This window comes from Rattus rattus, chromosome 17 (genome assembly GCF_011064425.1).
Source record: "Rattus rattus isolate New Zealand chromosome 17, Rrattus_CSIRO_v1, whole genome shotgun sequence".
NCBI classification, from domain to species: Eukaryota; Metazoa; Chordata; class Mammalia; order Rodentia; family Muridae; genus Rattus; species Rattus rattus.
Window position 1 is genome coordinate 40351330 of NC_046170.1, and position 70869 is coordinate 40422198.

General features: G+C 50.7%; 1 protein-coding gene across 1 annotated transcript; it reads left to right on the forward strand.

The window, feature by feature from the left end:
• The first annotated feature begins 27531 nt into the window (after positions 1-27531).
• Positions 27532-49110, forward strand: Irf8 (interferon regulatory factor 8). Its single transcript, XM_032887801.1, has 9 exons — positions 27532-27606; positions 31145-31319; positions 35060-35243; positions 36920-37008; positions 38481-38586; positions 39608-39655; positions 44709-45089; positions 46772-46887; positions 47405-49110. The coding sequence occupies exons 2-9, from the start codon at positions 31146-31148 to the stop codon at positions 47579-47581; spliced, it is 1275 nt and encodes a 424-aa protein (XP_032743692.1). The 5' UTR covers positions 27532-27606; position 31145; the 3' UTR covers positions 47582-49110.
• Positions 49111-70869: the final 21759 nt, after the last annotated feature.

Here is a 70869-nt window from a genome sequence, read left to right on the forward strand (position 1 = left end):
CCCCGTGATGCACTACGGCTTAGATGTCAGAAAGGCAGGGAAACAGGGAATCAAACCAGAAGCAAAACAACTAGAAGAGGATTCGGGCTTGCTTAGAACAGTGTTCTCGGTGAGGCTTGATGTGAGAAATTCTAGCTCTCACACGAGTTCCTGTGAGGCCATAGTAGAAAGCCTTAACAGCTCCAAATGCCTTCTGGTAGACCCGCCTAACCCTGGGGCTGAAGAAAACAGCTCAGCGCTTAAGAGCCCTTGCTGCTCTTCCGGAGCACCAAGGCATTTACCTGCACAGATGCTGTAACTCTGGCTTCAGAGGATCTGATGTCCTTTCTGGCCTTCATACACAACTACACATGCACGTGCACGCACACACACGCGTGCATGTAAGAAAGCAGAACAAAACCAACCGAGCAAAAACCAACTGAAATAGTTCTCTTGGTGCGTGGCCTGAGACGATTATTCTCCTAAACTTGAATAGAATTTCAATAGAATTTCTATTAGATAGAGTTTTCTAGCTAATTCCACACATCCATACACTGTTACAGCTCTGAGGGGAAAAGTCTCCCTAAAGGAGGTGTCTCACCTCTGAAGGGAAAGGCAGCCTGGCTCTGGCTTATATAGGGCTTTGAGGGGCGGAGTTTTCCAGGGATTGGTGAGATTTTCTGCTCAGTGATTGGTGGGTCTTGGGAAGGGATTTTTTTTTTTTAACCCGGAAGTGGGCTCCGTCCTTTAGCCCTACATATGCTACCATTCAAAAGACTCTTTAAATATCTGTTAATTCATTGAATACCAACAAGCTTATTACGTGTCAAAGAACAGACAGCTAGTGTAGACAGAAAAGCCGTGTTCATTACTCCACAACATACACAGTTGCGTTTCAGTGAGGAGAGTCAAGCATGGATTTCATGCTAGCAAAACCCTCATTCTAACACAAAGACACAGTCCCAGCCCAAACCTTTAAAAAGTTTCTCTCCGTCCCCGTGCCCCTCCCCCTCCTGTGTGTGTCTGTGTACAGGCGTGGCCATACCAGGGCACATATGTGAAGGCCAGGGCACAATCTTGGGTGCTGGTCTTGGCCTACTGCCTTGTTTAGGGTCTCTTGTTGTTAGTTACTGTGTACGCCTGGCAAGATGGCCTATGAGCTTCTGGAATCTTCTTGTCTGTTTCCCATATCACCATGGGAATTACAGATACAGCCATGTCTGGCTTTGTGTGGGTTCTGGAGATCTCAACTCAGATCCTCGTGCTGTGTAGCAAGCTCTTTACCCACGGAGATATTACTGTAGCTCAAGATGTGTGTGTGTGTGTGTGTGTGTGTGTGTGTGTGTGTGTGTGAAAGTTTCTTGCTGTCCTTGAATTCATGAATTCATGACCCAAAATGATTCTTACACTTTAGCCTTCCATGTAGCTGCAGTGGGAAGCACACACCACACACCCCACATTCCCCATATCAGGCTTTGAAGGTTGAATTGGGATTGACCTTGTCTTCATTTAAGAGTGAGTTCCACAAGTGTTTTAAATCCTTAAAACACAACCCACCCAGTGGGATAGCAAGTTTGTTCCAAACAGCACAATTCAAAGGGGCTGTGAGGATGTCCTGAGGGGATTCCTACTGGGCTGGGAAGTTTTGTTAGGTCACCTCTGGGCCCTTTCCACTGAGGACCTATGACTTCATGACCTTGACTCTCCTGGAACCACTTCTTGGTTTCCTCAGACTCTCATGACGGAACCCCTGTCCCACTTGCCCCATTTTTCTGTTGAAATTTCAACATGAAGCTAGCTTTGGGAATGTCCCGAGCATTCATTCAGCTTGTCTTTACTGAGGGTCATCCACCTGTCCAAGACCACACAGTGGCTAGGTGGTACAGAACGGGAAGCTGAACTGGTGGACCCATTGGCCGCTTGTCAGGCTGGTCCCAGCATAGGGTTCTTTCCTTATAGCCTAGTCTTTGGGGAGGACGAGGGGGTGTGGGGCTGTCCCTGTCCCCAAGGGCTGTTAGTTTCCATCTTCATGGATCCTCCTTGTGGCTTTTTACTGTCACCACTCACTGCCCGTGTGTGTGTGTGTGTGTGTCCTTCCCCTCTCTGTCTCTCTGTCTCTGTCTCTCTCCAAACAAAGTAGCAGGTTTCTTTGAAACACACACTTGATTTTGGTTGATTTTTTTTCTCCTCTCTGTCCTCCTTCCTTTTCCCCATGTCCCTGGCCCCACCCCAGTTGAACTTTTATGCCCTAATCCCCACCCTGCCCCCCAGATCACGTGCGGCCTCTTGCCTTTCTTGTCCTGTAAGTCCTTTTATCCCACCTCATGGGTCTATGTCTAGTTTCCTAGAACCTACCCACATTTCCTCTCACAGAAAGCCACAAGGACAGAGCAGGAAGCTAGGATCCACACAGGAGACAAGGTCACCATTTGTCTTTTGAAGCTGGGTCGCCTGCTCTATGTGTGTCCCATTCCATCTATTCCTTCCTGCAAATCCCAGTGTTTCATGTCTTACAGAAGCAGTAACCCTCCGCTGTGCATCTTTTGCTATCCACACACCAAGTGATGGGCAACTAGGCTGAGTTCATTCAGCTGCGGTGCACAGGCATCTCCGAGGTAGGATGTAGTCCTTTGAGCACATCTCCAGGGGTGATACAGCTGGTCATATGTGTTGTGTTTATAAAAACGATAAAGAGGGGGGAGATTATGTTCTATGGAGGTATGGTGAGGTATGGGGAAAGGGGGTGCCTCAGCAGGCCCATGCTGAGACATCCCTTCCCCTGAGGGACCAGCTACACGTCGGTATAGTATAGAATAGTTTATTCAGGGCATGGGGAGAGGAGTTAAGAGGGTAGTAGGGGCAGAGAGAGAGAGAGAGAGAGAGAGAGAGAGAGAGAGAGGAAGAAGAAGAAGAAGAAGAAGAAGAAGAAGAAGAAGAAGAAGAAGAAGAAGAAGAAGAAGAAGAAGAAGAAGAAGAAGAGAAGTAGAAGAATAGAGGCCAGTCATGAGCACATGGAGAAAAGAGGGGAGAGGAATGGGGAGAGAAGGGACAAAGGGGAAGAGCAAGAGAGCAAGAATAAGACAGAGCAGCAGAGCAGGGTTGGGGATTTAGCTCAGTGGTAGAGCGCTTGCCTAGCAAGCGAAGGCCCTGGGTTCGGTCCCCCGCTCGAAAAAAAAGAACAAAAAAAAAAAAAAAAAAAAAAAAGAGTAAGACAGAGCAAGAGAGTGAGGAGGTGGGCAAGCAGCCCCCTTTATAGAGTCAGGTTTATCTGGCTGTTGCCAGGTAATTGTGGGGGTGGAGCTTAGACAGAATGCTAATAATATGGAAGTCCTAATTTTAATTTTCTGTGGCACCTCCATACTGATTTCCACTGGGGCTGAACCATTTGATGGTCCAGCCAGCAGTGAATAAGGGTTACCCCTCTCCTCCACATCCCTGCCAGCATCTGCTGCTTTCTGGATGATTCTATCATTGATGGCCAGGTGGCTACATTCTTGAGTCATCTCTGGGGCCTGGAGCTTCGTGTAAGTGCTTTTGGCTTCTGACCAGACACTTCAGGGGTCATGACTACAACCACAGGGCCAAGTTCACAGGATTGGCTCAGGTACAGAAGACGGAGATTGGCTTTACCTGAGTTGGGGTGGCGGTAGGGATGGGGTGGGTTGGGAGTGGGGGTAAGAGTGGGATAGAGGAGTAGGGTAGGGGCATAGAAGAGATTTGTTTTTTCTTCTTTGAAATATTGGATCTCGCCAAGCCACTCATAACTAGGGAATGGAAAAATCTTGAGGCAGACAGAGAGCTATGGGAGGTCCCAGTCTTTTGCTGTCAGGTCAGAGGACCAAGAGGCTGAAGACGGGTTGGGGATTTAGCTCAGTGGTAGAGCACTTGCCTAGCAAGCGCAAGGCCCTGGGTTCAGTCCTCCAGAAAAAAAAAATGAAGAAAAAGAGGCTGAAGACAGAGCAGCCTGCTCACCTCTCACATGTAGGGGAAACTCAGGAAAGTCAGGTTTCTTTTCAAACTCTGAGTCATCTTGCTGCGAGGGGAAGTCTGAGATCGACCGAGGGAAATGTCATCGTGGTGGATGATGGAAGCCTGTGTCTCGGGGTGGTAATAGCTAATATTAGTAACGAGTAGGAGAGTGAGAGAAGCCACTAATAGAGCGAGTGCTCGGAGATAGGCCACCTTTAAATATCAAAGTGGAAAGATCTCCTTCATGGAGGTACTAAAGGGAAAGCAGAGCCTTGCCAAAGATAAACAATAAATAAAGGGAAAAGCCGCACAGAATGAACATCCACGCTGCTGTGAAACCGCAACCCCCCATCCCCCACCCCTACCATTCAGGAGCAGGGAAGGTGACTTGTTCTCCAGAACTTACTGTTGAAAGCACCGGAGGCTTTCAATTACAAATTAACAGATTTCTACAAACTAATCAGTTGATACAGTTGCTAATAGATTTCAATTCCAAATTAACAAATTAACAGTCCTCTTTGTACAAACTCATCAATTGCTACAGTTGCAAACAGATACCAGGGAGCTTTTATCTAGAAAAAGCTACCAAGCCTCTGTAAAGGCTCCACCTGGGAAGATGGCGGGAGTGGGGTGGTGGTGGGGTGGGGGGGAGTATGTGCATCTGTAGCTAGCTAGCTCCTGTGCGGTTTGTTTCAAAGTTCCTGACTCAGTGGGAGTTGCTATTTTGTTTTGCTTGTAAGCTAGGTAGGCTTTCCAGTATCCCAGGCTAGCCTCAAACTCCCTGTGTAGCCAGTGTTGACCTTGACTGATCTCTTTGCCCCAAAAGCTGGGATTACAGGTGACACCAGCATTCCCAGCTATCTGTCTATCTGTCTGTCTATTCATTCATCGATTGTTTCTTTTCTGAGATGAGGCCTCAAAACTCATTATGTATTCCAGGCTGGACTTTGATGCTTCTGTTTCAGCCTCAAATACTTAGGATGACGGTGTGACCACTATGACCACCTTAGTGAGGTTGGGTATCTTGGTCTGGTTCTTCAAGTTCTGACAGGCGCACAGAGCTAGACCATCAACCATATACCTCCTGGCTTTCCTTAGCTGTCCCTATCAACTTCTGGTCTCACAGATATCAGCGACATGGGGTCCTATAGAAGGAGCCTTTGGGATTGAATTCAATTCCTGTTTACCTGTGCTGACAGATCAGAAGTTTGTTCGTTCCGTCTCTAAGCAGTGCTCCATTGCAAAAGCTTAAACGCTTTCGCATCTGTTCACCGGCTGGATGCCTGTTGGGTTGTTCCTAACTTTTGGTAGTTATTGGTAAAGCTGCCATAGCTTTGTGCACAGGTTTTGGGGTGCACATATGGCATCCTATCTCTCAGATGGGGGGGCCATCCTTGCCTTAGTGCTGAACGTAGGGCCAAAGCATTTGGTCTTTTAGCTTTTAGTAAGTTGTGGGCTTTGAGTGAACCTCCTTTTCCAGTTAAGAAGTCTCCTTCTGGGGCTGGAGACATGGCTCTGTGGTTAAGAGCACTGGTTGCTCTTCCAGAGAATCTGGGTTCGATTCCAAGCACCCACATGGCAGCTCACAACTGCCTGTAACTTCAGGTCTAGACAATCTGAAATTCTCACACAGACATACAGGCAAAACACCAATGAACATTAAAAAAAAAGATTCCTTATGTTTCTCGTTCACTGAGTGGTTTTTACAATCATGGATGTTTGCTAGACTCTCAGGCCACTGTGTTTTCTGTGTCTACAGAGACAATGTGTGGTTCCCCCCTCTCATTTCTCTTAAATTCCTTTTTTTCCCTTTTGAGTTTTGAGACAGGTTTCTCTGTGTAGCCCAGGCTAGCATTGACCTTATAATCATCCTATTTTTCTCTTCTGGGTTTTACTATGTAAACTAGGCTGGCTTAGAACTCACTATGTAGCCCAGGCTGGCCTCAAACTCATGATAAGCTTCCTGTCTTAGCCTCTTGAATTACAGGGCTGAATACCCCCAGCTGGTTTTTATTTCTGTGTGCACACACCCAGATGTATGTGCACATTAGTGCGGAGGTCAGAGGTTGACATCAGGAATCTTTAATTGCTCAGCACCTTCTTTTTTTTTTTTTTTTTTTTTCCCTTTTTTTTTTTTCGGAGCTGGGGACCGAACCCGGGGCCTTGCGCTTCCCAGGCAAGCGCTCTACCACTGAGCTAAATCCCCAACCCCCCACCACCTTCTTTTTTTGACATTGTCTTACCCCATAGCCCTGGCTGCCCTGGAACTCATTTTGTAGACCAGGCTTGACCTCAAACTCATGGAGATCCACCTGCCTCTGCCTCCAAAGGGCTGGAATTAAAGGCTTGCACCACCACCCCAGTTCTACCTTATTTTTGGAGATAGGATCTCTCACTGAACCTGGAGCTGACTCATTTGGTGAGACTGACTGGCTAGTGAGCCATTGGGATCCCCCTGTCTCCCAAGCACTGGGATCACCTGTAGTTGCCTTTTACCAGAGTGCTGGAGAGAGAGCTCAGGCCCTCATGCTTCTATGACCAAGCCATCTGCCTAGACGTCTTTCTGTCTTTCTGTCTGTCTGTCTGTCTGTCTGTCTTTCTTTCTTTCTTTCTTTCTTTCTTTCTTTCTTTCTTTCTTTCTTTCTTTCTTTCTTTCCTTTTGAGACAGGGTCTCCAGGCTAGCCTTAAAGTCACTGGTGTAGACCACACTGTCTTGGAACACACAGAGATCTGCCCACCTCTGCCTCCTGAGTGCTGAGGTTAAAGGCTCAGGATACCACACCAAGCTTGATATTTTTTAAGGAATGGGATCTTGAGGCCTGGCACTGTGGGCCAGTAGTAGCCCCTTCCCAGCATACCCAGCACCCTGTGTTTAACCTCAGACAGCCCAAACAGAAAACAAACGAGCATTCCTTTGGTATCATGGGTTCTTTTTCTGTTTCCAGTTTTGGTCTCCCTTACTTCACCCCCCTTTGGGTTTGATGGTGCTGTTTTAGTTTCTGAAGGGGTAACCTTTGGTATTTATTTGAAAAGCAGTCTCCTTTCCCACCACAAGCCTTCGATGCTGTCTGCTTCCCTGTCAGTTTGAGCTTCCTCGTGGCCCACACGTTTGAATAGGTTGTGTTTTCATTTTCATTCCACTTAAAACATTCTAGGTTTTCCCCTTCGACTGACTTTTTGGCTTAGGGATTATTTAGAAGTATGTTGTTTAATTTCCAAATATTTAGGGGATTTTTCTAAATAGCCTTTTGTCATTGATTCTAACTTAATCCCATAAATAATGCTGAGAGGACCTCAGATGACTTTAGTATTTCACTTGTTTGGTTAGTTTTTGAGATGGGCCCCATGTAGCTCAGGCTAGTCTCAAAGTAGCTAAGGCTAGTCTCAATGTAGCTCAGGCTTGCTTCAATGTAGCTCACGCCTAGTCTCAATGTAGCTCAGACTAGTTTCAATGTAGCTCAGGCTAGTCTCAAATGTGTTACAGCTGGGGACCGCCTTGAACTCTTTTTTTTTTTTTTTTTTTTTTTTGGTTCTTTTTTTCGGAGCTGGGGACCGAACCCAGGGCCTTGCGCTTCCTAGGGAAGCGCCCTACCACTGAGCTAAATCCCCAGCCCCGCCTTGAACTCTTGATCCTGCTGCTTCACCTCCAGGCCTAGAGTTACTTTTACATTTGTTAAAATTTAATCATGTGACTCAGGATAAGATCTGTCTTGAGAAAATCCATGGAAAATTGAAAAGGAATTGTCTTTGTTGGGTGGAATATTCCACAAATATTAACTGGGTCAAGTTGCCAGTGCTTTTCAGGCCTTCTGCATATTTGGTTGTGCTGGTGTGAATGAGAATGGCCCCCATAGGCTCATATGTCTGAATGCTTGGTCCCAAGTTGTTGGAACTGTTCATGAAGAGGCCCCAGTTGTGGCCTGTTTGGGGGAGGCATGTCACTTGGAGTGGGTCCTGAGGTTTCAAAAGCCTCAGAGCACCCCCAGCGTGCTCTCTGCCTCTTGTTTCTGGTGGAGATGTGAACGCTCAGCTGTTTCTGCTGCCATGCCTTTGACTTGACATCATGGACTCTAACCTATGGGGCCATAAGAACATTGGAGAGCTTTTTCTTGTAGGTCGCCTTGGTTTTATCACAGCAACAGAGAAGCTGCTAAGATATCAGTGGTTTCCTCTCTCTCTCTCTCTCTCTCTCTCTCTCTCTCTCTCTCTGTGTGTGTGTGTGTGTGTGTGTGTGTGTGTGTGTGTGAGATCAGTTGAGGAGTAAGAAGTAGTGAAATCTCTGAGTGTAATTTTAGAATTTGTCTCCTTTCTCCCTCTCCTATTGCCCATGGATTTTTAACAATGTTATTAGATGTGTCCACGTCTACGGTTGCTATGGCTTCCCGATGAGCTTGTCCGGAATCATCATACTTTAATCTCAGTCCTAGACACTTCCTTTGTCATGGAGTCTTTGCTGATTAGCACAGCTATTGCAGCTTTCCTAATGATCAACTTATTGACATGGAATTCACATTCCTGTTTAAAGAGGTGATTGTGTTTTGGTATGGTCACAGACGGTGACAACATCACCCCAGTCAACCCTGTTATGGTTTGTTTCCAAAGTAAATACCTTTCAAGTGTCCTCCCATGAGTGGAAGGAGCCCCAGTGTCCCCTTGAGGTCCTTTCTGTGGGTGGTAGCCATAGAGTGGTGCTCTCATGACCTAATTGCATCGATATGACATCACCTCGGGCTCAGCTTCTGCTGTCTTTTCAAATCTCAGAGAAGCACGGCTGTTCGGAGCACAGCTGTCACCAGAAAGCTCATGTATGCTCTCTGACACAGGTGCTGGAGCTGGGATTGATTGCAGGAAGCACCTGGACACTTTAGCGAAGTCACATGACCAAGGGTGGTTGGAATGTTGCTTATTGTAGGGAAAACCAGAAAGAACTCCATTGTCCGATATTTAAGGACTGGCCAATGAATTATGATTTAGTCACACACGGGGGTCAGTGAGCAATCTTTGGGATAGTGGTGTACATAGAGCAATGTGGTCATGTTCCGTGCCAAGCTCCAAGCAAATGTGATCTAATTTTTTTATGAAATAAATTTTAGCATATCTATCTATCTATCTATCTATCTATCTATCTATCTATCTATCTATCTATCTATCTATCATCTATCTATCATCTATCTATCATCTGCCATCTAACTATCACCTATCTGTCTGCCTATTATCTATCCATCCATCATCTACTTATCATCTATATATTCATTATTTTCCCTCTCTCCCTCTTTCTCTCCTTCTTCCTGTCTCTCTCACAGTCTGTATTTCAGTCTCTCTTCCTCCCATACAACTGTCTCCATCCCTTTAGAATAGCGAGGGGTTTGGAGAAACATTAGTGATTGATTATTTTGCATAGCTGACTCTCTAGGGAAAATATTCTTCACTTCCACATGTCTTTACACATCAGGGGAGTTTGCCACAATAATATTTTTATCTTTATTCAAAAGTAAAACTGCCAGGTGTGTGCACACCCTCAATTCCAGCGCTCAGGAGTCAGAGGCAGGCGGCTCTCTGCGTTCAAGTCCAGCCTGGTCTACAAAGGAAGTCCAGGACAGTCAGGGCTTGTTACACAGAAAAACCCTGTCTCAAAACCAAACCAAAACAACAAAAAAGTAAATCTGTTTTACTAGAGAGCTGTCCTGGGAGAGGTGAGGGATAGGGGCAGGCACAGTGGGGCCCTGGGAGGGCGGCCTGCAAACTGACCTTGCTGTTCTCCGCCCACTTAGCTGCTGTGCTCTCCCTCTTGAGCAGAGAGGAAATAACTTTCACGTCTAAATTTATCGGCTTTTTTTTTTTTTTTTTAACCAGTTCCAGGAAATAGTAGTTTTGCTTTCCTGCCCTGTGGCCTGGGGCCTGCTGACTCAGGGCGTCAGGACTGGAGGAGGATTCTTTTCCGTGATGTTAATGCCCACCATTTAGACACCACAGATGATCCAGACCCTGGTGTAGAGGAAATACTTTTAATTTTCTGGTAACATAGACCTAAAGTAGCCTGCTCGACCTTAGCCATTTGTAGTTCAGGTCTGTGGCGTTTGTTCCACAGGCTCACATTGCTGGGCCCGTGGTCTCCAGGACTCTTTGGCGCCCCCACCTGAAACTGTCCCCATTAAATGATATCCCCCAGCTCCACACCCCATGTCCCTGTTTTCCTGAATCCACCTGTTTTTAGTACTATGATCATTGCAATGATAGACTATTCTGTTTTCTTTCTTTTTCTCTTCTTTCTTCTTTTTCTCTCTGTTTGTTTAACAATGTCTTCTAGCCCAGGCTGATCTAACACCCCCACCCCCGCCCCCTCACCCCTGTTAGGGTTTAAATCTCCACCCGTGCCCGGACAAAGCACACCAAGCCAATATGGTTCCACACAGAGAGGTTTAATGAGAGGAGAGGAGAGGAGCAGACAGGCAGCTGGCATGGGCATGTGGATGGAGGGATGGTGAAGGAATTGAGAGAAGTAAGAGAGGGTAAGAGAGGGCAAGCAGCCCTGGTTATTCTGTCAGGCACAGCTGGCTGTTGCCAGGCAACTGTGGGGCGGAGCATACTTGACTGTTCTCAGGTAGCTGTGGGGGTGGAGCTTAGACAGAATACTAACACCCGCCCCTCCCCACCCCCAAGTAGAGGATAAGACCTTGGACTTCTAATCCTCCTGCCTCCAGCTCCCCTGTGCTAGAGTTACAGGCATGCATCACCACGCCTTGTTTAAGTAGTTCTGGGGATCAAACCCAGGACGCTGTGCGTACATACATGACAAGCTCCTCACGAACTGCAGCGCACCACAGCCAGGCAGTATTTGCTCTGCTGCTCAGCTGGCGTCACGTGACACGATGTCCTCCCAACATAAGTGACCCACAGTCACCCCTGTTCTTGTGACTCAGAGGAAGCCCATCTTCCAGGCTGCGCTCATCATGGCCTGGGATCAGCAAGGGAAGCCCAGGTCCCCGCTAGAGTACCCGTCCACGTCAGCATCTTTAAAGCAAGAGTTTTGAGAAACAGCCACATGCTGCTAGTCAAGGCCAGTACAGAGCAGATTGACAACCACAAGGGTGGATACGCCTTACCAGTGCACACTAGCCTCTGGGACCTCCACCATCTACCAAGAGCCACCCAAGGAGGCCTGTGGAGGGTGGCGAGCTCAACAGGTCCTCCTGCCCTTGGCATCCCTGGCAAGTGATAACTTTGTGTAGGGTAGATGTGACCCCGAAAATCTCATTGGTTACAGGACACATGCAGGAATGCTTCTCTAAGAACAGATGCAATCAGGTATGGCAGCAGGCTGGAGATCTCAGCGCTTGGCTGGGAGAGGATGGGCTAGCCTCGTCTACAAATCAAGGTCTTGTCTCAGAAAAACAGACAAGGAAAAATGAAGGCGTGTATGCTCCTTAATACATGCTGGGCTCGGAGTGGCGCACTGGACATGTGGGAACTAAGCTGCTCGGGGACAGTGACCCAGGAAGGCTGCGTCACATTTGTGGCACGCCACTTCCTGAGAAGTTCTGGCTTCCCTCAGTGTCTCCTAGTGTTGAGGATATCCTGGGTCCTTCAGGGCAGGGGACAATTATCCTGCTGCCTCTCTTTGCAGCCGTGTTGGATGAGGCTCCGGTGCTCCTAAGTGGCTTTCCCAGCTCTCGTTTGAGGTGTTTAGGGATGCTCGAAAGCTCAGGTAAGGAAACCTGCACGTTTTCAGCTTTATTATCTAATCATATGCATGGGCTCACACAAAGGCGTGCACACAACCCGTGTCCCCTTTGCCTTCCTATAATATTCCATTGGTTAGCACAGGCTAGCCCCTTAGTATAACTGTACCCCAGGGAGTCAGCAGAATCCTGTCCTCTTCTTTCAGACTGTCACTCAGGAAAGGTCTGGTTTGCTAACATGGGAGGGCTGGGCACTGGGGCAAATTGTAGTAGGGAGTGAAGGCCTCATTGTGTGACAGATTAAGTCCCCTCCCCCAACACCGTGGCCTCACCCTTTAGCCACTGACTCTCGAAACAATGAATACCTGAGTGGGCTGTGTCTGGGGCCTGGAACCCCAGGCATCCAAAAACCCAGGGCTGGGCTCTGAGACCCTGGTGTCCTACCCCAGGCCTGCCTCTCTGTTTCTGGGTGATCTCCATTTTCTCACCTTGCAGCGTCTACTCCACCAGGTGGCTGCCCAGATTAGGGGGCCGACTAATATCTATCTACACAGCTCTTCCAGCCAAAATACACGTTTCCCAGAAGCCATTGTTAAAAAGTGAAAACCAAAGGGTAAAACCCACTTTAGTGCCAAGGCTCCCCCCCAAAATCTTTAGTTATTAACATAACGTTATTAATCAGCTGGTTTCCGCCCTTGAGAACTTGTTTGCATGCCCCTCGATGGAAGATCTGTGCTCTCGGAGAATGCCTTGCTCCTCCCCCTCTAGCATATAGCTTCAGGAGGGACACCCATGGAGCCATGGTGAGGGAGGAAGCAGATACCCTCCTAGCTACCCAGATCACGGCTCTACATTCTTTCTGCTCAGATAGTCTCTGGAATCCGCTCTACTGGCACCTCGTGGTGCCTCTCAGCTGTGACCAGCTGTATTGCATCCCATGGCCGGAGGCTGCTGTATTGGCCAAACGGAAGACTTGATGCCCAAGAGGGAAGCTCAGAGATGACACCAGGTGGACTCGGCTTCCTGATTCCTTCCTGTTGTGTGTACCTGCGCACGCGCGCCTTTAAGCTCTGTAGAGTTATGTTTCTGGGGTGGGTTCCCCACCTGTCAGACCCGGCGGGGTGTGCCTCTCTGGAATCCTTTCTCTGTACAAGAGATGCTAGCCTGAGAACAGTGGGGCACAAGACAACCTCCTTGCTGTCAGAATGTATAAATATGCACATGCAGGTGTCTCTGTGGAGTGTGTGTGTGTGTGTGTGTGTGTGTGTGTGTGTGTATGTGTACCTGTTTTAGGGTTTCTTTTTTTTTGGAGCTGAGAACCGGACCCAGGGCCTTGCGCTTTCTAGGCAAGCGCTCTACCACTGAACTAAATCCCCAACCCCTGTTTTAGGGTTTCTATTCCTACACAAACATCATGACCAAGAAGCAAGTTGGGGAAGAAAGGGTTTATTCAGCTCACACTTCCACATTGCTCTTCATCACCACAGGAAGTCAGGACTGGAACTCAAGCAGGTCAGGACGCAGGAGCTGATGCAGAGGCCATGGAGGGATGTTACTTACTGGCTTGCTTCCCCTGGCTTGCTCAGCTTGCTCTCTTACAGAACCCAGGACCACCAGCCCAGGGATGGCACCACCCACAGTGGGCTGGGTCCTCCCGCCTTGATCACTAAACGAGGAAATGCCTTACAGCTGGATCTCATGGAGGCATTTCCTCAAGGGAGGCTCCTCTCTCTGTGACAACTCCAGCTTGTGTCACATTGACACACGGAACCGGCCAGTATAATACCTGTGCATCTGTGTATGTGCATGAACACAGAGGTCTAAGGCTGATGTTGGTGTTTCTGTCAACTGCTCTGCACCTTATATAGTGAGGCAATGCCCTCAGTTGAACCCCCAAATCTCCAATACAGCTAGTCTTGCTAGCCAGCTTGTTCAGGAAATCTGTCTTCTTCAGAGTGTGGGAATTACAGGTCACCATGCCCTTATGTTATTTACGTGGGTCTGGAGATCCGGCCGCTGAGCCTCACTCTTGGAGCACTCTGTCTCTTAAGGCTTCTCTTCCCTCATACATGAATTCTTCTGCCACAACTCGTTATACAGTTGTAGCAGGTGATGGTCCTCCCCCGCCCCCAATCCCAGGGATTCGATTACAGCAAGAACTGACAGACGGCTTTTTGACTCTCAGGGATTACATGTCAGTCAGCCATTGGCAGGACACATTCAACACCTTAGTGGGGTTCCTGTTGCTCTTATAAAACACCCCAAGAAAAGCATCTTAGGGGAGAAAGGGTTTAGTCAGCTCACAGTTCAAGGTGCAGTCCATCAGGGCAGGGGGGGGTCAAGGCAGCAAGAACTGGAAGCAGCTGTTCGCATACACCTGTAATCAGGAGGCAGAGAGCAGTACAGGCGGCCCTTAGCTGGTTGGTTTCATTTACAGGATCCAGGACTCCAGTCCGGGAAACCCCTGCTCACAGGAGGACAGTTTTCCCACCTCAGTTGATACCATGGAGACAAGGCCCACAAAGCCAGGCCTGTTGGCACATGTCTTAATCCTGGCACTCAGGAGGCAGAGGCAAACTGATTTCTGTGAGTTCGAGGCCAGCCTGGTCTAAATAGCAAATGCCAGGATAACCAACCAGGTCTCTCTATAGAGACCCTGTCTCAACAAAACAAAAAGCTCCCCCTCCCCACAAAAACCCAAAAACCCTTGACTCCCCCACCATGAGCGCTCTCCCAGGTAGGTAATTCTAGATGCTGCCAAGCTGACACATAACCTCTCCCAGGTCTCCCAGCAGCATGTCCTGTACACACAAGGCTGCTTTGGTGGAACGAAAAATCCCTCGCTCCTGGGGATGTTGTGTGAACCAGTCTCAAGTCCCACACGCCAGCCTCCACACCGGCCACTTCTCCTGAGACGCTGGAAGCCACTGCTGGGTCACAGCAGACAGGGGCTTTATAACCTCCAAACCACTTTCCCACCACACGGCTCTGGTGGTGCTGGAGGCACTGGTCCCTCAGCGCACACAGCCCACTTCTCTCTCCTGCTTCGGGCCTCAGCTTCCAGGCGCCTCCTCAGAAGTGCGAGGCCACCTGCCTGCCGCAGAGGCCTTGCGTGCGCTTCTCTCCTTTCCCCTCATTGCCTCTTGCTGATAGCTAGTGTTTGCGTGGCGAGGGGACAATGACCTCAGTGTTTTTAGATGACATAATTCTTAAATTTCTCCAAGCAAAAACCAGAATAGAGAAGTGGGAACCTCAGGCGAAGGCTGTCGCTCGGTAGCTTTGGAGATGGGAAATCAAGATTCGATTTCACTTTGACCCGACATCTGCCAGAGTGTTTCTCTCTCTCTCTCTCTCTCTCTCTCTCTCTCTCTCTCTGAAACACGGTCTCATGTAGCCCAGGCTAGCCTTAGGCTCCCTATGTGGCTGAGGATAACCCTGAACTCCTGGCCCTACTGCCTCTACCTCCTGAGTGCTTGGATTACAGGCATGTACCTCCAAGTCTTGCCCAGTCTTAGCTTTTGAAATGACATAGCCACTCAAAATTAACTACAATCCTGGATATTTGTGTTCCATCCCAGACCCACGCTTGCTGGTTAGAACTTGCCACCTGATGGCACTTCTCCATCTGGGGGACACAGCTCAGCGCATCTTAGTATGGTCATACAGCTGACCCACGTGACACCTAGAAACTGGAGAGTGAATTTTCAGGTTTTGTTTCCTATGTAGGATCTGTGTGGTGCTTATTTTTACAATAGGATTGAAGCTGTGCGGAGCTGTGGGAGGGGAATGTTTGCTGCACCGGGGAGAAGTCCTGCCCGATGGCACAAGCCAGACAGAGGACCGCCTCTTCGGAAATTCCCAGGGTCGCAGTCAGGGAGAGCAACCACCCATGGAAACCTTCCCCCATGGCACGGCACGGTGTGCTCATTTGTCCTGTCTGTAGCCAGGGAGGAAGATCCTCAGAGAGGATTCCATGCCTTGATGTTGGTAAGGGATACTTGCCTCTGTGAGTCCCTTTGATGTTCCTCAGACATCCGCCCCTGTGGACCCCTGTGCGGATCCTCAAGGACGTCTTACTGTGCCCTAAGCAGCTTGCTGGCACCCAGCCTGGTGTCCAGTAGGACTCCTAAAGGGAATTGGTAGCACATTCAGAGTGGCTTCTACAGGACAGACCTCAGAGAGGAGTGACCGCTGACGCTCAACTCACTTTGTTCCTTGTCTAGGACCACAGCCCATGGGATGTTACTGCCCACCCTCAGGCTGGGTCTCCTGTCAGGTTGACAGTCGATATTAACTAGTCATGTGACTATGTTACATTTTGATTACTCATTTATCAGTAGGCTATATTTTTTTAATGATTATGAAAAAAGCTACTAGGAAGAGTCACGCATGTTTTTCTGTGGACACAAAGTCACCCAGAGGCGGGGGGGGGCAGTCTCCATGAGGGCTGGCCTGTGGGCACATCCGTGGGGAGGGGATTGCTTTGACTGGGTTAACTGCAGTGGGAAGATCTGCCCACTATGGGCGGCACCATCCCCTAGATTTGGGTCCTGGGCTGTGTTAAGAATGGATTGAGCATACAATCTGAGCAAGAACATTCATGCATTCACTCTCTCTGCTCTTGGCTTTGATGTGACCAGCTGCTTCAGGTTCCTGCCTCCTTGACTTCCCCACAGTGATGCACTCTAACCTGGAACCATGAGCTAAGATAAGCCTTCTCTCCCCCGAGTTATTTTTGTCAGAGTATTTTATGAGAGCAGCAGTAACAAAACTAAATCAAGCAAAGATGTGTGGACAGGGGGACACACGGTGATACACTATGACTTCCACGAGATGTTTTGCATGCTTTGTTTGTTTTGCTTGTTTGCTTTTTATTTTCCTTTTGGGTGGAAAGTTGCAGGTGCAGAAGTTAGATATAAAGGGAGGGGGAGACGTGTGGGATTCGGGTACATGATGTGAGTCTTCCCATGGTTAGTACACGACTGATTAAGTAGTCTCTCTTTCCTCTGCTGAGTCAAGCACTCCTGTGTCGTATGTGTGTGTGTGTGTGTGTGTGTGTGTGTGTGTGTGTGTGTGTCTTCCCAATGTGACAGATCAGAGCCAATCCTGTTGCTTTTGATCATACGGTTTGTTTTTCAGAAGTTTAAATTACCTGCATCACATGTGGTAACCACAGAAGCCAGAAGAGGGCGCTAGAGTGACAGGCATTTGAGCCACCTGCCTGCTGTGGGTGCTGGGATCCCAACCCAGGTCCTCTGCAAGACCAGTACCTGCTCGCAACTGCTGAGTCGTCTCTCCAGCTTTTGTCTTAAAGCTTTTAACTTCGGTTGTTCTCACATTCACGCTTCCAGCAAGCAGACTGGACATCTGTGGGGTTGGTCTTCCAGATTCTTTAAAAGCACTTGGGCTCTCCCCACTGACACAAATCTACTTAGTTAGGTTTTATGAATTGCAGTAACATTCTGCATATTTCCCTGTGAACACCTGTTTGCCATGTGGCAGATTGGTTTTCATATATTGTATGTATCAGTATATATTGTGTACACATGCAGGATCTTAATTAGACTCTGTTTGTTTTTGTTTTGTTTTGAGACAAAGTTTCTCTGTGTAGCCCTGCCTATCCTGGAACTCCCTCTGTAGATCAGGTTGGCCTCTAACTCAGAGACCTGCCTGTCTCTGCCTCCTGAGTGTTGGGATTAAAGTCATGTGCCACCACTGTCCAGCATGTTTATTTGTCTTTCCCCCTTACCATTTTGTGTCACAGTCCCAGGTTTTCTTGTTAGATAAACTTCCTACATCCTTAGGTCAAACTTGACCCCCATTCTATTAGAAGCTGGGGTGTCCAACTTGATTTTCTGATATTTTGTTACAGATTTTAAAATCTGCATTTCTAAGTGTTGGTGCATACTATTTGTGTTTTTAAAAAAATATCTCTTGGGGTTGGGGATTTAGCTCAGTGGCAGAGCACTTATCTACCAAGGGCAAGGCTCTGGGTTCAGTCCTCAGCTCCGAAAAAAAAAAAAAGACAAAATAAAAAATTATTTCTTAGGGTGAAGATGTGGCTTAGCAGTTAAGAGGCTTGCTGTTCTTGGAGACAACCCAGGTTCAGTTCCCAGCCCACATACTGGGCTGCTTACAACCACCTCAAACTCCAGCTCCAGGGGGATCTTCTGCCCTCTTCTGGCCTCTTTAGGCACTGCACTCACGTGAACAGACACATAATTAAATGGAAAACGAATCATTTTTAATATACCCCCTCACACACACCATTTTTTGATCTGGATTAATTAAAATATGGGCCTCAAGTTTCTTTTTTCTTGGAGTTGGTTTTCTCCTTCCGTTATATGGGTTCAAAGACAAGTGAATGGTATCAACCAACCGTTTTCCTTGACCCGTAGAGTGAATGCCCCACTCTGCTCATCTACAGACAGCTCTCTCACTGTAACCTAGGCCGACTATGAACTCCAGCAATTCTTCTGCCTTAGTCTCTGCAATTACAGGTAGGTGCCATCATGCCCAACAGACTCAGGTCCTTGAAAGCAGCTAACTGCCACCTCAGGGAAACAGAAAGGACCTTGTTCTCGACAGGTGCTCAGTGAGCAATTAACTAGCCGTGTGAGACGTTTGTGGAAATCTGTATGTTGAAATAGTTAATAGAGTCCATGCAATGGTGAGGTCATAAGAGCCAAGAAGACACTCAGGGGAAGAGAAATCTGAGCTTCGGCACTCGAAAGAGCTGCTGACCTGTTCCAGCCAGCTCGGGCAGGTCGGCTCTAATGAGCAGCACACATGCCCATGAACTGTAGTTGAGCAGAGTAAGGAAGGTTCACCCCAGGTGGACACACTCACATCTGCTTCAAGCCTGACTTTTGCAGTCCCCCAGCAGAGGCAAGTGCAGCAGGTGTGCGTTGACATGGCTCTAGGTTGGCTCCCAAGTGGCCGTGCACTTATTTGCATGCTTGGGTCACAGGGGTAAGAGTGAAGGGCACAGAAGAAGACTGTCAGGAAGGAAGTGACTAACTGGTAAAGAACTGTCAGCCATGCATGTCCTGTACCCAGCTTCTCTCCTCCCTGGTATCTGATGTCTCCTTTTCAGTTTGTAGGTGTTCACCTACAACTGTAGGCTGTACAGAGTCCCTGCTGTTATTTTGTTGTTTTGAGATGTGGTCTCAGACATGTAATTCTCCTGCCCCTGACTCTTGAGGACTGAGATGAAAGGCTTGTACCACCAACCTGGGCAAACTGAGGCTTTTAGATCTAAAATAAACCCCAAGACCTGACTAGCTCAGTGCTTTCACTTCATAGAAGAGGAAACAGAGGTGTGAATTACACCCTCATCCTCTGGGCAACACCTGCGTCCCCTGAGTGGAACATGGTGGAAAAATGGGAAGCCTAAGATTTGAAGTCTAGAGAGAGACTTTTGCTGGCTGAACCTCAGTTTTTCCAACTGTCAGATGGGAATAACCATTATGAGATAATGCCTAGGTGTTTTGCAAAGGAGAGAGGGAAACGTGGACTTTAGTTGCCAGCGTTAGCATTTGAGGCTGTTCAGCACGTCAATTCTCTGTTGTCTGCATGGAGTTCTAAGAGTGCTGGTGGCCCATGGGTCCCCCACAAGCTCCAAACTCAGATGTGAGCTCTGCCCTGCAATCCTTCCTCGAGGGAACCTTTGCTGGGCAGTTCCTGGCTTCACTGCCGTCAGCCCTAGAAATACAGGGTCCCTGGCTGCACTGCCATCAGCCCTGGAACTACAGGGAGAACCTTGTAGAGAGCACAAAGATGCTGTCACTCTTGATGGTCTGGAAGCACTCGCTGAAGGCCTTCCAGGCAACAGTAAAGTTGACTCAGGGGCACAGACTGATGGGTTGAATCACAACCCCTTCCTCCAGCTGACACAGAGACACCTAAGTCGCCGCCGACTGTTACTCTAGTGAGTTTTTGCCAGGTGTGGCATCACTGGGGTCTGAGGCAGGAGGATGGAAAGTTGGAGGTAGCCTGGACTGTGTAACAAGTTCAAGGCCAGCCTGAGGTACATAGTAAAGTCCTGTCTCAAAAACTACCCTGAGTCAAGTGTGGTGGGGCACGCCCTTAATCCCAGCCCTCAGGAGGCAGAAGGGTCTCTGAGTTCAAGGCCAGGCTGCTCTACAAAGAGAGCTTCAGGACAGCCAGGGTACATAGACCCCGACTAAAACAAAACAAAACAAAACAAAACAAAACAAAACAACACAACTTAACAACCTTTCCAACTACCCAAACCTCATGCCACCCCCAAGACAACATCAAACTCTCTAAAATCCAGAAAAGCAACAAAGTAAACCCAAACCCAGCTGAGAAGCCCACTTCCAGGGGGGCACAAACCACTTTTAAAGACGGTGCTCAGCCCAGCTCACCAGTAAGCAGATTGGCTTAGAAAGGGGGCAAGGGGATTCTCGTGGGACACAGACACCACTCGTCGATGAGGTTGCTTGCAGGGCCGACGTCATGGCTCAACCAATCGAGGCTCTTTTTTTTTTTTTTTGGTTCTTTTTTTTTTTTTCCAGAGCTGGGGACCGAACCCAGGGCCTTGCGCTTCCTAGGCAAGCGCTCTACCACTGAGCTAAATCCCCAACCCCCAAAAATGTGTAGCCCAGGCTGGCTTCGAACTCGTGATCCTCCTGCCTCTGCCTCCTTCAGCAAATCCTACTGGTGTGCGCCACCACAACTGGCGAGGCTCTTGCTATCAAGACCTGAGTTACATTGCAGGCCCCCACATGGTGGAAGGACAAAGACAATTCACAAGTAATCCTCTGGCTTCCACACATCATAGCGTGTGCTCTCTCCTGCACACACATAAGCACACACACAAACGATTATTAATTAAAATGTACTTTAATTTAGAAAAGGATTTCCTGTAAACAGTGTCTGTAATCTGGTGAGCTCCAGGCTTCCACTGGGAACTGCGTAGAGTTGATGACTCTCGTCTCTGGGTCACTTATCTCCTGGGGCACTGACTTCTTCCTGTGCCCAAGCCGTCCTCCTACTAGAGATGCAGGTTTGTTGCATGTCCGGTCACTTGTACACAGGGATACATTGTTCTATTCGTTGAAGTTTCTGAGTGTGTGGCTCCCCTGGCCATGCCCAAAATGTGTTAGGACCATCTTCCTGGAGGGTTTGTGTCTGTGATGAGAACCCTGGTAAGAGTCATGTGTGGCTTGTATTAAACACACGTACGTGTATCCTTTACAGAATCTCAAGTAGCCCAGCTTGTCCTCTAACTCATTAAGTTCAAGGTAACCTTGAATTCCAGATCCTTCTGCCCCCACCTCCCAGGTGCCACAGTATTCAGCAAAACCTACATTTTCAGTAAACTGGTATCTCTTGGCAATAGTTCCCAAGAGAGTTCAAAGATACATTGTATGTATACTACACTTACAATCTGTTTACTTGGGAGAGCTGTTCTTTCTAGGACCGTTCTAGACACTTTCATGGACAGTAAATACAGGCGACCTCTAACCCCTGCAGGCTGGAGTTGCTGAATAGTTCCTGCATTTTCCCTTTATCTTGACCCTTCATCAGCTTTGAGGTATCTTGCAGGCGTGCTCTGAACATGACATCTAGCACACTTTGGGTATTTAATAAGCATCGGATAAATGAACTAACGCTACCCTGGAAGGTGAAAGCAGTTTATTTAGGCTACAAAGAAACCCAGGTGAGTGTCAGATTTGACTTGTTTCTTCTCTAGGGTAAGGAAGCAGATGGGGTATTGTTATTACCTAGTCAACTAACGTCCACGTCCACCTTGAGCAAATAGAACAGACGGATCCAGTAAAAGAGAAACTGGAGCTAAGAAAACAGGGCAAAGTTCACCCTTGTAGCATGGATAAATTTCACCACAGTTCTGAATAGCTTGCTAAGTCCCAATTAGCTAGCTTGAATTAATCTCACTTTTACTGGGAGGAGGTGCTTCCTGCACACAAAAAAGATCCACCTGTGCATGAGTACATGCACAACACACAGGTGCACACAGGCACATACGAACACCAAGCATGTGCACACACACAGACACACACACACACACACCACACTCGCATGCACACACGCACACGCACGCACACCACACAAACACACACACGTGCACATGCACACACACATGTACATCACATGCACACCGACTCATGACTGCATGCATATGGTATTGAGCACCCTGATAAGCTGAGGTCCTGTGCTGAGTTCGGTAAAAGAATTGAATCTTTCCTTATCTTCTGGGCTCGACTATAAACTTTGATATTCTCTTTGCTTTTCCCTGGTGAGTCACTGGACGCCCTGCACCTGCAGCCCGGGCTGTCTCCACTCTGGCCTTAGGAATACTCTGACCCTGGTTGACTGCACCCCTGATCACTGTGTTTTTGTGTAGTTTTGTGTCCTGTCAACTTAAGTGCATAACAGACGGCTTTCCCTCAATTGTGAGCCACCCCACACCACTCATGGACATGCTGCGTTGCATGTCCAGCTGTCTTGGTTCCCACTCAGCCCTGCCCCCACCCACAGGAGTGTTCTTCTGAGTGTCACAGCAGCTAGTCTGACTGCTTTTCAAGTGCACACCCACGGGCCTCTGGGGCCTCTGTCTGCTTTGCTCCCTCTGTCCTGTGTCGGAGGTCTATCCTGCGCTGCAAATGGAAGCAGAGGAGCCTGTTCTGTTTACTGCAGTGCCCTTATCACACGGCTGTACCACAGTGGGTTTGCTATGGCTTGGCTGATGTGTGTCCTGTCATCGTCCTATTGCTGTGAAGAGTGGCCACAGCAACTCTTATAAGAGAAAGCATTTAACTGGGTCTGGTTTGCAGTTTAGAGGTTTAGTCCACTTTCATCATGGCAGGAAGCATGGTGGTGTGCAGGCAAACATTGGACCAGTAGATCTACATCCTGATCTGTAGGCACAGAGAGAGAGAGAGAGAGAGAGAGAGAGAGAGAGAGAGAGAGAGAGAGAGGGGTGGGTCTGGGGTGGACTTTTGAAACCTCAATTCCTACCTCCTCCAAGGCCGTACCTCCCAATCCTTCTAATCCTTTCAAATGTTCACCCTCTTGTTACTAAACAATGCATGGACCTATGAAGGCCGTTCTTATTCAAACCACAGTGGTTGTGCTGATTCTAAGAAACTTTTGGGTTTTTTTGTTTTTGTTTTTTTTATCCTAAAGACTTTTTATTTTTGAGACAAGGTCTTACATAGCCCAGCTTGGCCTCAAACTCACTAATAAAGCTAAGGATGACCTTGAACTTCTGATCTTCCTGCCTGTCCGTGTGTGCTAGGATTGCAGGCATGTGCCAGCATGCCTGGCTTAGGCAGTGCTGGGGACCCAATCCAGGGCTTTGTGCCTACCTGAGAGTTTTACCAACCGAGCTACAGCCCTGACCCTCCTGAAAGTTTGGGGAGCGTGAATAAGATGAATTGTACCCTGTCTTTGTGGACTTCCTGCCTTCAGTTCTCTGGGCCTTGTCTAGCAGCTGGCCCACCTGACTTAGAGGAGGTTCCACCTGTTTGCCAAAGTGCTTTAAAGGAATGGCAGGTCCCATCCTTCACACGGTCCCCAGCATCTGCACTGTAACTTATAATTCTAGTCATTTTGGAGAGTGGCAACATCCCCTTGTTGCCAGCTCCCCTGGGGGAGATCTGGACCATTTTTTATCGGATCTCTAGGCTGTTCCTCCTCCTCCCCTCCCTTCCTCCCTTCCTCTGTCCCTCCCTCCTTCCTTCCCTTTCTCTGTCAGTCTTTCCGTCTCTCCTCCTGTCTCAGCTTGCTTGCTGGAGACAAGCCTGTGCACTCAGGGTTTGGTAAGTTAAGCTGACTTAATGCTGACACTCCATTAAGAGGGACCAACTTAGAGTTGGCATTTGTTTTGTGTCCTTCTCCTCACAAAGATATTTTGAGACCGGTAATGACCCCAAAGTTGGTCAGCTTTGTGCAAATAATTATTTTTTTTGGGGGAAAACAAAACTCCTGAACACTTGGGCTAGGGGGGATAACAGTGACTGTGCTAGAGACAGAGACAATGGCTACGAAGTCTTCATACGGAAAGCCTTTGTAGCCTGGGTGATTAGTACTCTAATAGCTCAAATGCTTGTGAGCCAAGGCTGTCTCTGCAGTGTGCTCTGAGGAGGGCATGTTCAAACCAATACCAAGTGGTTTCTAGAACCTGGCCAGAGAGAAGGGCCACGTAGCACAGGGTTTCTTCTTGGGACATGGTAGGAATTAGCATGCGCTGGTTTTCTTTTGTGGTGCTGGGTCCTGAACTCAGGGTCCTTTCTTGGGTTAAACAAGGTCTCTACCACAGAGCTGTATCCCCACTCAGTTTGTCATTTGTCTTTTCTTATTAACTCACGGGAATTTTAAAAACTGTTCTGAGTAAAAGTCCTTTCTTTTTCTTTTTGAGACAGAGGCTCAATGTGTATCTCTCAGGCTGAACATGAACTCCCAGCACGGGATCCCAGGCTTGCTCGCCACTTCTGGCTTAGCCAATCTGAGTGCTGGGATCCCACCTCTCATGCCCCACCCACCTCTGGCTTAGATGATCTTTCTAGATCACTCAGTGTCTCTCTGGCCTTGACTCCTCCCACACTCAGAATGCCAACTCACGCTTATTTAGAGTGTGTGTGTGTATGTATTTGTGTGAGTGTGCATGTTCATGTATATGTGTGTGCACATGTGTGTATGCTTGTGTGCCTGTGTGATGTGCATGTGAATGTATGTGTATGCATGTGAGTATACGTGTGTGTGTGTGTGTGTGTGTGTGTGTGTGTGTGCTGGAGACCTCATCAGACTGCAACTGGTAGACCTGAGTAGATGGGAAAGGCTTTGAAAAATGCAGTTTTATGGGGGTCACACATAAGGGGCAACGAGCTTACTGGGAAGCAACCTCGCTACACAGGAAAGGGGTCAGCAGGACATGGGAAGCTTTGATCATGAACACAGAGGAGTAAATTGAACTACACACTCACACACACACATACACATTCACATGCACACACATGGACATGAGCGCACACACATACACATGCACTGAGCACACACACAAACACAAACATACAAATGTACACACCCACATGTACACACACTTACACACTTCACACACTCATATACACACATGCACACTCACACACATATGCACATGTACGCATGTACACACCCACATGCACACACTCATGTACACACACATACACACATACACACTCACACGTACACACGCATATAGACACATGCACACACTCACATACATACACACTCGCATACACACATACACTCACACACAAATTTAAAATTAAAAAAAATTAAAAGTGCGAAATGTACTTTTTAAAAGATATCAGTGTGACTGGAATCCACATCTTTAAAATTAAGGTCCATGAAGGCCAGCATAGGAAAGAGGTCTGAAGCTGGATCTTGAGACTGGGCAGTGGGAGAACAATGGACCCCCAAAAATGCCCAAGTCAAAATCCACTACCCAGCTGACTTCGATTAGAGCAATGACTCTGGATAATCCAGTGGATCCCAATACAGTCACAAAACTCTTACTGCAGTGGTCCCCAACCTTCCTAATGTTGCAACCCTTTAATACAGCTCCTTGTGTCCTGCTGTCCCCAACCATAAAATTATTTTTTGCGACTATTCAGCTACTGTTATGAACCATAATGTAAATATCTGATATGCAGGACGGTCTTAGGTGACTCTGTGAAAGGGGACATGAGGAGGACTGGTCATTGCTGGCTTTGGGGATGAATGAACTCAAGAATTTCCCTGGAGGGTAGATGAACTCAGGGAGCATAGATTCTCTCCAGAAGGCCCTGCTGACACAGGAGGGTGAGGACTGCCTGTTTTTGTTCTAATGGACATACACAATGAGTGGAGAGTAGGCAGTTTTTTAGGTGACAGGAAAGTGTGTGTGTGTGTGTGTGTGTGTGTGTGTGTGTGTGTAACAGAGACAGAGACAAGGGCAGAGACAGAGAGAATGAGAAAGGAAAAGACAGAGATTTGGTGACATTTTGGGGGGCTCTTCTCCCAAGTTAAGCCCCGCAGATGCCGATGTTCCTAGGTGGTGATGTGACGTACGTAGCTCCTCCCCTGACGTATGACTTACACCTCTGTCTCCCAGGAGGCTTTGATAGGCGGGATCCTACCCTCCATCTCTCCTGAGTGGCTATCTATGGCACGTAGGAAATGTACCTGTGGCTCACTTGAGACACTGCCTTCATAGCCTCACCCACAAAGACCCTGTCAATATTCAGTAGTGAGTCAGTGCCCCTTGTAGGTGGCTTGGGTTCTCTTAGGTCCTGATTGGAAACCTGTGCTACCAGGAAATCTATTTCAGATTTCTATGAAAACATTTAGGAAAAATTAGACTAGGCATCAGCGCCCACCAACACCCCAACGCAATGGCTTCTGGACAGTTGTCAGGCTAGGCTGGTGTCCTGCAGTGACACCTGCTGCTAGGACCAGACGTCTGGGCTGGCTTCCCTAATCTCTCTCCCTTTACCTAAGAGGCTGGCGTGCTGGGTGGGCATCTGAGCTCTGTTCTGTGCCTCTGACATTTGTAAGCAGGAAAATCTGCGAAAGCTTATAAGGTGCATATTCGGGAAACGAGAGGGGTATCCGCAGGAGTGAGTCTGTTGTAGAAATCTCCCCAGGGCGTCTGACTTCTGGACTCTACCCTTCACAGCAAACACTAAAACACTCCCACATTACTATTAAAGAATTTGAGCTGGACTGTGGTGGTGCACGCTTTTAATCCCAGCACTTGGGAGGCAGAGGCTAGCAGATCTCTGTGAATTTGAGGCCAGCCCGGTCTACAGAGTGAGTTCGGGGACAGCTAGGGCTACAGGGAAACCCTGTCTTGGAAACCAAACCAAAACAAACCAAACCAAACCAAACCAAACCAAACCAAAAATTTTCGAGCTTTGAAAAGAAGTTTTCATTTGAAATTCTTTGGTCCTAGGGAACTCTGCTTGGCTCTTGACTGTTGGATAATATTTCCTATTGAATTAACAGCCAGTAATCTGTATCTCATAAGTGCCTTTCAGGTATACCAAAATGCTCATCGGAATTTTTTAGAGTTAGGAGGTTCTGTTTGGAAAATCCTTATTTCAATTTGTACTTATTTGAAACCTAGCCGTGTATTTCTTGTATTTGGGAACCAGTTAAAAATGCTTGTCCCAGCTTCAACGTTTCCCTAAGTCTTTTCAAAGCCGGATGAGAGTCCGGAAAATGTGGCCACAGGTGTGTAACTGGGCAGCCTGCAATGAAAGTCCCTCAGGACCCTCACTTAAGACTCCCCGCCCCCACCTCCTACTTAGGTTGGGAACAGGCTCGACCCGGCTCCTGACACACAAGGAAACGGATAATGCGGAGCCTTCCTGGGGGCATCCCAGTCCCAGCGCGCGCGACTCCCCTGGTTTCCCAGATTTCCTGCGCAATTTCAGGTTATCATCCTCCATCCAGGAGGGCGGGCTGCTAGTGGCTGTCGTCCAGGACGCAACTCTGGGACCGGCCTTTGCTCTGAAACTCCAGCCCGGGCAGGTGACACTCAGGGCGCCCCTGGACACGTGCTCGGGACAGGGGCGCCCCGAAACTGAACGACACCCCGAGGATGATTCGAGCACCACCACCAGCTTCCTTGACCTTAGGCGGACGCTCCAGCCCCCGGCCATCCTTGGGGCAGCCCCCTCCCCCGCCGCCCCCGGAGTAAAGAGAGAAAAGGGGCTCAATGGGGCCCCGGGACGCGCAGAAGTGATTTCTCGGAAAGGCGAGCGCTTCAGAGAAGGCGGACCCGGAGGGCTGCGCTGATTGGGCGGCGCCCGCGCCCCTCCCGCGTCCCAATTAGCTCTCGCGACCGTCGCTCCCAGCGCGGGATCCGCCCCCACCCCCGCCCCGTCTATAAAAGGCAGGCGCACGCGTTGCTCCGGGAGCCCGCGGCCGGTCGCGGAGGCGCGGGCAGCGTGGGAACCGGTGGCAGGTAGGATGCGATGGGGTGGGCGCGCGAGCCAGGGCTGTGACTCTCTCACCTCCGCCCAAACGGAGGTACAGCATGTTAGCAGGTTCTTGCTCTCGAAAACTGATCGCTTTCCCAAAAAACCCAGCTAAACGAACAAACAACCTCTCCCTTTAAAACCTGCCTGATGGGCAACTTCAGGACAGAGAGTTAGATTTGCCAATCACCGCGCGGCAGCCGTGCTACCAGGAGTGAACTATCCAAACCCCTGGCTCGGCCAGGGACCGACTGGCTTTGATTCTTACTAGTGGCAGTCTGGTTGCCCAGTGGCGCTGGACTTCTCTGATTGTCTGGTTGCTCAGCTGGCCCCGGAAGGAAAGTTATCTTCCGTGTGGGTCACAGCTCCCAGGACCAGATTTGCTTTAAGCTCCAAGCTGTAGGGGCAGACATTCCCTGCCCCTACTTACCCACAGTTGGGAAAGGGAAAGGAGTTCAGGGGTCGTAGAAACTAATAGAAATCAGCCAAGAGTGTTCTAGAATCTTAAATGGTAGATCACTTTTTTGTTTGTTTTTGTCTTGTTTCCGACTTATTCAGATGGGCTCCTAGTTATCCTTCTACCTTATCTTCTGAGTGTTAGAGGATTTCAGGCAGAGCTCGGGCACCCGGGTGCTCAACGACCCCTACTCTTTTCTTTCTTTCTTTTTCTTTTGTTTTCAGAGCTGGGGACCGAACCCATGGCCTTGCGCTTGCTAGTACTCTTTTCTTTTAAAGCCAAAGATAAGAACAGTTACATGTCAGTTCTAGGTTTGTCCCTTTAAGTTACGGCAGACGCCTTCGTGAAGAATTGGGACTGATTCAGTGGCTTGAGGAAGCTTGGGGTCAGAGAGAGACATGCCCATGACGGGTTCCCCCTCAGTGGTGGTCAGAGTGGTGCCCAGGACTGAATGAAAGAGTTGGAATGGTGTGAGCCCTGCCACACATGGCTGGGGCAGATGCTGACATCTGTGTTAGGCGAGCCTCTTGCCCCCCACCTCCCGCCTTGTGAGAAGCCCGACCTAGGACACTTTGCCCTGGTTGTAGGTTAGCTACAGACAGAACTGGGCCCACTGGGAATGCTACCTCAAAATCAAGAAGAGGAAGCTATAGTCAAGTGAGCGTGTTTATAAACCATTAATCGTCTACAGTTGTAAGAGAGTCAGGCTCTGCCTGCTTAGGATCTGAGAGGTGGCTGCCAAGGCAAACAGAGGGGATTGTCTGGGTGCCGAGAGCTGGACCCTGCTGAGGCTTTCAGTCTGCAGGATGAATGAAAGCATCACTTCTGCGTGTGCTGTCCTTGGGACAATGCTGACAGTTTATGCTGTGCCCAGAATAGCTGACACCCCCCCCCATCTCTCCCCTTCCGTGTGTAGAAGAGATTGGGTTAGAGGATTTTAGCCTCCCAGCTTTCATGGTCTGCGATTCACCTTTCATTTCAATGACCCCTTTTCTCTGTCCCCCATTAAGACAGCTGCCCTTTACAGTTCTGGGGTGTCGGGCCCCTGAGGATCCCTGACAAGAAGGTGCTGTTTCTGTTCTGGAAGAAACTCCAGCCATGCCAGTGAACTCTCTTTAGATTTCAGGAGGTTCAGGGACCATGGGGTACGATTCACAAATCCATCTCCAGGGGTTAAGTGGAGGCTTTCAATTGACATAGCCTCCGATACTCTGGACGCCCCACCCAGCTCCCATCCCACAGTCATCCTTAGAGGCCACACAAGACACTATCAAGCCAGAAGAGCCCCCGCTCTCCTCTCCAGAACAAGGTGTAGAAGCCAGCACCCTACTTGGTTTTGGGGGGGTACCCGGTGGCATTTTATTTCTGTCCCTAGGTATTCCTTTCTGACCTGTCATTTATGAATACGGTGGTCTTGGAATTCTCAGTTTCTTGAGCTAGCCCCTCTTTCCTGCTTTTCTTTTTCTTTCTTCTTCTTTTTTTTTTTCCCGGAGCTGGGGACCGAACCCAGGGCCTTGCGCTTGCTAGGCAAGTGCTCTACCACTGAGCTAAATCCCCAACCCCTTTCCTGCTTTTCTTGGGAGGGTCCTTAGACTGAGGAGTCAATGGCTTCCCAAGGCAAAGCCCCTTGCTGAGGTCAGGGTTTCCCAGCCATCTTGCTGTTTTGTTTGGTCGGTGCCTCAGGCAACAGAGCACAAGCCTAGCAGGCACAAACCCTGGGTCCAGTCCCCAGCAAGGGGGAAATGGAGGCAGAAGGATCAGGAGTTCAAGACCATCTTCATCAACCTAGGGAGTTGGAGGTCAGGTCAGGTTCTGAGATTCTGTCTCAAAAATCGAACTCAAAATGGACTGGAGTCTGACTTCCGGCCCTTGCCCCCTTCCAAGCCCACTGGTGGCAGCTGGGGCCGCTGGAGAGAAAAGCTAGGGCCCGCCCTGGAGAGACCTCACCTCCCTCTTCTCAGGCTGCTGCTGGCTTTCCTGGCCCCAGGGCCACCTGGCGCAGCCTGGAGTTCCTGACCCGTGAACCTCTTATCCTGACTGCTATGTTGCTTTGTAGGACATGCTGGCTCTGGAAGTGACTGTTCTCCGGGGGGTTGGGGGGGGAACATCTTATCTCCTCACCGATGATTACTTCTTTCTTCCCCTGCCCCAAGAGGTCATTTTAGTTGGAAGGCTAGAAGTGCTATGTTCTGGTTTCCAGGGTGGGCGTCTGTCCAACTGCCTTGGGGATTTCCAGGCTGTTCTAGTAAATGCTGGCTGCAAGTCCGTATGCACAAATGCTCTCTTTCCCCAGGCTGTAGGCAAAGTTTCAGGATACTGCCGGTGAGAATGTCTAAGTGTGCCGTTAGGGTGTCTGGGGATGGAATCCCTGAGCTGGCTTTGTACCGTTCCTTTGTTCTCACCGAGGGTTGATCATAAAAGTTCCTGAGGAACTACCTGTATGGCTGGAGGAGTCCTTTAGGACACAGGCTCTGACACAGGTATTTTACACACACAGCTCTCAGACCAAATTCTTAACACTCTAAGGTGAAATGGCTGCAAGGTCACCCAGCTGGAACACGACTCCAGTTCAAATCCCACGCCAGTGGGAACAGAACCCTATTACTCTTTAAGATCTTCCTGTTACCACCCTAGCTAGCAAAGACAATTTGCAAGTAGCCTCAAGGGTGCTCTCTTTCTCAGGTGGTGCTGGGGTCAAAGTCTGTGAGGAACACCAGTCCCCCATGGGAATCAGTAGTCAGGGTGGTTCTCAGAGCGGTGGGCAGCTCATAGAGAGCACTGAATCATGGGAGAGGGACTTCTTCCCAGCAGGTGCCCTCAATGTCTAGGACAGGAGGTCAGGGAAGAGCTGGACCCACATCCAGAGCCGTGGGTGGGGCACATCTGTGAACAGCCTTTCGGTTTTCCTTTGGGTTTAGGACTACCGGGCACTACTAATTGCTCATGTCACTGGCCCAGATGTCTCCCAAGCCGGCGCCTTTGTGTGCACCTCTGATCTTCCTGTCAGTCAGGTCCGGGATTGCTCTGACTCACAGAGACGTTATACCGAAATTTGTTTTCTTTCCAAGGATGTGTGACCGGAATGGCGGGCGGCGGCTGCGACAGTGGCTGATCGAACAGATTGACAGCAGCATGTACCCGGGGCTGATCTGGGAGAATGACGAGAAGACCATGTTCCGCATCCCCTGGAAGCATGCCGGCAAGCAAGATTACAATCAGGAAGTGGATGCTTCCATCTTCAAGGTAAAGTCTCCTGCGTCCCCACGCTCTGGTTTCTGGTTTCCCTCTGGCTCTGGAGGTATTTAGGAATGTCCTTATGACTAAATAGCCCAGGATTACAAGAGAAACAAGGAGGGGTGCCTGGTTCTGGCACGTTCCCTCACGAGGTGGAGAGTGACTTTCCTGTCCCTCTCTGCACCCTTGGTGTACAGCCATGCTCCGCTCGGTGTACTAAGGAAGGCTCCAGTCTTTGCTCTTTCAAAGCCTGAGTCCTTCTTGGCACGGCGGGACCAGCTACGAGGGTGAAAGGCTTCCACAATTGCTTCTGGGTCAGGTTCGAGGGGCATCCTGAACTTTTGCTTAGTGTTTCCCTCTGAGGGGACTGAATGCTATCACTGAGGGCAAGCCACATAGCTAAGCTGAGAGCCAGCATCCTCTCGTCTCCCCTCTGGGTGGCAGGTGCTGGTCCTGTTTGCATTCCATAGGACCGTGAGAGAAGTGGCTTCTCCAGGGTCTCCTAGCTCCTATGCGATAGAACCTGCATTTGGGATCGGTTGGTCCAAGGTCTTGACTCTTTACAGTATGGAGAACTAGGGTGATTTCTCCTTAAGGTCAGACATCCCCTGAGGGTTGCTCTAGTCACCTATGAGTGTTTCTAAGGCCTTGGGCGTCTACATTTCTCTCTGGGAGTTTCAGAGCCCTAGGTCATGGTCAGCCCACACTTCTACTTTGTGAACTGCAGCTGTAGCCTTAGTGGTTTGACCCAGAGCCCAGGTTGTAAACCGCTACCCTTAGTTCTGTATGTTGTTGGGAGCTGGGGCTGGGGCTGGGGTTGGAAGGTTATGAGGACCATGAGACCCACTGAGCTGCTGAGGACAAGAACTCGAGACTGTTTTTAAGCAGGGAGCAGGACCTGTAGAGACTCTGACTGCCAAGACTGTCACGGATGTTGTACTCCAGGGGCACAGTATCCCCTTTCTAGTGACAACTCTGAACCAGGCATATCGTGATTAGCATTGACAGTAAGCTCAGGAAGGCACAGTGTGCTTGGTTGAAAGAGCATCACGAATCTTCCAGAAAAAAAAGGTCAGAATTCTGGACCAGGGGCCTTAGTTGTTGCAGGAGACAGCAGATCTCTCTTCATCCAGTTCCCCGCTTCAGCAAACCAGGAGCCCTGAAATAAAGCCCCAGATTTATGCATCTTATGCAACGTTCTTCACGGCCAGCGAGCCGTTTCAACAGCACCGAGGAGAATGCGCAAGATTCCCGATGTTTCCGTTGGTTACGCAGTCGCTCTGTGTGGCAATCTGAAATGAGACATCAATCTCAGCAGGAATGGCGGCAGATCAACGGGTGCCCACTTGATTGGGAGGTGGGCGAGCGTCGGGAGACACGGGGCGGAGAGGGTCTTCTCTGAGTTGTCCTGTGTGGGGCAGGTACCTCCCTATCATCTGCCAGGCACAACTTGGCTGTTGAAGGGACCATATGATAAGGCCTTGGGCAGATAGAGCCATCTTGGGGGCTGTCTGCTTAAGTAAGAAATCCACTTTTCTCAGCCAGTTAAACTCTTTAAAAATGTAGGTGCTGTGGGTTGGGGATTTAGCTCAGTGGTAGAGCGCTTGCCTAGCAAGTGCAAGGCCCTGGGTTCGGTCCCCAGCTCCGAAAAAACAGAAAAAAAAAATGTAGGTGCTGAGGAAAAGGTATACGCTTGCTTTTCTACTAGGGAAAGGGATTACACCAGAGAGCCCTGCCACTGTCTACGGGCAGTGTCTTGGGGCCTGCTTCCTGTGTAGACCACAGAAAGAGAATGAAAAAGATACTGAGCTTATGTCAATCAGGCAAGGGCTGAGATTCCTATAAATAATAGGCTTAATTATTTATCACTTACTCTATGTACAGAGGGCCTTGAAGGATGGGACAGGGGTTAATTTTACTTTATTTTGAGTTGAGAACTTCCGAAGTCCGGGCTGATCTCAAACTTGCCACGTAGCTGAGGAAGACCGTGACCTTCTGATCCCCCTGCCTCTACCTCCCGAGTGTTCAGATTACTGGTATGGACCACTATACCTGGTTTCTACGGTGCTGAGGATTGAACCCAAGGTTCATGCACGCTGAGCAAGAATCCCTTATCAACTGAGCTACACTGCCCAGTGTTAATTTTTAAGGCACAGTACCACACGATGTCAGCAGAGGAAAACTTCAAGCAGTAGGTGCCTCTGTGGGTCCCAGGACCACCCATTCTATAGCTTCAGCCCTGGAGACCGTGCAGCTAAGATAGCCCTTGGCAAGGCTCAGGGTAGTCCCATGTTGGTACCCAGTGCTGTCTCAGATGCTCCCTGACTGTGGAGTCTGATTTGATACCCGAGGCCTCCAGGCTTCCCTTGAAGAGGAACCATGAGCCCAGAATGAAGGGATAAACTGGGGAATGCTGTGAGACACCGCAGCTCTGTCCCTTGCCTGCCGACTGGGACACGGCTGTGGTATCTATGCTTCCTCAGGTGCCTAAATCACCCAATGATTTTTGGGGGAGTGGGTGGCAGATGTTCCAGGTTGCTATATCCAGGGAGAGGTACTGCTGGAGAATGCCTTCGTGTGTAGGATGGTCTTCACTATGTCCGTGGCGAAGAGGCAGAAACTTCCAGTAAGCCCAGCCCCAAAGTCACTGTTCCAGTCACTCCAGCTGTTCTTGTCTGCTTTTGAGTTCACGACAGCCCCGCAAGTCAGTGTGTGGCCAGCAACGCCATTTACAACAAGGGCCAGAATTGGAAACTGTCTACTTAAAAAAAAAATATTTCTAAAAGTGGGTTTGCAACTATGTCAGAGAGGAAGTGACCACTCAGGCCCGGGGGGTTGGAATGTTCCTCTAGCTTCTTGCTGAGCAGAAATACGGGATTTGGCATCAACAATGCAGAGAGCATTGCCCTAGAACATAAGGGTCCCCTGTAGGTGTACACGTGCGTGTGTGCGCGCACATTTGGAGGCCAGAGATCCATGCTGGGCGTCTCTGTCTATCACTGTCCACCTGTGTTCTTTAGACAAAAGATCTCACTGAACCTGGAGCTCAGGGATTAGGCTAGGCTGGCTGCCAACAAACTCTGGGGATTCTGTTGTCCTGTCCCCAGTGCTGGGGTCAAAGGCACACATACCCATCTTTTTCTGTGGGTACTGGGGATTTGAACCCGGGCCCTCATGCTTACACGGCAAGCACTGTATTAAGTAGGCCCCTGCTTTTAGTTTCTGGTCTTTGCTTTGATCATAAGCTTTGGACAGGTTGGAAAAATGAAATTTAAAAAAAAAAGGGAGAACAATTCACTGAGTCTTAAATGGCTAGAATCATGCAAAAATGCAAAAGCAAATTTTTCTATTAAAAGGAGAGGGTGGTGAATATGTGTGTTCATTTTCATGCTCCGGGCATTATTTGAAAAGGCAGAAAGTCTTTGACTGTGCTGGTGAAGTCATCTACACCTTCCTCTTCAGGCTTCGTAACCTGAGGCCCCCAGGCCCGTCAAGCCAGAAGACTTTGCTGAAGATACATCCTAGGGTGTGGGTTCAAATTCCAGCCTTGCTGAGCGGTTTTGGGGGACCCTCTTGCTGGTTCAGATGCAGTGGTCTTCGTGAAGTCTAACTGGGTGCTGACCTTGGACAAGGGTTGATGGCCAGGAAGGTCTCTGGGGAGGGGGGTGGTGTGCAGCCTGCCTTGGGGTTGAACTCTGTGGTTTGTGTCCTTCTGTGTTTACTGCATTTCTCTCTCTCTCTCTCTTCAGGCCTGGGCAGTTTTTAAAGGGAAGTTTAAAGAAGGAGACAAAGCTGAACCAGCCACGTGGAAGACGAGGTTACGCTGTGCTTTGAACAAGAGCCCGGATTTTGAAGAGGTGACCGACCGGTCCCAGCTGGACATTTCCGAGCCATATAAAGTTTACCGAATCGTCCCCGAGGAAGAGCAAAAATGTAACTATCTGTTGGGACCGAGAAGCCTTCTAGAACCTTCCCTGCTCTGCTCCTGAAACCTTCGGTCTCCACAGGGCCATGCCACCCACAGGGTTTGGGTGCCTGCTTTTAGCGAACCAAACTTGTTCTCTCTTGTGTAAGCAGACACAGAGAGCTGGTCTGCTGACCTCACAGGCACGCACGCCATGTGCTGTCAAGTGGCGGCTTCCTGCAGAGGGAGTGGCCGAGTGGGGGTGGGGAAGGGTGGTGGACTCTGGGTCAGAGCAGGAAGCTGGCAGAGCCCCTGGAGCTCAGTGTAAACTTGCCTGAATGCGTCCCGAGGCTCTGCTGAAGTCTGCCATGCAGAATTCCCTTTTGCTGTCTAGCATTTTGCAGGGGAGGCTGGGGAGGAGTGGGCAAGGCAGGGATGGGCAGTAAGGCCCAGTGAAAAGGTCTCCGGTTGTGCAGGTCAGAAGCGGGGACCTCACCGATGGCCTCAGTGTGTCACTGCTGGTGGGGATAACATCATCCCCGAATTGTCTCTCCAGCGGTGAAGCATCTGTAAAGGAATGTAGGCACATTGACCTTCCCCATTAGAGTTTCATGGCTCCCAGGGCCTGGCCGGTTCTGTACTGTTTCTGGAAGGTCAGACAGCCACACTTCCTGGCTTGTTTGCCTTCGCAGTGATTTGAAGCAATAGGGAAGTTTCTTTCGGAGCCCGGCTCCCCCAGGATCAGCCAGGCTTGCCCTGGTAGATGGCCCTGACTTGTTTATAGCATGGGTGGAGCCCCATCACCGGCAGTGTCCGGGTGAAGGAGAACAGAGGAAAGTTGCATTTGCATAGCATTTCCCCTGGTATACTGTACTGTGAACTTGAGTGATTTGCTAGCCTCTCCAGGTGGGTGGGTGGGTGGGTGGGTGGGTGAGTGGGTGAGGCTCTTGCCCTCTGCTTGTCCAACAATGGCCTCTAGGTGAATCTCTCCCTCTGGATGAAGCAATGGGGAGATCACACAGGTTCCTGGGAGTGTGGAGCCTTGGGGGTGGGGTGGGGGCTGTTTGTTAGTCCTGCTGTGTCTCCTGGAGGTTAACCTCTGATGGCAAATGTCTGACCAGGGAAGAGATACCAAGTTAGTCCGAACCCATCTGGACCAGGATACCAGCAGATAAAAGCATTGGCCCTCTTGGGAGGCAGGCAGAGACTGTGAGTGAAATGGCATGTGTGTGACTTCACCATGTGGCAGGGGTGTCACACACACACACACACACACACACACACACACACACACACACACACAAAAGCTATTCTGCTACCTGGCTCCGTACCTTCCAGGAAATCTCTGGGTGTTTTCAAACACCCAGACTAGCAAACTTACCTTCAGTCTATGGGCCATAATTGCCTGGTGTAAAATTGAACTGGACGGGGTTCAGATAGAAGGAAGAAACCAAAGTCTGGCCCTTGTCCTTTAAAAGCCCGTGTTTACAACCCCTCCACCACCCACCACTTCTCTCTTTTGACTTGGCGGATCAGATGACCGGGCCATGAGAAGGAACGGCTGAGCCTTTCCCAAACCTTCCAGCAGCTGCTGGTCAAAACCAGCGAGGACACTCACCACCTCCGTTTCCTTAGTTCAGCATTTTAAGAAAAGGTTGCAGTGCTCAGCTGCTCTAGGTCACGGTGTCTGTCCCCTTTCCCATAGGCAAGCTGGGCGTGGCACCTGCAGGCTGCATGAGCGACGTCACGGAGATGGAGTGTGGCCGTTCAGAGATCGAGGAGCTGATCAAGGAGGTTCGTGGAGGGGTCTCAGGCATCTTCCAGGAGGACCCTCAGAGGCTTCGAGAGCCTTGGGCTCTTCTACCTGAAGAGATGGAGCGAGGGACTCCCCAGCTACCTCCCTAGGGCAGCCTCCCTTTACTGCATGCCCTTTGGGCTACCGGCAGAGCTTTGTTAAGCTCTGAGCTTAGATAAACACATTGAGTAGCAGCTCTGAAGATCTCCGTGGAGTCTTAGCCTTGCCTCTTAGCCTGGCTTCAGGACTAGACTGTGACCTTTTCCACCACTTCTGGTCATCCTCCTGGCCTCACGGCAACTAGATGGCTTGCTTTCTCATAAACAAGTTTTACTCCTGAATGTGCCATGGGAGTGGATGACTGAGGCCAGTAGGATCCACTCATTGTGGTGGGGACTAGCCCGTGATCCGGTGCTCACCTGGCGTGCGCGACAGTTCCCAGCAGCGTACACAAAACACAGATCTTAGAATAATCCACCTTCGCATGCATGGTTGGCAGCCTGTAACTGAAGGCACGGTGGGCTCTGTTTAAGTCAAACAGATGGCTTTTTGTGTGTCTGCTTTTAACCTCTTTATGTATCCTTTCAGTGTCTATACAAGGTGGGGTTTTCATAGCTGAAACAACCCTTTAAGCTCGAATAAGCAAGATGAGGTCTCTTAGATGGCGGGTGGCTCAGGAGAGTTTAAGGCCTGCTTGGGCTGCAGAATGGATTCAAGGTAGAAAACTTCACGAGACCCTGCCTTGGAACCAAAAGGGGAAAAGGCTGGCGGTGTAGCTCCGTGCTAGAGCGCTTGCCTCGCGTGCACAAAGTCCTGGTTTCCATCCCCAGCTCAGTGTCATCATAAAAAGGAAACCAAGACTGTTGTTAGCAACGGCGCATCAGCTGTGCATCCTGCAGCTTTCTGTGGAGCAGCAGTGCAGCCAGACAGCATCACCCGCCCCACGCAGCCGGCTCTGTGGCACATGGCCGTTGTGACCTGGGTGGTCTTGGTTCTGCGTCCCCTGCACCTTGTCTTGTTTTCAGTATAAGCCTTCACTGCCAACTTGCCTGAGCCAGTCGTTGGTTATGATGCCACACAAGGGTCACAAGCAAAGGAGGTTTCAGGATGTCTCCTAATTGGACGCATCCACCACTGAAGACCCAAGACCCCTGTGACTCTCTGAGTGAAGTTCTCAGAGCACAGAAGGATTGGCTCCGTGTCACCCCAGAGGGTTGCCCCAGGACTGGGCCATGCTTCCCAGCATCCAAAGGCCAGCGAACTCTTTCGTAGCCAAGGCTAGTTAGAATGCCAGCCCAGTGGGTGTGCAAGCTAGCGTCTGATGCAAAGGGAAGCTCAGGTTCTCGCTCACGAGATAAAGTTGTGGACTTAGTTGAGTATCTGGTGTCGGGTTTTACGAACACGGGGTGGAAGGAAGACTGGGCTGGTGACCCGTGACTCGACTGCTCTTTTCTGTCACCTGCTCCTCCAGCCTTCTGTGGATGAATACATGGGAATAGCCAAAAGGAGCCCATCCCCTCCAGAGGCCTGCAGGAGCCAGATCCTCCCTGACTGGTGGGCCCAGCAGCCCAACGCAGGTAAGTGTGCGTGTCTGGCCTTGGCAACCATTAGGCTGTCTGTGTTACGGTAGGGGGTACTTGCCACCGTCAGGATCCATGTCCTGTGGAAGGCTCCTGAGTCACAGCCAGGGACTGGGACAGCCAAGATGCAGCCTCCCAGGCAGGCACAAGGGTCGACAATAGGTAGTTTTACATGGCCACTCTTCCCCTGTACTCCCAGGACGTTGAGAGGAGTCTGCCAACATCCCCAAGACTTGAGGGAGGCCATATCTCTCAGCCTCTTGCCTCCTCCCTGACTATCAGGCCGCCCCCAGAGCCAGAGAGAACCAGGGCTTCGGGAGTGGGAGTGGAGCTCCATCAGGAGTGGGGAGTAGCTTAGAACCCCTCTTTGGGGAGTTTCATGTCTTGGTGGTGCCTCCTGTTTACTCATCCATAAAACAGGGCACCAGGACCTGCCTGGTGGAATCAGAGAGTTAAATAAAGGACCCACTCCTTTGTTAGTATCTGGGAGGTGCATCCAGTCTGTAGATACTCAGAGGGTTATTCACCCGGGCCCCTACCTCAGTGTGTGAGCAACTTTTATGTCTCATGGGCATCTTGGTTTCCTCTTTTGCTTCTTTCTTGCTAAGACAGGAGCTGCCCAGAGGTCTCAGCTGGCCCTGCAGGACTGTGAGGGTTCCAGGCTGTGGGTGTTAGTGTCCTGCAAGGGGCCTTGTGCTGGGAGGGTGCCTTTGGCAAAACTGCCTGGAACCCCAGGGTCCTTTGTGAGATGAGTCCTGAGTATCATTTGGGCCAGGTCCTCGGGGTAGGAAGGAAGCTTAGCACCAGGACAGGAAGCCACAGCACCGAGGAAGTCCTCTCCACCATGGTGGGTTTCTGTGTCTGCGAGCATGAGTGCTCACAGAGAGTGAGGTCTGCCCACCAGCACTGACAGCGGCGGCGGCAGCAGCAGCCCATCCTATACCCTGGGGATACTTGGGTCCTTCCTGCCCAGAGCACCAGCTCAGCTGGGCACATCTTTTCTTTCTTCTGCTTACAGGCCTGCCACTGGTGACTGGGTATACTGCCTATGACGCACACCATTCAGGTACCAGGGTACACTGGGTGGGCTTGGCACAGGCTCTGCTCGAAAAATAGCCCCACGACGTGGGCGGGGCCCCAAGGTCCTATGAACAAGTGTGGCCCGGGGGATAGGCTTGGAAGACTAATTCTTCCTCCTCCTTCTGTGTGGTTTGGGAGCGGGCAAGTGGCCCAGTTTTGCTGAACACCTCCCCGAGGTGATCATAGTCAGCCGAGAGGGTCTTCAGAGGCAGCCGTGCACCAGGGAGTGTAGGCTGCTCTACTGCCTCGGCCTTGCGTGGAGGGAGCTGACCTCTTGGAGCATCAAGCTCACCATGTGTGAAATGCTGTGAGAACCCGTGTGCTGCACTGCTACGAACATGGTCTAGTGGAGACACAGCTGGTCAGTGTCTGCCGTGCAGGGTCACGTCACCTTTTCTCACTTCCAACTCCGTAGTGAGAGTCATAGAGAAGGTTGTACTGATGCTGATGGCGCTGATGCTGGTGCGGAGGCTGATGGTGCTGATGTTGGTGGTGCTGATGGTGCTGATGCTGGTGCGGAGGCTGATGGTGCGGATGGCTATGGTGATGCTGCTGATGGTGCTGATGCTGGTGCGGATGTTGGTGGTGCCGATGTTGCTGGTGCTGGTGGCGATGATGTGGATTGCACCAGTGCTGCCTGTAGAAGTTGGTTCTGGTTCCTCCTCCCAGCCCCGTGTTCCCAGACTCAAAATATATTTATATTTACAAATACCTTGGCCATATAGCTAGGCTCTTCTCTGACTGGATCATAACTTAAAATATCCCATTTATTCTAACCTACATTTTGCCACGTCACTGGTTACCTGTGCACAGGTACCATGCGTCTGTCTCCTCACATCTTCCTGGGCCAGTCTCCCATGCCTGGATCTATCCCAGAAGTCTTTCTCCCCTCCCGGATGTCCCTCCTCCTATTTCCTGCCTAAGCCATAGGCTGTCAGATTGATTATTGACAGGACCAACATACAGGCAGACGTACGAAATTCTCTCTACAGATGCCTTAACGAACGAAGTGATTTCTCCCCCTTGGAGCCCTGTAGTTGGAGAGCGAGCCTACATCTGGATTCTCCTCCCCTCCCCTTGTCTTCTGGCTGTCCTCTCTGCAGTCTGTGTTATTTTGTCTCTCTGTCGAGTGTGTCTGATGTGTCCGTCTGTCCCCAACAAAGGGCTTTGCTTATGGAACAGCACAATAAATACAGTATGGGAAAGGACTAAAGGATTTCTTTTATAGAGATCATGAACAGAGTTTTTGAAGGGAAGACGCTACTTTGCCAACCCCAGCTGACTGAACATAGCACTCGGAGCTGAGGACACGTTATTGGTTTATATCCTCATGTGGGTTCCAGCTCTTTGGGTTGGTTGCTTCATTTACGGTTGCTTTTAACCTGTTGGCTGTTTTCAGCGAATGATTACCCTTGGCATTCTGTCTAAGCTCTACCCCGACGGCTACCTGGCAGCAGCCAGATATGCTCCGCCCCACAGTTGCCTGGCAACAGTCAGCTGTGCCTGACTATAAAGGGGGCTGCTTGCCCCCTCCTCTCCCTCTTGCTCCCTCTTGTTCTTCCTCTTCTCGTGCCCTCTTTGTCCCTGTCCCTTCTCTCCCCATCCCCCCACTTCCCCCCACGTGCCCATGGCCGGCCTTTCCTCTCTTCTACTCTTCTTCTCTCATCAAACTTCTCCACGTGGAACCATGTTGGTTTGGTGTGTTCTGTCCAGACGAGTGCCCAGATTTAAACACCAACAATTGCCATAGTGTGTACACATGTGTGCACATACACACACACACACACACACACACACACACCCCACACAGTTCTGGGTCATAGGCATGGAAGAGTATGCAATCTAAGACTTAAGCTGTGCCTTTGACTTGAGTTGTAAAAAGCTGGCTTTGTGGGAAAGCTGAGGCAGAGTAAGGTTGGTTTCCTGGGTCTCTCAAAGGCCGGTTAAACAGGGAGAGGACACGGTACGGAGACAGATCGAGGGCATAATTCATTTTAAATGGTCTCAGGGCAAATCATTAACCTGGTCGCAGAGCCTGACAAAAGTTCAGTTTCTGAAGGCGAGAGGTATTTCCAGAAAAAAGCTGTTCCCACCGGTGATGTTTCTGATGATGGTGGTGGTGGTGATGATGAGGATGGCAGTGGTGATGATGATGGTGGTGGTGGTGGTTGTGGTGGTGGTGGTGGTGGTGATGATGATTCTGATGGCATCATGGTACTGATGGTGGTAATGCTGGTAACCATGGTAACAGTGCTGATAGCGACAGCTGGTGTTCGCAGTGTGATTTTTGGGTGCCAGAGTCAAGGCTGACACTCTCGAGAGTTCTTTTCTCCTCCCCATGCCTTCATCCTCCCCTAGCTTATGGAGACAGATCCTCTCCATTTCACAGACCCCGAGAGTGTGACTGAGGCCCCAGAGTGGGGATCTATCCTCACTATTGCTTGCCGTGAGACAGGTGGCATCTCTGAGCCATCCGACGAGCCACTGTGCAGTCTGGTTTCATGGCAGACTCAGTGGACCTCAGGGAGAAGCTCTGGGAACATATCAGGGAGATAGAGGCAGGCGCTCACTGAGTAAGGAAACCACAAGTGAATGATACTCCCTCCCTCTGGTGTCCTTTTAGACCTGGCTGCAGATGGAGAACTTAGCTTGTTGTACAAACTTCTGAGGGCATGTGCCTCCCTTAACCCACTCACAAGAGGCCTGGGGTCACGGCTGAGCCTTTCGCTTTGTCAGCCCTGGGCTGTGGCCCTGAGAGTCTGCTGACCAATGCATTCTGGGGCCACACTGGCTGGGCCCAGACCTGCAGCCATCTGAGTGAGAGGTAAAGTCAGGCTGTGAGGAGGAAGTGTCCTTGAGCTTTGCACAGCTGTCTCAGCACAAGGGAGGGAAGCGAGGTGTCCTCAGCCACTGCTAGGAGCAGGCTCCCTGAGCTCTTCTTCCAGAACCCTGCTCACACGCCCTGTCTCTGTAGATAAGCTTCAGCCAGGCTTCCTGACTGCAGAGATGACACAGGGTGAGATGAGTGAGGCAGGGGGACCACAGGGAGTAGGGGAGACCATGGCACTGTGCAGAGCCTTGAGAGCTATTCCATGGTAGCTGCCTCTCTGTGGTAACCAGTGCTCCGGGTCTTCAGACCAGGATAGGAGAGAGGACTTGGTGATGTGTCAGCACTCCAGGGTGAGGCAGAGCCAGCCTGCTGTGGGGAGCAAGTCCAGGCTCCTCAGCAAACAGCTGGACTGGCAGGGCCTGCACCATCACCTCTTCAGCCTACAAAATGGCTGCAGTGACCAGCCATGCACCTCAGGGGTCAGATGTGTGGATGTGCCCAATCCCTGCAGACCAGGGATTTCAGTGCGTAGTCTCAGGGGTCTCATTTGTGGACCGTATTTTGTCCCGTTTCCCTGGCTCATGTGGTCTCACCAAAGACACCCCCCCCCACAAAGCCGACGCTCTCACTATCTCTACCTTGCTGATGAAAAGCGGGCACAGAGAGGTGAAGCTGCTTACCTCAAGTCACACAGTTGTGACAAAGCAGTGCTAGAGTCCAGTACAGAGGGCGATGCAGATGGTGACGGTGCTCGAGGTGCACGTGTTGAGGCTGATGGTGCTGATAGCGTAGGTGATCCTGGTGCTGATCCCGATGTCATGATTTTCATGGTGGGTCTGGGATCAGATGCGGGGTGAGCCACTGGTATCATTCTTACAGACCTGGTGACTGCACAGCTTTAGGGCACCACGGGTTTGGGGAGCGATCAACTTGTGAGGCTCCAGAGAGAAGCCTGGACTGGTCTGAGGTGGTCAGGCGAAGCTTAGGATGCATAAGGGTGCTGATGGTGGAGAATTCGGTTTGCAGCAGTTACAGAGCTTCTCCAGCGCCCACCCTGTAGCTTGGGGCTGGTCTCCTGGTGTTCTCGCCCCTCACCAGAACCCTGCCTCCACGCTGGCTGTCAGTCAGGGTTTTCTTGCCTTTTCACTTTGTAACCTTGTCTGGAATCCTGTTGTCCTTGCCTGTAAGAGGACATCAGTGCCACCTCCTACTAGACAGGAAGCCAGAGGCAGAAGCAAAGGAAAGTCAACGAGAGCCAGATACAGGGCTGGCAAATTTCCAGCCTCACGGCTCCAGTTGAAAGCCTCCCCCTACCCCAAAAAAGATTTTTGGGATTATTGTTGGTTGGAAAGCTTTTCTCTCCCTCTTAAAAAGTTTTATTATTTTGTTAGTTTACATCGTGGTGCTGAGGATAAAACCCAGGACTTCGCATGTGTGATGCAAATACCTCCCCCTCCAACCTGCACCCCAGCTCTTGAGGTGACAGAGGGAAGGGATGGCTAGGGTGTAGCCACGCCTTATGGTCACAGCTCCCTCCTGTGCTGCTCATAGGCAAAGAGAGTGCTTCTAGGTCTTTCTGGAGACAGGCTGTATGTAGGGTCGTACAGAGGCTTTCAATCTGAGTCCAGGGAATCCCAGGTCACAGGGTGACTAGGGAACCAGAGCCACAGGGCACCTCATGAGAAATTACATTGGCAATGTTTGTATGTCTTGAACTTGGTGCAGTTCCCAGGCCTTCCTAGGTCGCTCTCTCTCTCTCTCTCTGTCTCTCTCTCTCTCCCTCTCTCTCTGTACTCACATGTATACATGTGTGAATGAATGCATGTTCCCACCTGTGCCCATGTGTGTGCAGATGCATGTGTATATGAATACATATGTGTGCGGGTGCATGTGTATATGAATACATGTTCATATGTGTGTGGGTTCATGTGTATATGAATGCATGAACGTATGTACGTGTGGAAGTCAGAGGCAAGTCTTAGGTATTGTTTCTTGGGCACTGTCTATCTTATTTTTTGAGACAGGGTCTCCCACTGGCTTGGATCTGACCAAGTAGGTGAGACTGGCTGGCCGGCCAGCCTCAGGGGTTGACCTTTCTCTGCCTCTCAGAACCACTTGGAAGGAGGAATAGACTCTGAGCCTTTGGGAAGGAGGGACTTGGGCTCCCCATCTTGTAGGCCTGACTGCTCTGTGCTCTTGATCCCCACAGCCTTATCCCAGATGGTGATCAACTTTTACTACGGGGGCAAGCTGGTGGGCCAGGCCACCACCACCTCCCTTGAGGGCTGCCGCCTATCCCTGAGCCAGCCGGGGCTGCCGAAGCTGTATGGGCCGGACGGCCTGGAGCCCGTGTGCTTCCCGGCGGCGGACACCATCCCCAGTGAGCGGCAGAGGCAGGTGACCCGGAAGCTGTTTGGACACCTGGAGCGCGGCGTGCTCCTGCACAGCAACCGCAAGGGTGTGTTCGTGAAGCGGCTGTGCCAGGGCCGCGTGTTCTGCAGCGGCAACGCGGTGGTGTGCAAGGGTAGACCCAACAAGCTGGAGCGGGATGAGGTGGTGCAGGTCTTTGACACCAACATGTTCCTCCGAGGTCAGTATCCAATCACCTCGCTGTGCCTGCCTTAGAGGCCACGCCCACCTCCTTCCTTGCGCTTCCTGCATCTCGGACTAAGTTTCCTCTCCCTTGGCTTTGGCAATAGTGCAGCTGGGGAGACCCTTTGAAGCCTGCCCTGCCTGTGCTCCCCGAGCAGCTTGGGGAGCCCTCTCCACTTTCCCTTGGGCATAGAGGACCACAGAGTTGGAGCCTTTCCTTTTGGAGTTGACGAAGTTGATGGTTGTTCCTGGGAACGGCTTAGAAATGCAGATTCCAGGGCTTCAGCTCCTTTACCTTGGCAGGGTCACTGGAAGCGGTGGTCAGTGTGTGCAGCCCTCAGCCTGTGGGCTGGCTGCCCGCGATCTAGGACAGCTGCAAGTGAGGCTCAACACACAGTACATACTTAAGGCATTATGAGGTTTTGTTGTGGCTTTATTTTTTTTTTTAAAGTCAATCGCACAGTTCTCACAAGTGAATTCTTTATGACATCGTGTTGCAAAGCCACGCAAAATAAACGTGTTAGCCCTCAAGGCCCCTGGTTGACGTGCTTTCTCACTCTGTATGAAGCACTTCCCAAGGCCCATGTCTTCTCTCTTTTTTTTTTTTTTTTTTTTGTTCTTTTTTTTTTTTTTCCGGAGCTGGGGACCGAACCCAGGGCCTTGTGCTTGCTAGGCAAGCGCTCTACCACTGAGCTAAATCCCCAACCCCGGCCCATGTCTTCTCAATGCCAGCTTTTCTGACTCAGTGGGGAAGGTGTTTAAACCCTGCCTGAGTTTTTTCCAAGGGTGGGGGTAAGAGTCAGTGCCTGCAGCCACCTGCCACATGCCAGCCTCCTCTCTGTGCCCTCTGCCCTCTGTCCCTTGCCTTCATCAGCCTGGTCCAGAGTTGTCTGAGAAGCAGAGTTTGTGCTGGGTCTGAGAACACTAAGAGCAGTGATTCTCAAACTGTGGGTCTCGACCCCTTTGCAGGTTTCACAGGGGTCGCCTAAGGCCATCTGAAAAGACAGATGTTTGCATTACAATTCCCAACAGTAGCAAAATTACAAAGTAGCAACAAAAATAATTTTATGGGTTGGGGTCACTATGACAGGAGCAACTGTATTAAAGTGTTGAAGCCTTAGGAAGGCTTAGGTCCTCCACGACTCCGGCACAAGACTGTGTTGCTGCTCTGGGTCTCCGCTCTGGGGACCTTGGAGAAGCTGAAAGAGGTGCTTGTATCCCTCAAACTCATGCACCTCCAGGGCAGGCAGGGAGTGCGGTTCACAGTGTAGGGAGTGGGGGTGGGGTGGAGGTGGGGATTAGCAACTGTACCATCGAAAAGTGTTCAAACCCAGCTAACACCTAGGGTGGTGCTCACTCACAATCCCAGTACTTAAGGGACAGAGGCAGGAGGATCATGGAGGCCAGCCTGCACTGCACAGTGAGATCCTGTCTCCCCCCAAACAAATCCACACAAAAAGTTCTCTAAAGTGTCTAGCAGTATTTGGGAGTGACGGATTCCACAGGTCCTTGGTTGGCTTTTAGCCGAGCGGGCACGTGTCCAAAGCCCCAGGGGCCTGAGGCTGACCACTCTTTTCTTGGCTGTTGGGGGATCTGTGACTCCTTTCCAAGCTCTGCACCCCAGCCCCGAGCCCTGACTACATACAGCTCAGAGGTTCACTGGCTTCTGTGTCCTTCCAGACCTGCAGCAGTTCTACGCCACCCAGAGCCGCCTGCCTGATAGCAGGGTGGTTCTGTGCTTCGGGGAGGAGTTTCCGGACACAGCGCCCTTGCGCTCCAAACTCATTCTGGTGCAGGTGAGAGCTAGCAGCATCTGTGTGCCCAGATATCCAGCTTTATCCCAGGGTGAGAAGAGACGCAAGGGCTGGGCGTTCCTCCTATGCGACCAGGGCAGAGGTCGGAACGAGACCATATGGGGCTCTCGTCACCTTTGTGGTAGCTTCCCAGGTTGGGACTCTCTTCATCTGGGTTTCCTTCTTCCTCTGCTCTCTCCTATTTTCCTTCCCTCCCCTCTCCTGTTCCTTCCTCTTCAGAAGATTTCCATTTGACCAGTGGCCCTAAGGTCTAAGTGACAGATTACAGTCTCTTTGACTATGGTCTGAGTGAGCAGTGGCACTCTGGGATGGGTGATGGTGATATTCTGAGCATCCGCTAGCCAGCTTGGAGCAGTCCTGGGAGAACACTCTTAGCGATGTGCAGGAACACTGCCTACCTGTCTCCTTCTTGTCACAGAGGGGAATCAGAGGACCTGTGGTGGAGCACGGCCCCAATTCCCTCCCACCTCCCCTCTGACTTTGCACACGACTCTTGCAGGTGGAGCAGCTGTATGCCAGGCAGATGGTGGAGGAAGCGGGCAAGAGCTGTGGGGCAGGCTCCCTGATGCCAGCCCTGGAGGAACCCCAGCCAGACCAGGCCTTCCGGATGTTTCCAGATATCTGTACCTCACACCAGAGACCCTTTTTCAGAGAAAATCAACAGATCACCGTCTAAGCCTCAATCCGGGCACCCCACCTCACCCGAGCTCAAGTTTCAAGATTCTGTGACTAAGAGAATTCTGAATGGACGTGGACCCCTCTGACTGGGCTGGGCGGGTGTCCTCAGAGGGGCCTCAGGAAGCCCACAGATGGACAAGCTTTTGCTCAGGCAGGAGTCAGAAGCTTGCAGGGGCTGTGGTCAGAACCTGTGATCAAAGCATTCCTTTCCTGCATTTACCCCCTTCACCATTAGTGGCTGGCCTTCTTTCTGCATGCTGAGGTCTTTGTCACATGGTGATGGCTCTAATCATCTGGTGACAGCAGATCTGCCTTTGTCCTTTTCTGGTTGAGGGTAAAAATGTATGACTTTCTCTGCTTGATTGTAGACAAAGAGATTTTACTGTTCAGGCCTTTTCTTTTAGTTTTTGGTCCGAAGTCTGAGAAAATAAGTTGACAATATTTTTTCCCCCAAATGGGTTTCAATTTTAAAATGGTTTCACACTCTCTACCGTAAATCACTTTAGGCCTTTCCTGTGAAGTGGGGTCGATTGTAAATATGGGTGTGGACACTGTGAGCTTCGCAGGAATTTTGGTTGCGGCTCATCGATTCCCATGACTCTGTGTCAGCTGACAGGGCTGTGTGGGGCATCGTAGGACCAGGCACTGTGGAGAGGAGTGTGCCGTTCACTGGCATCTCACCCTTTCCTTGTCCTGCTCCACACCCAGTCCTAAGACCCAGTGAAAAGCAATATCCAAACTGCTCTGGGCTCAGAAGTGCCTGTCCATGTACCAGGGAAAGGGTATGCATCCTACAAAGCAGACGCAGAGCGGAAAACCCACCCTCAGCCCGGTTTGCACCCCCAATCTGACTGTCCAATCTAAATCGGTGACTGCAGTCCTGCCTAAGGGACACTTTCTGTAGGAGTCCCTGTCAAGGGTTTAGTTTGCATCAGTACACAGCAGGTACAGAGGCCAAGCAGATGTGGGGACAGGGAACATCATTATCTCCTTTTGTGTGAGGACAGGAGAGACCTTTTCTATTTGTTCTACTCTGTAACCAACCTGGGTTACAGGCTCAGTGCAGTTAGAAGAGCCTCTAATGTGCTCAGCATTCCCTGGGGAAGGGCAGGGAACGCCTTAACCTGTTGACTGTTATTCTGAGAAGTGGGGAGAAGCAGGAGGGTGTGGAAGACAGTCCGGTGCAGCTACGAGTGATAGGCCACACCTTACAACCTGAAAAGTTAAGGACGATGGTGACTTTCATGGTGAATGGTGCTGGGTGTGGGTCCTGTTCCACAGTCAGGGTCACCAGAATCTTCATGAAAACAGAATCCTGGGGTCTGCTTCTCCCCCCTCAGCCAAAGCAGGAACATCTCTTCCAAAGCCAGGACGACCTGTTCACTGGCCCCTTGTCACACGCCACGCCCCCCACCTGCCTCACGGAGTACAAGTGTGCCCAACTCTGTAATCCAAATATTTATTTTTGTATTCACTTAAAAAGTATTGTTCTCATCCTTTATTAAAACAAGTTGCTCTTTCATAAAACCGACGTGCGTATCTTGCTTTTTAAAAAATCACTTTTGAATGTAATTTTCATTAGATTCCAGGATTTTTAAAAAAATTTTTTTTTTTATTTTGATGAGACTGGATCTGACTCTGAAGCCCAGGCTTTGAACTCACTGCAATCTTCCTGCCTCAGCCTCCTTAGTGAGGGGAGGAGAGGCATGAGTCTCTGTGGATTCTTAAAGGAGGAACTTCAAAGAAACAACGGGCTGAGACTTTAAGGATTTAGGGCTTTGTTTTTCCCCCCTCTTAAGGCAATGGCGGAAAGGTCTGGAGAGTAGAAGACACTGGAGAGCCCAGCAGGAAATCCGCGATGAGCTCAGGCTGCACGAAGCATGGGAGGGCGTGGAGGAAGGAGATTGCACTGATAGCACCCTTCTGGAAGCTTCTAGAAGCATCAGTGGGACAGTTACCAGTCACAGTGCTGGGATAAGATCTTCCATTCATACACACATACTCATGCTGGACACGGGTCCAGTATGGCCCTCCCTGGTGCTACAACCAGCCCGGGAGCCATTCCAGTAGCAACTGGGTGTAGGGCCCCCGCTGCGAGTGGACGCGGGCTGCTAGTTCAGGTGGGTGGATGCACCTGGGACATCCTGTGTTTGAGGCAGTGCGCACTGTCTCTGCTGTCATGGGTTCCCAGAGACAGGGCCAGTTAGTCCCAGCATGCAAATGTGCTTGGCTTGAGTGAAGCCTTCTGTGTTCTGGGAGCATGGTTAGGACCTCTGCAAGATCCTTGACGCAGAGAACAGCTGACTTCAGGGCCAAGGACAGCAGGCCTCATTCAGTGAGTCACATCAGTTCCAGAGTGCTCCAACGAGGAATTTTGTTTATAAGCAGCTCTCCTCTGAACATGGAAAGCAAATCCAGCCCAATTTGTGTCTCTAAGAGTTCAACTCCTGGGCCTAGAGTGGATGCTGACTCCCTGAAGTGCGGGAGGGAATTTGGGTTGTCTCTGAAGACTGGGGCCTCCAGGAGACAGGACTTGGGTCCTCAAAGAAAAGTGACTTTCTCTGGATGGAGACTGTTTGGCCCTGAAGGAAAAGGCAGCTACTTCCCCCTCCTTGCCCCCCACTCTTAGGACCGGATAAAACTCTTAGGAGGTTGGTGTGCGTCAGCAGGACTCTGAGTTGCTGCTTAATTCCCTAATGCTGCAAAGTCCATCTAGGAAGCAAGCATTCTGTTTCTCTTTGTACCAGCTACATATGACCCTAGAGACAACGAGGGAAGAGCAGGGAAGGGTAGGGTGGGGTGGGGCTAACTCAGGGTGTGCCTGCTGTGTGAGGTCTTGGCTGGGCTGGTGGAAGGCAAGGGGTGATTGCGTGGCCAGAGGACAGGCTAGGGTTCCACTCACGCAAAGCTTGCCAACCGTTCATGTTTCTGTCTCCCATTTTTCTCATCAGTGAACGGGATTCGATACCACACACTGAGGAGCAAAGAGGTTTAACAGGCATGAGGAGCTTAGAGCAGAACCTGTTGCTCAGTAAATGCCAAAAATAACCGCATTTCTGTTTATCACACATCCGTAATTAAGCCACGAGTGATTAGATAGTTGCACCATAAATGTTAAATTATCCTTGCTAATGAGCTACAATGCCAATGGTTTAAGTAAGTGTGTGTGTCCGTCAACTATGTCAAAGTAATTGTTAGTAGGGTGTGGTGGGGCACTCCTGTAAGCTCAGCACTTGGAAAACTTTGGCAGGAGGATGGTGAGTTCAGGACCATCCGGGGGCTACACAGTGAAACATTGTATCAAGAAACCAAGCTACAACAATAGCGGAATTAATACTCAATTGTTTGGAGTGATAAAGAAATGTATGGCTGTGTAGAATTATATGGTTTCCTTTATTATGGATACTGATTTAATTGTGTAAGATATTAATGTGGTCATTTTTAAACCTCCCATTGTAAACAGTAATGAAATTATTAAACTTCTCTCATGAAGTTCCTTACACAGTCTGTGCCAGCCTCGTAGAAAGGCTGTCTTGTTGACTCCCGGATCCCAGCTTCCCGCCCAGCGCCTGGAGTTCATTAGCACTCTTTTTTTTTTTTTTTTTGTTGTTATTATTCTGTCAGTTTTGGAGAAAGAGTCTTAGTCTGTGCTCCAGGCTGACTTCAAACTTGATTTTGATGATCACACAGCAGGTGGTGGGAGAGGCAAGCGAGGCATTGCCTGTGATGCACAGGAAGCCCTGGAATGGGAAGGAGGGGCCTTCCCAGCTTTCTCCGAACTTGAAGGCGATTCCACAGGTTGCTTTAAGCAGTCCTATGGACTTGAACATCCCCCTCAGGAGGAGTCACTGTGAGCATCCCTTAGAGAACATTGAAATAGCATGCTTTACCTATAGGCAGTCTTTCCTATGTAGTGGGAGAGGAAGAGGCAGGAGAGGGAAGGAAGGGCAGAATCTGGCATCTCAGTGAGGAAGGTCCTCCTGTTTCCCCCCCCACACCCCAACCCCCAGCATGTGCAAGTGGAGGACTGAGTTCTGAGTGACCCTGCCTTGGGGCTGTGTTACTGAGTGGGACTGATCTCAAAGCCGTTGGCATTATGGGTCACACTCTTGCACTGAGGGCATGGTGGCTTTACCATCCCCTGCTTTGCTTAAAAATCACCCAAACCCCCAAAGGGACACAGGAGGGATCCTCATGGCAGGTCCTTGGACATCTTTGGGGGAGAAAAATCAGTGTTTCAGCCACCCCAGATTACCTTTTCCTTCCTGTCTATGGCTTCTGCAGGGGTCTCACGGTCTTTAGTGCCCTGTCTTCTGTTAGGGGCAGGGCGTTGGTCAATGCAGGTTAGAGATCCTAAGGCCAGAGTAAAGCGACTATTGCTAGGGCCTCTGAGAATAAGCCAAGAATCTCATGATGGGAGAGCCTTCTCGATTATCCATGCCGGCCAATGTCCTAGTGTTGAGTCAGAACTATGGAGAGGGGACCTGTGGGTCAGAGAAGACACGTGACACCACAGAACGGGGTTTAGTTGGGCTGCAATGACTTGAAGATAGAAGTCAGGCCATGAGCCAAGGGATGAGGTAGCTCTTGAAGCTGAGGACATCAGGGAAACAGATAGAAGGTTCTAGAAGGAACCACCACCCCAATTTGCAGCCCTGACCTTGAGGACTGTCAGGGAACGAGCGTGTGCTGTTCTAAGTCATGTCTACAGCACTGTCTCACAGCCATGGGACAGGGGCACGGAATGTTGACATTCGGAGGAGAAACCCAGGACCCCCAGGATGGGTGTTAGGGGTTGTGTGTTTTATGGTGGGTCACATCATCTATCCTCTTTTCTCCAGACTCAACTTCCCCATAGCTGCTTCTCTCTCATCAGCAGCCTGACCTTCTCACAGGGGAGCCACACTGTCCCCAGTACTTGGGGACAGTGGGGTGGAAACCCCAAGGTTGAAAATAGCCCTGCATTAGTCTTGGTTAGGTTTCTGCTCTCTTCTCCGAGGCAGCCGGCTGAGAAAGCCACTTCCTTCTGCCAGCCCACTGTCCATACTGGCATCTGTCTTCTGTCCTGCTGAGCTCCCAGTCGCCTGGGGCTGGCAGGCCCAGAGGTGGGTCTCTGTGGGAAGGTTTTCCCTGTGATCCTGTTCTGGCTGTGGCAGAAGTCTTGGTACAGAGGGGTGGGGATGGGGTGCTGCCTGTTTCTGTCTTCTTCTAGAGTCTTTCTCGTCAGGTTCGAGGCCGTGTTTCCTTTCTCAGGGTGAGAGCTCCAACCACGACGGTGTCACGGCCAAGAACTTGTTTCCACTCAAAAACCACGGGCCAGCACAGGCCTTTCTCAAGAAAATTTTTTCTTCCCCGTATTTCTCAAGCTTGACCTTAAGGGCCAGTGGCCACTGGGAAAAAAATGTAAATGACGTTGTAGGACAGGGATCACCATCAGTGTGGAGGGAGAAGGAGGCTTTTAAAGTGGGCTCTACCATTTGTCCCATTTCACATGGCCGCTTCTTAAATGCCAGGGGCACAAATCGTGCCCTGCTCACGTGGCTTGGAGACAAAGCTTCAGATGATGGCTTGCCACTCTCGTCTCACTGCCGAGCAGGCTGGAGATGTTTGCTGGGGAAAATGGATGTGTGAGCAAGGAGCCGCTGGGTCAGATGTGACTCGAAGGCTCTAAAACATAGGGTCACCCCCTCTGTTAAGTCCAACCCATGTGCTCACTTGAAATCACTTTCCAGGTGGATGCCAGTGCCCTGAGTGTCTTCTGGACTGGAAGACGACCCGGTGGGGACAGTGGTCCATTTCAGCATGCTGGATTCTACTCATGATCCCCGGTGGCTCCAGCGATGTCCAGGGCAGCTCCCCTCAGTCATGATCCGGAAGACTCTGACAGGTGGTGGCACCCTTATCCCATCTCCCTCCACTTCGAGAGCATCAATCCCATTATTCAGATAGAGAACCTGAGACCCAGAGGCGAGCTATAAGCGGCAGAGTAGCTCGTGCTGGCCATGAGGTGACCCAGTGCTTGGTGGAGGGTCAGCAGCCTGTCAGGCTCTTTACCATGGAGCTCTGATGGTGTGGGGCACCCTGCCTCCCTGTGTGTGTTTCAGAGGAGGGTCCTATCCTCACCCAGCTATGGATTGTGGCATCTCTGACACAATGGTTCTTCCGGGTGGGTCTGTGATTGGATAACAGCCGGGGAATACAAGGGGGTGCTCCACTGAGCTTCTGGGAGGTTCTCCCAGCCCTTCCTAGCCATCCAACAGGTACTCGGACTCTTCAGCCTTGAGTCTCTATCTTTACCCCTTTGTGCAGGAGACTGTCTTCTTACCTCTGCTCGGCCTCCTGTGCTTGTGGGACTCCCCTGCACGCACATGGATAGAGCAGAGGGATGTGTGACTCCCCTATATGTGCACAGATAGAGCAAAAGAAGTGGTGTGGCATACGGAGCAACATGAGCTGCTGGGATGTCAGGCACACAGCACGGACGGCTCCATTGTGGGTGCCTTGGTCTCCCAGGAAACTGTCCCTCCCAACCCCCCCCATCCACAGAGGATTCTCCAAGTCCACAGACCAATGGCAATGGGGCAGCTCAGGGCTCGGGAACACGTGCTCTGCCAGGGGATACATCTTCGTGACCCTCCCCCCACCCATAGGTCTCCCAGTCCCTGGGGTCTCCAGCAGCGCCTACCTACTGTCCATTTTGCTCCCCAGAAAGTTAGCCTGAGCAGTTTCCCCAAAGGCCCAGAGATGACACAGCCTGCCTGCGACACTCTGGAGCCCCAGCCTGCTTCCTGTCTGAGCAGCTTCTCCTTCCTACCACCCCAGCCACGAGAGCTTCCTTTTGCTTTTCCCCGGGATCCACATGCCCTTCCAGTGATCTCACAGCCAGTGCCCCACCACTTCCTCTGCCTGGAATCTGCTTCCTTCCCTCATGGGCAGTTGACAGCTCCCTCCTTCACACTCCTCTGCCAACAGCCATCTTGGGAAAAGCTCTCCCCTGGCCTCCAGAATAGAAGAACTCCCTTTGCACTGACAGAGCTCCGGCGAAGATACCCATACGTGAGACTCTCTTCCTTTCGTTAGTGAGGCTCCTCTATGGTACACTCAAGGAGGGCAAGACTCTTTCCACGCGTGTTCCCTGGTGCATCTTCAGGCCTGCAGCCTGGGGCCAGGTGCATGACATAGGGTCCAGTACTCTGTGACTCCATCCATTCCCTATCAATCCACCTGACACTTGCTCTTGTATTTGCTTAGCAACTATCCACCCACCCATCCATCCACCATCCACCATCCACCCATCCATCCACCCAACCATACATCCATTCATCCACCCACCCACCACCCATCCACCCACCCACCATCCACCCACCCATCCACCCACCATCCACCCACCCATCCACCCACCCCATCCACCCATCCACCATCCACCCCCACCCACCACCCATCCACCCACCATCCACCCACCCATCCACCCACCCATCCATCCACCATCCACCATCCACCCATCCATCCACCCAACCATACATCCATTCATCCACCCACCCACCACCCATCCACCCACCCACCATCCACCCACCCATCCACCACCATCCACCCACCCATCCACCCACCCATGCATCCACCCATCCACCATCCACCCACCCACCCACCACCCATCCACCCACCATCCACCCACCCATCCACCCACCCATCCACCCACCCATCCACCATCCACCCACCCACCCACCCATCCACCCACCATCCACCCACCCATCCACCCACCCATCCACCCATCCATCCACCCACCCATCCACCCACCCATCCACCCACCCATCCACCATCCACCCACCCACCCACCACCCATCCACCATCCACCCCCCATCCACCCACCCATCCACCCACCCATCCACCAACCCACCCACCACCCATCCACCCACCATCCACCCACCCATCCACCCACCCATCCACCCACCCATCCACCATCCACCCACCCACCCACCACCCATCCACCCACCATCCACCCACCCATCCACCCACCCATCCACCCATCCATCCACCCACCCACCCACCCCTCCACCCACCCACCCACCAATCCACCCACCCACCCACCACCCATCCACCCACCATCCACCCACCCATCCACCCACCCATCCACCCACCCATCCACCATCCACCCACCCACCCACCACCCACCCATCCACCCACACATCCACCATCCATCATCCACCCACCCATCCCTCTACTGAGCCAAGCACAGTGACAGGTTTGTCACCCAGGATCAAGGGAGAGCCACTGCCCTCCCTCTGAGCCTATTGTCTTGGTGACTGCAGGGAATAGTCCTGTCTGCTGATGGACCTACAGGCCTTGCTGTGGCTGTGGCTGTGGCTGGGCCTGTGCTGGGTGCAGATGATGGCTCAAAGCAAGGCAAGGCTGCCACATTTGCATTCTTTACCATTTTGGTCTCAGTTTTGTAGAGGAAACTTTTCTGGAACTCTTTTAAAACCAACAAAAAAAAAAAAAAAAAAAAAAAAAAGCACAGGAAATCACATCTTGGGTTCTTGGTCACTAAATTTGTGCTAAGTTTGAACACAGCCTTCTTTCTTTCCTTCCTTCCTCCTTTCTCACTTTTCTTTCTTTTATCTTTCTCTCTCAAGTGTGAAGAGCATATTACAGGGAGGAGGAGGGAGTGCTGGCCTGCAGTGTAAGGGGGGAGTGCTGGCCTGCAGTGGGGGGGAGGCTGGCCTGCAGTGGGGGGGGAGGCTGGCCTGCAGTGTAGGGGGGAGTGCTGGCCTGCAGTGTAAGGGGGGGGAGTGCTGGCCTGCAGTGTAGGGGGGGAGGCTGGCCTGCAGTGTAGGGGGGGAGTGCTGGCCTGCAGTGTAAGGGGGGGAGGCTGGCCTGCAGTGGGGGGGGAGTGCTGGCCTGCAGTGTAGGGGGAGGCTGGCCTGCTGGGGGAGGCTGGCCTGCAGTGTGGGGGGGGAGGCTGGCCTGCAGTGTAAGGGGGAGGGTGCTGGCCTGCAGTGCAGTGGGGGGGAGGCTGGCCTGCAGTGTAGGGGGAGGCTGGTCTGCAGTGGGGGGGAGGCTGGCCTGCAGTGTAAGGTGGGGGGAGTGCTGGCCTGCAGTGCAAGGTGGGGGGAGTGCTGGCTTGTAGTGGAAAGTGTGTGTGTGTGTGTGGGTGCTGTTCTGCAGGGAAGGGGGTGGAAATGGGAGTGGGCACTACAGGATGCCCATGGGGGAAGATGCTTTTGAAACTGGATGGTTGGGGTGGGGATGGTACTCAGGCAGGGATGAGGTTTGGTCATGAAGTGGTTCAAAGCAGCAGCCTTACTCAGCTTCAGGAGCCCCTGAGAGTGGCCAAATGTCCAGGCTGTGCCTGCTGTGAGTGCTGTGCCTGCTGTGGGTGCTGTGCTGGTTACCATGGGCCTTACGCTCAGGAGGTCAGAGCCAGGTGGCATATGGTGGGCCGGGATGGAGGGAGAATGGTGTCTGTTGCTTCAGCTGTGGGCAGGAGCTCTGTGGCAGGTGCTCTAGCTTCCTCCTCTGTAGAGCCAGCATACATATCCTGGGACCCCAGTTTCTCAGATCCACGTGAAGGTGAAGGGAGAGTGCCCATGGTGCTGGTCCCCAGTGCAAATTCCCCACACTGATTTCGGGCAGCAGGGTGGATACAAGGGACCAGAGAAAGCCACTGGGCAAAGGAACAGAGTATCCAGCTGGCAAGGTGGGGGGACTGTGGACCCCATAGAACCAGCTCTGCCTGGGGAGCTCCCAGGTTCAGAGGCAACCCCCTTTAGCACCATGGTATGTGCTGTGGGTTTGACCAGGCGGAGTCTCAGTCTCTTCTGGGCTCTCTTGTAGATCTACAGTTCCGGAGTGGATTTGGATGCTCTCTCAGGACCATGCCCGCTCCTACCACAGAGCCACGGATCTGAGCTGACAAGATCCAAACCTGTGTCTTCAGTAGCAGTTGCAACTGCTCCGGGAGTAGACCATTCTGCTCCGGGGTCCCAGCACCTCATAGTTGGTGTCTCATCCCAACCTTGCCTGCTCCTTGCCTGGTTACTGCGTCTCAGCTAAAGCCAGCTACGGAGATGGAAGCCTCTGCCATTAGACTCGCGCCAAGCTGCTGTCATGTCCCGTGGGACTCATTTGCCATGGGTGCAGAAGGCAGTTTTCCTAACAGACATTTGGCTACGGATCTGATCTGCTACAGTAGCTCCTAGCTCATTCCCTCCACTTGGAGCTGGGCTGCGTGCTGGGGGGGGGTGGCCATGAGCCCCCGGGGACAATGGAAACTCAGGAGTTGGGGTAGCACCCCAGCTCCTCTCTAGGCTTCAGGCTCCTGCTCTCCTTTCCAACAAGAGAAAAAGATTCTAGAATCTAGCTGTTGTGAGATTAGCACCTGACTTTCATCCTCAGCTGTTCCATCAGTGACCCCTTCTGTTGCTCCAAGGAGAGCTTGTTCACTCACTATATGGCTCTCCCACAAGTTTGCCCCTTCATGAGCTCTGCAACAAAGCTTCTCCCAGGGCCAGGACTGAATGGCCTGGGAGACAGCGCTTCCTCTTTTGTGAGCGATGGGGTTTGCCTTGCACAAGGTCCCTCCGTGCAGAGGTAACGGGAGATAATGCAGTTAGGTTCATGGGGATTTAACTTCAGTGTTCTTTCCTTGCTGGTACCAAGTCTGGTGCTAAATTCTCCCTGTCTCTCCCTTCATCCATCCCTCCTTCCTGTCCTCCATCCTTCCTTACTTAGACCGACCACCCGTCCAGGCTGTTCCCCGATTCCCTACATAGTCAGGGATGACCTTGAGTTCCTGGCTCTCCTGCCTCCTCCTGAGGCTGTGATTACAGGGGTTCTTCATGCCAGGTTCATGCTGTCCTGCGGGTGAAACTCAGGGTTCTTGCACACTAGGTGAGCGTTGTACCCCTGAGCCGCATCTCAGGTCCCTGGTCTCTGTCTCTTAAGAAGGACCTTCTTTGGATCTCTGAGCAGCAGGACCCTAAACTAGGTTCATTCTGGGCAGGCCACTTGACCGACTACCACAGTTTCCCGGTCTTTAAGGGAGGAATAATAGGGCAGCTCTTGTATCAATACAGAACTGTGGTGTGGATTGTGGTGCTGGACACAACTATCAGGTCCTCCTCAATGAATGGTCCTTTGGAAGATGCAAACACCATGCAACAGACTTGATAATTACACCCTGCATCCTAGTGGGGTGGGCGTAGTTGGTGCCCCCACTGAGGCTTAGCAAGGGGAAGTGACAACTGTGCAAGGCAGCTGCCCACTGGTGCAGCCTGGCCCGTGTGGTGAGTCCCTTCCTGTCTTCTCAGAGTCATAGAGAGTGAATTCTGCTTATGGTCTCTGAATGAAAGTTCTTAGGGGAATAAGAGCTGCCTTGTTACACATTCTTTGAGGCAGATTTGAGGACAATTAAAATTTTAGTGATGGGGGCTGGAGAGATAGTGGAGTGGTTAAGGCTGTGGACTGGTCTTACAAAGGACCCAAGTTGCGTTCCCGGCGGCTATGTTGGGCAGCTCACAACTGCCTGTAACTCCAACTTGGGGTCGGGGGTTGCTCTCCTCTGACCTCCTTAGGCACTGACATGCCTATAGCATATACATTATAGATAAAAACATATTTAAAATAAAAACACTTTAATGACCGTGGAGATCCGGAATGTGGCAGAAGAGCTCGATTGTCTTGGGCTATCTCAGCCCCTAAATAGTTCTGCACTACCCACCTCTGTGGGTGACCTAACATTCTCATGACTGCAAGTAAGTTCTTCAGACTATACAAACAGAACCTGGCTCCTACCATCCCAAAAGCTAAGAATGTCATGGGGGTGTCTGAGGTTTATAACAGATTCCCTTTCTAAGCCTTAACCCTCCTGACTTATGTCTCCAATGATGTATTTGAAAGATGCCTTAGCTGATATCTTTCTTTTTCCTTTGAAAGGGCCATGGTCACTCAGATTATCTTTGTCCCCAGAACAAACTGGCTTTTGTGTGCTTTGAGGCGAGAGCTGCGTTTTTTTGAGGTAGAGGGCCCATTCCCTTCCATGCTGAGGAGACCCTGGCTGGGGTGCAGAGTGTCACCCTGTGCATGTGCAGCCAGATACACCCCCATATCTCTTCTTGTTCCTATTTCAGGTTCTCCTTCTGAATTTCAGTTTGGCTCAGGCTCTTGCCTTGCTGCCTGCCCTGGCTGGGAGCAGAGTTTCGGGGATCCTGTCCACCAAGGTAGTTCCACACCAGTTCCCGAGGTTACTCACACACCTCTCTGATAAGAAAACCGAAAGGTGAACTTGAACACTTGAGAACGCCAGCAACTTCCTGAATCCAGCCGTCCTCACCCCACCTCAAGGGACGAGTGACTCCTCAAGAGGAATCACTGGAGGAAACCCTGAGTTTTCGATAGCCCTGGAAAGGGAACTAGCCTAGGGCAGGTCTGGTTTCAGGATCTCACCTCACCTACTGGGGAGGGTGGCGAAGTAAGGGGGACCCCCTGCAGGGCCCCAAGGTAGAATTTCTTACCATGCTCTGCTGGGGCCTGGTGCTCCTTGGCCACCTGTGTCTGACAGCCCCTTGCTTCATGGCCATGGGGTTGCAACATAGCTCCTGAGGTTTCCGTGGTCTTCCAGTCAAGGCTGGTCCAGGTGCTGAGGGAAGGGACACGTGGGAGCCAGAATTAGACCCCCATGGAAAAGCCACCACTCTGCCTGATGTTTGTAGCTTTTTCACTTCAGGACCCACACCCTGCAACAGACTTTGGAACTTGATTCTGTATTGACATCAAACTGGTTTCCACCCTGTCTTTTACATCAGTTCCCTCCAAAGTCAAGGGCCAGATCCTGGGTGTGGGTCTTTCTTTCTATCCTGTCAGGCTGGGCTGTCTAGGTAGCTGCTGTCCTCAGTGGCTGGTTTCCTCTCCCAAACCCCTGGGTATCTTCAGCACCTGCCTCTCCTGGGGGCTTGTAGGATGGAAAGTCAATGCCTGTGTAGTGCTCCTCAGATGACAGGTTCTGTGTGGGTAAACAGGAAACATCCGTGCTGAGTGAAGGGAGTACAGGGTGTCCCTAAAACCTACTCACTTCAATGGTTAGATACAACTGCAAGTATTTTCTTGTAAAATAATTGTGTGTGCACGTGCATGTGTGTCTGTCTGTCTGTCTGTAATGGCAAGGGGAAGGTGTGGGATTCCCTGTATTTGGAGTTACGGCAGTTGTGAGCCACCCAAAATGGGTGATGGAAAGTGAACTCCAGTTCCCTGAAAAAGTCACAAGAACTCTCAATGACTAAGCCACCTCTCCTGTCCCAAGGAACAACTTTAAACACCTAGAAACATTGTAAGAATAGTAAAAGTAGGGGCTGGAGAGGTGGCTCGGCAGTTAAAGAGCACTGCCTGCTCTCCCGGAGGTCCTGAGTTCAATTCCCAGCAACCACGTGGTGGCTCACAACCATCTGTAATGGGATCTGACACGCCCTATTCTGGCCTGCAAGAATACATGCAGATAGAGCACTCGTATACATAAAAAAATAAATCAATCAATCTTTGAGAGAGAGAGAGAGAGAGAGAGAGAGAGAGAGAGAGAGAGAGAGAGAGAGAGAGAGAACACTATAAAGGACACTGTCATGGCCAGGGTAACTTGCTCTGTGTTGCAGTAGCCTTGTTGGGGTGGAACACACATCGCCTGTAGTTCATCCATTAGTTTTGTAAAGTTTGGTCCAGCTGGCTTTAGTGCTAGATAGATTTGGTCAGGCCTGGAGGGCGCCAAGGACAGACCAGTCTCTGACAATCAGGAGCCTGTAAAACTGGGAGCTGAAGCCGCAAGCTGCAGGTCTCAGATCTGGAAGGATGGACTCTTCATCGTTATCTCCAGCCCTGGGTGGAGACGCAACTTTCTGAACTTCCAGAAAGATCCCAGGATTCCTACGTAGCAGAGGCTTTCTGGTAAAGAAGGAAGACCTATCTTGTTCAATCCTTGAGGATTAATCCCATGGGCCTGTCAATCACCTGCATAGGAAGGCGCCTCTCAGGAGAGCTATCTGCTGCAGACATTTCAAAGTGTAGCATGAAGCCTGCCTAAACCTGTGGGTCAGCATGACAGGCTGTCTGGTCACCGTCACCCTGCGTTTCTCTCCACGTTGGACCCTCAGGCCACTGTCCACTTTCACCCTTGAGAATGATACACATCCTAATCAAGCCTTTGTCTTCTGTGCTACGTATGCTCTGTGTCTCGACTGATGTGTTTCTGCAGGACTGACAAGGACTGGGAAACTGAGGAGAGGCCAGAGGGGATGCTGGCTACTTTCACTGTATTCAGAGAGTTGTATGACCTTCCCTTCAGGCAGTTTCCAGACCCAACCAGAAGCACTGGGAGTGGGGGTGGGGGGGATGGGGTTGGTGGGGTGGGTGGGGTGAGGAGCTTAGTGGCCTGTCCACAGGCTGTGACAACTGCTGCCATGACTTTATCTAAACAATGCAAGCTGACTGCCGACTCTTTGGTGGCTGTGTTTCTAAGTTAGATTAAGTCTCAGGCTTGAATGCTCTCCGGAACCACCAGGGAAACCCCCATACCTTCTGTCCCTTGTGCTGGGCATGGAACCTAGGTATGTGCTAGACCAGTGCTCTGCCACTGAGCAGAACCCCTAACATTCAAAGATTTCTGCCTACGTTTAGGGATGAACCGGAAGCTCAGGTTGAAAGAGTCTGCTCTGGAAGGTGCTAAGGGGACTGCCCAGTCTTCCTACCCCTAGATCTGCTTAGCTTTGACTCTGAGATCTCCTCACAGCCTGGCCCAGTCTCCCAACCCAGGCCTGTTTTTAGCGTTGTGTGTCATGCTGGCTGGGTCTAGGGACCCTGAGCACTGTAGGGAGGTGGCTGTCACTGAGCCTCAAGTCATTACTGTAGGTCACAAAAAGTACATTCAGAGGAGAGAGGCTTTGTATTACCAGTGTCCTGTGGGAAGCACCTAGGAATGGAGAGTTTTACTGCATTTGTTTACTTTATGTGACACCAGTGGAGGTCAGAGGGCAACCTGTGGGACTCATTTCTCTACTCGAATCCCATGGGTCCTCGGGATCGAACTCAGGGAATTGAGTTTGGTGATTAGCTTCACCAGCTTTACCTACTACTTTATCTGGATGGCCCAGGAGAGGAGCTATTCAATTTTTTTAACTTAATAATTATTTATTTGTATATATATATATGTGTGAGTGTATGTCTGAGTGGCCCGTGCATGGAGGAACTTACAGAGGTTGGAGGAGGGGTTTGGATGATCTGCACCTGGAGTCACAGATGCTCGTGAGTCATCACGTGGGTGCTGGGAACCAAACCCAGGTCCTCAGCTGTGTGTGCCCTTGACAGCTGAGCCTTCTCTCCTGCCCGAGAAATTCTGTTTAAGTGAAGCAGGAGAAGAGAGATCTAAAGAAAGACGTACACTTCTCCCTTCCTTCTTCTTCTCCCCTCCCTCTCTCCCTCCCTTCCTCTCCCTTCCTCCTTTCCTCCCTCCTTTTCTCTCTCCTTCCCTTCTTCCCTTCCTCCCTCTTTTTCTTCCATTGTTGTTTTTTTGTGCTTGTGAAATGAGCATGTTTAACAGACAGGAGTCAGAGCTTATGGCTGACCAGCAAAGGAAAGATTCAGAAAGCTTCCACAATGGTTCTATCAAAAGAAGGGACTGAAGACAAAAAACTCTGTCCCAGCTGGAGATGGGAGGGACCTTTATACTTTTTTTCTTCTCTTTTTTAATAGGGGTATTTTAAAGATTCATTTTCATTCGTCTGGGCTTGAATCAACCAACCAACCAATCAACCAAACAACCAGTATATTATCAGTGACTTGGGGCAACCTGGGGCGAGGCTCTCTTACCCTGGGAAGGGACGGGTTATTCTGCCTCTATTTAAATGTGTATTGGTTCTAGTCTCACGGTTTTCTGTAAATTGTAAAGTGACCCCAGGTGTGGAGTGGAGGATTTTAGACTTTGTTCTCCACCACCTGACCTGGTTTGGCCAAAACTGCAAATAAATTCACTTTCTTCACTGATTTCTGTTAGCTAATTCTCTCTCTCTCTCTCTCTCTCTCTCTCTCTGTCTCTCTGTCTCTTGAAAATAGATCTCCCCACAATAAATTCTAATTATGGTTTGCTCGCTAATTTCTTTAAAAACATCAAGAGAGGATTGCTATGAGAGATGGCTCCGTGGTTAAGAGCAGGTACTGCTTTTGCAGGGGTCCAAGTTTGGTTCCAGCACTCACACTCACAAACACCTGACTCTAACTCTCAAGGATCCAACACTGCTGCCTTCCTAGGGCCCCTGCATACCTGTCTTTATCCTAGACTGTCCCATGATTAGAAAATAAAAGGAACCTTTGAAATATAAGGAACTCAGACTGGAGAGGTGGCTTAGCAGTCAGCTAGTTGCTCTTGCAGAGGACCTGGGTTCAGTTCCCAGCTTCCACGTGGTGACTCACAACCATCTGCAATTCCAGTCCTAGGGGATCTGATGCCCTCCTCTAACCTCCACAGCCACCAGGTACATATGTGGTGTATATTCGATAGGCTGGCCACGCATCCACACACAGGGGGAAACCTTAAAGAAACAAAACAAAACAACAACAAAAACCCCAACCAACCAACCAACCAAAACAAACCAAAACAAAAAACCCCCAAAACCAACCAACCAACCAACAAAATCCCCAAACCAAGGAAACCAAGGCAGCAGGTTTATGGACCTAAGTAGCAATATCTACTGTTCTGGAGACAGGAGCATCTCTGAGCTGACACAAAGTTGCAGAACATCTCTGAGCTGACACAAAGTTGCAGAGCATCTCTGAGCTGACACAAAGTTGCAGAGCATCTCTGAGCTGACACAAAGTAGCAGAGCATCTCTGAACTGATACAAAGTTGCTGCAGGGCTGCAGAAGCAGTCACTGTCTGGCCTTTTCCAGCTTCTCTGGGGTAGTGGAGAGGGACTCATTCTCTCCAGATTAGGGACAGCCGTGGAGTGTTGACATCAAATTTCTGCCTCTCTCCTTCCACTCTCCCAAGTAGAGGTAACCATGGATGACTTCAAACAACCCTTCTCAAAACTCGCTGGTTACTAACTTCATCCCACTTCCTGAGAGTCCTCACCACTCTGCCCCCAGCAATGTAACTGGTCCTGGGTCCAGATACGGTTTCCAGGGGGACAGGGGTGTGGGCTCCTCACTATTATCATTTCACGGATGGAAAAACCAAGGCTCAGAGGAGCTGGGCAGCTTGCCTAAGACCACACAATCAAGTGAGTGCTCAAGGGAGGCTATCTCCGTTGCCTCCACCCCCACTAACTTCTACATTCCCATCTCCTTGATCAATCCCTTGTGTGCTGTCCACTCTCTCCTGTGGCTGGCAGGTGCAGAAGCCACGTGACACAGGGTGGAGCCCTGTGTCCCCTTTCCCACCCCCCTCCATTCTCTGATGGTTGTTGACCAAAGTGTTCCACACTTTCTTCATGAGGTTTCTGTTCACCAAGTCAGGTCAGCTGCATAGTGGACCACAAACAGCTGGCAACACAGCTAGTGGTAAGAGCTGGCCAGCAACATTGGAGACAGCTGGGAGCTGTGGCTTCCATTTTAGATGGAAGCAGTCACTTCTGGAGGTCAGGCTCTGTTATGGCCCCTGCGTGCTATGGGTTGGGGGTGAAGGCCATGGCACCTCATTATCCAGCATTGGGGGTGAGGCAGGGGATTGAGGGCAAGTTGGAATTCTAGAACATTTTGGAGGAAGCCTTTCCATCAAAGGCAGTATGTGTTAGCCCAGCACTGATGGAAGGAGAGAAACCACAACTGAGGCAGGGTCTGCAGGCTAGAAGGCTGACATGGTTCTCATTTGCTGGCTAGACCAGGCAGCTCCTCTTTCAACTGTCTTGACAGGAAGCAAGATATTCTAAAGAGACATGTGTGCTCCTCTCTCTGGCTATCAGACTTTGGAAACAATGGACTCTAAGAAGAGACCTCACATGGCCCTGATGGCATGTCAGATGACCTTATGGGACAGACTGGAGCTATGGCAGCAGTGATGGGAAGATTCACAACTGGGTCAGGACCCCTTAGCTCTGCATGCCCTGTGCCTTCTATTTAAATAGAAATCTCCTCTCAGGACCCCGAGAATGGACTTGAGGGTCAGTGTTCCTCTTTTTTCCTCTTCCCAACATGGACACCCATGTCTTCTGAATAAAGTTCCTTTCTCTGCTTCTCCCTGTTCCTTGTCTGTTGAATTGGACTGTTGGGGAGGGTGGCTGAGAACAGTGACAGTCTCTTAAGTGGAACCCAGGCCCTTTGTCAATGGTGCAAGACTAGCTGGGGACATAGCTCAAAGGACTCTCCTGGATCCCCTCTCCTCCCTCTTGAATGCCTTTCCTTGTAGCCCTGGCTCCCTCAGAAGATTCCAGCAGCTATCACAAAACTCCTTTGCAGGAGAAACAGTGGTCCTGGGGGAATAAACCAAGATTTTTCTAGAAAGGTCCTGGGCCTTAGCTAGAGTGCTGCAGGTCTGTTGGGAGAACAGACATATGACCTCCAGACATGGAAATCCAAGCATCTAGGACCCTGGAAAGAGCAGCTCTGCTGTGCTGGTGACAGAGAGGTGGCAGCATTAAGTGGTCTAGCCTTGCCACACAAGTGCCTGGGGACGGGGGACGGGGTGGGGAGGAGGTGGCCTATTTGGAAGGCAGGAGAAGCTGGTGGGAAACAAGGCCCAAGTGAGGCTCCCTGGGAACTTCTGCTCTGTGAGAGGTTCATGTAGGGTGTGGAGCCCTGGGCTACCCCTGGCTGTGGCCTGAGGCCCCCCAGAAGAGGACTCGGACCTGGCTAGCCCAGGAAGGGCAGGGGGTGGTCACTGACTTTGGCTGGTACTAGGTCTCAAATGCCTCCAGGGACCTAAGAAGGAGGTAGCGGGGATTAGGAGGTGTCCTAACAAACAGGCCTCAGGTGGCAGAGGTTAGGGTGTCTTTGGGCTGTAATTCTGTCAGACGCGCTGTGGAACGCATGGTTCCCTCCCATGCAAACACCTGGCTGTACTTTGGGCAGGAGGCTGTTTGGGTCAAGGTGGTCTTTCTGGAGAATCTAGGGGCTGAAGCACTTGGCTGTCTGTGCAGCTGCAGGAGGCTCCCTGCGGGTGTGGCATCCCTGGGGCTGGCTCACTTCCACCAGCAGCGGTGAGGGGGCCTGAATCACAGGTGGGAAGTCACCTCACGAGGAACGGAAACCTAGCCAGGCTGCCACCCCCTCTCAGTCATGAGCTTTGTTGGAACACATTTTCCCTTGGTTTTTTTTTTTAATCAATCGTAAAAACAGTCATAAAAACATTATATAAAAATCTGAAAGGAGGAAAAGAACCATTCCTTGCCAGCCCACCACACAGAAGCTCTATCGTCTTCATCCAGGCTGTGATCTGAACTGTAATTAAATATATATATATATATTATATCATGCACACTGTCCTCGGAGCTATACATCTTCAAATTGTCACCAGGAAAATGACAGGCGAGATTCGCTGATACGAAGCCCCCGCAGAGGTGGCTACTCAGACTCTCAATATTGCTTCCAATGAGCAGTGTGAGCTTTTTCTTCTCTTAGGGCTGGCTTTGCTGGGTGGCCATGTTGCTGGCCCTTGTCTCATCTTTAATGTGCCCTTCAGTCCCGCTTGCCACATAGGGCTCAGGCCCCTTACAATATGGTCCCTCTAACCGCTCACTGAGTGATGGTATCTCACTTCAGCCAAGTTTCTGTCGAGTATCACATCTCCAGAGAAAGCTGTCCCCCTGTCCCCTCCTCAGCCACCACTCAGCTTTGTCTTCATCGAGGATGCTTGTCTCGCCTGACGCCTGCCCAAGCTTGTCATGATAAGGGGTGGCCTGTTTAGCTCACAGGACTAGTTCTTAGTATTTACTGGCTCTCTGTCACTTCTCCTGTGACTCGGATACTTGGGATTCATTTACTATGTGTGGTGACTCGAACCTTAAGACTCCAGAGTCTGGCCCCTAGAAAGACTAGGTTGCCCTGGAGGCAAACCTGATCTTAGTGATTTGGGCTTGGACTGGCATCCTCTTACTAAAGCCACTGGCCTGGGCTGTTTCTTACACATCTGCTTAATTATTCTCATCCTCACAGTGGGACAGTGGTGGCTCCTGTCTCACTGGGTGGCTATGGACAAACAGACATGTCTCCAAAGTCACTTCGGATGGACAGCAGGCAGCTATTAACCTTGAGAATTTGCTTAAAGGGAATACCGTACCTGGAAGGCCATTTCAAAAGGCTGTGGGCAACCTCTTTCCTCTTCAGTCCCCGTGGCTATGACTGGTACAGTTCTCAGTGCTGGATACTCAGTATCCCCTTAGTGCTGAGAACTCAGTACTCTCTGTGCTTGCAGCCTGGGCTCCACTGCACTGTACTCAAGATTCAAGCCTGTCATTCCTCAGGACTGGGGAGTCAGGGAGCCACTGCTTCCGGGACGTCTTGGGGGGTGGGGGGAATCAGCAATGTTCTCTATCTAGATGACCCTGTGGGACTCTAGTGAGACACTGCCAAGTGAGAGGCTCCCACAATTGGCTGCAGGTTTGGAAGCTCACAGTTCACCAGGTTGTACGCTTTCCAGCCTGGGTGTGTCGTTTAATTTATGTGACTGCCCTTTGGGTGTAAAGAGGTCTTGGCAGGAGTGAAGATTTTCTAAAGAGACCCTTGTGCCCTCCCTTTGACTCTATAGACAAATGGAGCTTTGTGAGGAGAGTTTCATCCTAGGGAAATAAAAGGCCAAGGTCTGGAGTCAGCCGTTGGGGAGCTTGTCTCTTGGGAAGAGTCTTCGCACCGTTCTGACCTTGTCAGACTACCTCACAGGGGAGCCTGGGGCTGGGACAGTGATTGACAGGACCACACTGAGGTCAGGACAGCCAATCTGTGCACCCCTGTGCCTTCTAAACATTTCCACCATCAGAATCCTGGATACGCATGGAGGGTGCGGGGTGGGGGGGGCATCGCCACACCTACTTCCATTGTGGACACACCGAGTAAATCTCCTTTCTCTGCCCCTCTCCTTCACTCCTCTCTGTTTAATTGGTCTACTGAGGACGTGCGTCTGAGTCATCCTCAGATCCTGGGTTGTTGGGGCTGCTGGACACAACACAAGTAACGCAAGGCCAATGGCATTAACCTGCCCCTGTCACAGTGGGGGAAATCAAGGCTCAAAGAGGCTGGAACCTTGCCCACTGTTACACAGTTATGGTGCAGGGTGACCCAGGGGACTGTTATCTGGGAGGACAGAGTCAGGTATCCTGAATTCTCCTGACGCTCTGGGAACAGCCCTACCTGCTATCAGCAGCTGGACGGTAGAGAGCAGAAACTCGGGCTTGGCCCTTGTAGTTTAGCTCACAGGGTCCCACACAGGACCCGGCGACGTATCTTGATGCCTCCCAGGTGCCCAAAGACACCTGGAGGAACCACCACCCAAAGCTTCCAGCCACTTCTTCCCCAAACCTGACCGCACAGTGAAGACATCTGCTGGGGAGGGTGCGGCACCTGCCAGCCCGCAGCTTCTTCCCTACCCGAGGAGGAACCAGTCCCAGGACTGGCTACTTTCACTGTGCTAATTAAAGCCAAGAGGCAGAGGGATGGGATCTGGGGTCTGGGGGGACACCTGGGGCCTGGGTGATGTTCTGCGACTTTCCTTCTTTTGAAAATGTAAAAGTAAACTTTATATGGGATCCCAGATAGCGAGAGACATAAGAGGTTCCCATGTGCCTTGGAACCTCCCCACTAGGTCTCCATGTTTCTTCCTGGATGGAGTACGTACCCGAGGGTCTCCAGTCTTTGAGGATATATCATCGTCACCCAGGCCTGACTGTTGGCTGATGTTAGGGTGCAATCTTGGTGGTGGACCCCATGGGTTGAATAAATGCAGATGTCATTTGCCACCGATGCCTGCCATGCAGGGTACTTCCAATGTCCTGGTGCCTCTCAGTTTTACCTGTGCCTCCAGCCTTAGAGAACTGATTGCTGCAGCCAGAGGCATCAGGCCGCCATGGAGAATGGCTGCAGGTCAAGTACATGAAAGAGAGTCTGAGTGGGGCAGTCGTGTTGAGACAGTGTAGAACACAAACGGCAGAGAAGCCCTCACGGGGATAGATTTCACCTGCTCTTCCTCACGGCTGCGAGTCATGAAATGTCAACACAGCTCCCAGAGCCGAAGTCACCTACTGAGATAACGTGTTTCTCTGAGGATGGCTCGGACGGATGAAGATGTTCAGAACAAGACATGGACTGTGCTTAGTAGGGCTCAGATGTGGGCGCCTTGAGTTCTACTGGATCAGTGTCTCCCTCTCACCCTAAGGCGACACAGCAAACTCCGCCGGGCCACCTGACAATTTCATTCACAGAAGGGAAATTCTTTAAGAGACTTCAACCTTGGTCTGAGCGTTGCCTAACCTTTATGCTTTAGTGTAAACTAAACCCCTGAAAAATACACTCAGCGAATCACAGGGCCATGTGTGCAGCCATTGTCAAGACACCTCAGGGTCGCTTGTCCTTGAGTAGTTCATGTCTCTCTCTTTGGGGCGCCATCTAAATATCTAATAACCTTACTACTTTCACTTCTCTTTGGTTCGTCCTGAAATTCTTTTCTGTGGCATGCATATAATTCCAGTATTCGAAAGGCTGAGGCAGGGGGATCTTGGATTTGAGATCAGCCCATATGTGAGCACCAAATCCTGCAAGAAACTAACAAATATTTTATGGATGATTACAAAATGCATGAGATACTAAAGATAAAACCAGACACTTTAAGGACATCTGGGCCATTCAAAGTTTCACACGGAGAGAAACTTAGCAGCAAAATCGGGGAAGGGTGTCCAGTTTCTGTGGTTTAATTCATCACCTAGTTGGTCTTAGGCTACTGGCGTAACATGACTGAGTTCTTGGAGCAGATGTCTCAGTTGGATCATGAGGGAGTCAACACAGAAATAACACGGGTGACAGCCTGGGACAGCAAACCCAGTTCTCTGCAGAGCACGCAAGCTCAGATTTGATCAGTCTGGCTGGAGACAGGCGCAGTGGCCACAGGGTTAGGATGAGTTAGAACCAGAGTTGTGAGCTGTAGGCAGTTTGGGTGGCTTGCTAAAGAACACTTCAAGTCCCCATCATATGTAAAGAGCAATTGCTATCAATACAATGACCCTGAGGCAGCCGGGCAGCAGGCAAGGGATTTTGAAGTGATGATCCCATTCACCAGACTTTTTATTCTCCTATGTATGGACTGGATAAGGGGCAGTTTCAACTCGGTGCTGG

Bases quoted from the DNA above. Each gene is read 5' to 3' on its own strand.
- Irf8 (XM_032887801.1), top strand. From the start codon at position 31,146: ATGTGTGACCGGAATGGCGGGCGGCGGCTGCGACAGTGGCTGATCGAA. The intron at 31,320-35,059 runs GTAAAGTCTCCT...CTCTCTCTTCAG, and splicing joins TGGATGCTTCCATCTTCAAG to GCCTGGGCAGTTTTTAAAGG. The intron at 45,090-46,771 runs GTCAGTATCCAA...GTGTCCTTCCAG, and splicing joins CACCAACATGTTCCTCCGAG to ACCTGCAGCAGTTCTACGCC.